Below are 72,089 nucleotides of genomic sequence, written 5' to 3'. Positions count from 1 at the left end.
TGGCTGTCTAAGCGGGAGCTGGTGGAAAGGCAGTCAATTCAGAACGTACATTGTCTCGGTCTGCATCCTTACCCTTGTGCAATAAATGATACGATTGATGCAAATATATTAATCAAATCCACAAGACAGACAATAGCTCAATAAAAAGCATTATATACCTTACATTCATAGTGAGTGCAGACTCTTAGGAAAATTGTCAAAATGGAATCGGATAGGATTGGTAAATAAATCTATGCAGAGATGTTATTCGTGAACGAATTTACTTAATAGTGAATTGGAATACATACCAAACGGAGTCAAGAGGGAAAATCCACGATTTAAACGTCACAATGTTTTCTGAGTGATTAATGGTTCTGTCCTTGACTATCTTTATGAACTTTTAGAATCTTGCGTAATTTTAAACCATAATTACAATCTTAGAGACCTAACTCAATTATAGCAATTCTCAATCTACGAGTGATTTCTTACATAATAGCATTGTGCATTAAAACATGAATCGATCTCAAATCAAAATAGAAAAGCAGCCCCAATGATACAAATGGATATTCCCTGTGAGCTCGAAATAAAGGACACCACAGAGTCGTCCACTTCTGCTTCATACTTAGATATTTTATTGAAAGTAGACATTAACGGCAAACTAACAACTCAACTGTATGACAAACGGGATGATTTCAGCTTCTCCATCGTCAACTTCCCACATTTATGTAGCAATATTCCGTTATCACCTGCATATGGTGTTTATATATCTCAACTGATTCGATATGCAAGAGCTTGTTCTGGGTATAGTCAGTTTTTAAATCGAGGTAAGCTACTGACAAACAAGTTGATGGTACAGGGATTTCAACAGTCTCGATTGAAGTCAGCATTTCGCAAATTCTATGGTCGTTATAACGATCTAGTTCGTCAATACAACCTCGCATTGGGTCAAATGCTGTCTGACGTGTTTCATACCGATTGTTAAGCCGTTCTTGGCACACTGATTTTGACTGCGGATAACTCCGTTTACCTGATCAGGATATGGGGCTCACGGCGGGTGTGACCGGTCAACAGGGGATGATTACTCCTCCTAGGCACCTGATCCCACCTCTGGTGTGTCCAGGGGTCCGTGTTTGCCCAACTATCTATTTTGTATTGCTTGTAGGAATTATGAGATTGATCACTGTTCGTTATCTTCACCTTGCATATTTTAGTTATGAAAAGTGCAGATTTAAAATCAGAATACATCCTCAACTTTAGAACCGAAACGTGTAATTTTTCAATTACTTTCATTTTCTAAGATAAACTATTTGTGGATGACACCACAGTGAATGTTTTTTTATTTATTTGGTTTTACTTCTCTATATGACGAAACGACTTTTTAATTTACCAGTAACCGTACAAATTCTCAGTTGAATTTATGATATATTAAAATTAGCTGCTGTTACTGGTAGAAGAATAAAGGTCACATCCGTTCTTACCTCTATGATAATGTTAAACATTTTTATCGACTGTTATCTATATTCCTACTCTGTATTCTTTGTATAGAAGGAAGATGACGTTTAAATTAATAAGACTTTAACCTGTTGTATTTGAACATAAGCATGGAAATATATATAGGCTTGTAGATCGCTGAATTCCTATTCAAGGGAGATGAAGTATACAAGATTTTAATTTAATAACAGATAAAACAACTAGAAACTAAAGCAATCCAAGACCCTACACGTATATGTGGTATATCAGAAGGAAATGTCTAAAATTTGAGGGGGAAGACCAGTAGAGATGTAAAGCAATGAAAGGTGGGTATTCGTGAACATGTCGTCCCAGGGACATCCAAAGAAAGTTGTGTTGATTTTGTTATGGACCACTTGACAAGTTGTCCTACAATCGAAGTGTTTGTCTGTTAACCGAGACATACTCTTTATTGGCTTCTTGGAAATCATGTTCAAATCCACGAAAACAGACAGCCGGCTCCTTCAAAGACCAAGAAAATAGACAGCCGGCTCCTTCAAAGACCAAGAAACAGACAGCCGGCTCCTTCAAAGACCAAGAAAATAGACAGCCGGCTCTTTCAAAGTTTGATCAAAGAAGACATGACAATAACAAGACTGTGAAGAAATTTCTAAGGTGGCTCTGAAAATTAATTAAAAACACCAACTAGATAGTAAATGGCATAGCATCAACGAAAAAAAGATCAATAGAAATTGAGACTAAACCACCAGGTCAAAATCTCTGGAAAGTATTATTAGAAAAAAATGTTTTTTAAATTTCCTATTAGAGAAATACGTCGCATTGAAGATGATGTCAAAGACTGTAATATCAGATTATGTGTGAGAAGATGAGAACAGTGCACTGAGGTAGAGAGAAATGCTGTAGATTCCTTATTTTATGCGAGTACTTAATTTGGCGAAATGACTAGTATACTTCAAATCGCGTGAACATGAATTCGCGTGTCGTCTGTTAATTAAGGGTTCTTACATGTACATTGTATTTTATAAAATTAAAAGCGAGTAAATTTATTTCCCGAGTGATGCCTCTCGCGAAATTACGCAATAAGAAATTCCTCTCATATATTTAGGAATCTAGAGTAAACAGTCTGCCAACTAGATACATATATCATGAAACATCTCATGGGAGTTTAAATTGATTGATTGTATACTGTTAACGTCCTTCTCGAGAATATTTCACTCAAATGGAGACATCACCATTGCCAGTGAAGGGCTTCAAAATTTAGACCTATGATCGGCGTTTACGGCCTTTGAGCAGGGAGGGATCTTTATCCTGTGACATGGACCTCGGTTTTTACAGTCTCATCCGAAGGACCCTTCAAAGATATGTTTAGTCGCCTCTTACGACAAGCAAAGGGTACTGAGGACCTATTCTAACCGGGACCCCCACGGGATGGGAGTTTAAAAAGACTAGTCAGAGAAGTAGGGACATCTAGTACAAGATGGCATCACAATGTATCGAAAAGAGAGAAGACTATTGAGTCTCGAGGTCGGCATGTGACGACTCCACCCGAGACTACAGGAATTAATGGACAACAATTCAGAAAATAAACGTACAGCATTAATACATGTATGATTTACGGTGTGACCGTAGAATCGAGCTAAGTAACTTTACATCTTGCAACAACTACTTTTAAAAACTATTCAGCTAAAGCGGGAAATATAACGCGGTCGATATAGCAGTGCACTGTAATGTCATTATTAGCTGCGATTGTTTTTCTTTCAAACCAAGCGATATTATCCACAACATAATGTATTAGACAGTTTGTCTGGAATTTAAAAACATTTATGGTACTTTCCAAACTATTTATTTGTTTTATCTACAGGGTTGGCAATAAAGTATACTGCAGTGACTGCGACATTTTGTGGAAGCATTATGGGTAATCCCCATCATTTTTTCAGCTGATGAAGAGATAATCACGTGGCTCAATTGTTTAATCATAGGAGCGAGCTCGTCGCGTCGCGAGTTTCGCTCGCTAATATCTTGTACAGTGTGATCGTTATGACGAGCGAAGCCCATTAACATCTTGCAACACGAACTTATAGACACTTTACCCGCCTCTTCATATACATGTAACGCAGGAAATATATGGCGGTGGATGTAAACAGTTACATTGTGACGTCATATTAGTTGCAATATTTTTTCTTCTTTCAAATCAAGCAAAAACAAAACGTACGAAGCTACACTGAGTGGCCAAAAGTATTGCAACAAACATGGCTGACGTCATCACAATTTTACTCGCTTCAAATTTTATTTTTATTGCTGACGCGTAACAAAGTAAGGTTGGGTCGTGATGTCAGGTATGCGAATTAACTAGGGTACGAATTATATGGGGAACCGTTTGTAATTCAAAGTAGCAGACGATTTCCGGTAAGGTATATCGAATGAAAACAATGTCGAAGAATGAGAGAGAATTGTCAAAGGACCTATAGGAAAGGATTGTAATTCTAAATTCAAAGGGATTTAATGACAAAAAAATTAGTGAATCATTGAGAATCCATCGAAGCACTGTTGGACGAGTTTTGAAAACATTCCGTCAAAAAGAAAGTGTTAAAAACGATCCCCGGAGAGGAAAGCCCCGAGTGATAGATGAGAGGGGTGATCAGAAACTTTATCGCTTTCTGAAAACTAACAGAAGACAATTTCTTCAAGACATTACATCAACTTTTAATAGGAATGAAGGTACAAATGTGTCCATGAGAACTGTTCGTCGTAAGTTACACCAGGAAGGATACAGGAGGGGCAAAATTCAGAAAACGCTTACAATCGCTAAAGTCAACAAACAACGCCGAATTTTGTGGTGCCGAGGAAAAGACATTGGAAACCTGAACAGTGGTAGAAAGTTATTTTCTCAGACGAAACACAGGTAGTCATTGGGCAAAATAACTCTGTAAGTTTGTGGAGAAAATCGTCCGAGAAGAGGAAACCTTACCGTCTGAACCAACGCAAAACGCCCGTGAGAGTAAGTTGTATGTTTTAGGGGTGTATTACCTATTATGGTATTGGTGTTCGTGTACCTATTGATAGAAATCTAAACTCAGCAAGGTATATTGAACTGCTGGATAATCACTTATGGCCCGTTGTTAGCAAAAATTTTGGAAATCAGCAATTTATTTTCCAAGATGATAATTCCACCCCACTCCTCTAGACAGACCAATACTTGGAAATAAGAAACCGGTATTCCAAAATTCAACTGGCCTGCACAGTCCCCGGACCTTAATGTCATTGAAAATGTCTGGCGTTGTATCAAAATCAAACTGTCCCGTGAGTTTGATGATATTAAAAACCGGGATGACCTAATGGTTGCAGTGACAAAAATTTGGAATGACCTCTCTCAAACATATATCCGTAGCTTCCATGCTTCAATATCTTGAAGACTACGACAAGTTATTATTCAGAAAGACTTTGCAACAAAATACTAGAAAAAAATGGTAAATAAATAATGTTTATTTCATTGAAAGTTGTTTTTTTTCCATGCAGCTGTTATTTACATTGTGATGACGTCAGCCATGTTTGTTGCAATACTTTTGGCCACTCAGTGTATGAGAAAGCTTGTCTGGAATTGAAAAACGTTTATGGTACTTTCTAAATAATCTAATTATTCTAATTACGGGGTTGTCAATGAAATATACCACAGTGACGGCGACATTTTTTCAGAAGCATTATGGGTAATACTCATCTTTTTTCAGCTGATGAAGAGCAAATCACGTGACTCGTGTGTAATTATTGGAGCGATCTCGTCTCGTCCTTTTGCGACACGAACTTCGCTTACTAATATGTTTATGGACGAGCGAAGACCAAGCAATTATCCACAACAAAACGTACGAAGGTATGGAAAAGCTGGTCTGGAATTTAAAATCATTTGTGGTACTTTCCAAACTATTTATTTGTTTTATCTACGGGGTTGTCGATGTAGTATACCCCAGTGACGGCGACATTTTTCCGGAGGCATTATGGATAGTCCCCATCATTTTTCAGCTGATGAAGAGCAAATCACATGACTCAGTTGTGTAATCATTGAAGTGAGCTCGCTCGCTTTCAAGATTGTTACTAATATGTCTTACGGTGTAACCGTTTTTGAGGGCGAAGCAAAAAAATATTGGCATTAGTATCTAGATCCATAACAGGACAAAAATATCCCGAAATATTAGCACCTAACGTGTGAGCACTGAGCTCAATCAAAGTATTCTAACTTTAGACATTTTTTCTCCGCCTATTCATTGAACTCGGGGAAACTCTATGCAACTGATGCAAGGTGAAGATAACGAACAGTGATCAATATCATATATAACTCCTACAAGCAATACAAAATAGATAGTTGGGCAAATACGGACCCCTGGACACACCAGAGGTGGGATCAGGTGCCTAGGAGGAGTAAGCATCCCCTGTTGACCAGTCACACCCGCCGTGAGCCCCATATCCTGATCAGGTAAACGGAGTTATCCGCAGTCAAAATCAGTGTGCCAAGAACGGCTTAACAATCGGTATGAAACACGTCAGACAGCATTTGACCCAATGCGAGGTGTATTGACGAACTAGATCGTTATAACGACCATAGAATTTGCGAAATGCTGACTTCAATCAAGACTGTTGAAATCCCTGTACCATCAACTTGTTTGTCAGTAGCTTACCTCGATTTAAAAACTGACTATACCCAGAACAAGCTCTTGCATATCGAATCAGTTGAGATATATAAACACCATATGCAGGTGATAATGGAATATTGCTACATAAATGTGGGAAGTTGACGATGGAGAAGCTGAAATCATCCCGTTTGTCATACAGTTGAGTTGTCAGTTTGCTGTTAATGTCTACTTTCAATAAAATATCTAAGTATGAAGCAGAAGTGGACGACTCTGTGGTGTCCTTTATTTCGAGCTCACAGGGATATATCAAATCGACATATGAATGAAAGCTATCATTGTTAATAGATGTAAACAATGTATTGTGACGTCATATTAAGCGTCGGTATTTAGGAAATACACAAACATAGGAGACATGGTGCAATCGCGTTAATCGAGAAGTGATTATGTATGATTTAGGAAATAAGATTTACATGCTTTTACGGATTTTATGTAACATCTCAGAACGACGTGAAGTTGGATACACGAGATTCAAAATGGAGAAATACATGTCCACGCGCTAATATTCGAATCGACGTCATTGGGACCAAAATTTTCAAGTTCCATTGGTATGGTTTAATTTTTCATTAGTTTTCTATATTTTCCTTTTAAACATGTATATACACTGTACGTGTTACCTATAGGGAGAGCTCCGCTCTCACGGCCCTTTGGGCCGTGAGAGGGTTTCGCTTTCTATCAAAATAAACACTGTTCACTAAACAAGACAAGGATATGTTTCCAGTTTATCATTTATTCAAAACCTACATGCTCGTATAATCTGTTTGATTCTTTGTATTAGTTAGACATTTGAAGTAATCAATTCCCATGCTTTGTACTCACCCAATCTAAGCCGTGTATGATGATAAAAACTACGAAACTGAGAATGAGCAATGTAGTCAGAAAAAAACTAGTGAAGTCGTTGGCAGATGGCTTGGAGGCACCCACCCATATCTTGTCCAAGATTAATAATTGGCTGAGGTGTGGTGCAACGCTCAAATAATTTCCTTGTACGAGCAATAAAAAAGACAATCTAGGTTTATTAAGATTGTGATTTAGCCCTAATTCTCACAGTGGTTTTTTTTAAAAAAATACTTTGCAAACATTTGATGTTAAGGTGGTGGAATATAAAAGAAAATTATCATTTAGGAATCATGAATTGACTATCTGCATCGTCTAAAATACAGGCAGGATAACTTCGACAGATTCTGGTACCCTACATTTAGCCTTGGATACGCCTAACATTTGCAATGCGGTCGTCTATTTACTCTCCCGGAAAAAGTTCTACTTTCAGAAAGTAGTGCTCAAAATGTTTTTAAAGGAATTTATAAAGTTTTTTTTAGAAAACTGCCCTCTATTTCGAAGGGAAAAAAACCCACCAAAATTCTCCAAAAGAAATAGTTACAAACATTGAGAATGTTAAAATGGACTGTATTTCGCTTGACGTTAAACATGATGTTATACGTCATTATTACCTAATCTACTATATGAATTGATATTACCTATTTTTCTACCGATTGTGAGCAGGGGTGAAACAGTTTGTCATGTGATGCACTATTGCCCGATCACGGGATGTACTATTTCCCAATCACGTGATGTACTATTACCCGTTTAAAGTGCTTTTGCGACACAAAGTAATTCAAGAGTCTTCGTGATGTGTAAAGAATGGTCTAACTATTGGTTTGAAATATGACATCATTTGATCTAACGAAAGGTTGTATTTGCGAATAAGATCATTATAACGACTATAGAATTGGCGAAATGCTGACTTACGGTATTTGAGTAGGGAGAAATCGCACCTGCTGTGACTTCAGTTTTTACTGTCTCATCCAAGGACTGTCTCATTTAGTAGCGTCTTACGAGAAGCAAGGGGAACTGAGGGCTATTCTAACCCGAATCCCCACGGAAACAGACTGTTGGGAAAATTGATCACCAAAGACCTTCAGATTACGTGTAAACATGAAAAAGTGAAGATAACGAACAGTGATCAATCTCATAACTGCTATAAGGAATACAAAATTAAGAGTTTGACAAACACGGACCCCTGGATATTCAACAAGTGAGATCAGGTACCCAGGAGGAGTAACAATCCCCTATTAAATTGTCACACCTGCCGTGAGCTTTATATCTTGAGCAGATAAATGGAGTAAATTCCATAAAGAATACAAAATTAAGAGAGATCAAATACGGACTCTTGGACACACCAGAGGTGGGATCGAGGAGTATACATCACCTTTTGACCGGTCACACATGCCGTGAGCCCTCTATCTTGATCAGGTAAACGGAGTTAAAATCAGTGTATAAAGAACGGTCTTACAATTGGTATGAAACTCGTCAGACGGCATTTGACCCAAAGACAAGTTGTATTGGAAAACTTGATCGTTATAACGACGATAGAATTGGCGAAATGCTGACTTTAAACGAGACTGTTGAAACCCCTGTAGTATCAACTTGTTTGTTAGTAGCCTGTCTCGATTTTTTTTAAATGATCAAACACATATAGTTTTAGGATGTGCGGTCACGGTAGCCAAGTGGTAAGAGCGATTACAACTAGGAGGTTTCTACGTTTGATTCTCCCTAGCTCCGCGTAATACCCAAGATATTTAAGATAAAGGCAGTGACAGGCCAATTACCTAGAGCCTGGCATTACAAGGGAATATCACCAATTTTTGGAAATGTTTTTAAAACCAGCCTTACGCGACAGTCATAGGTAAAAATGTGCGTTAGTTCGTTTAAAGCTAGTGGTATTCATATGAGTGAAAAATTCTCGGATGGAACGTAAAACAACATACAAAGAAGTAAAACAGATAAAGAAATAGATCAAATATCCCCTAGCATAAATAGTAGGAATTTGGACACTCACACCAGTATCTTTACAGTTTACCTTCTGTGACCAGAAGTCTTGGATTTCTTCTCCTTGAAACATCTTTGCCGTAAGATTGGAAATTCCACTGAGTAAAAATTGTTAAACATTGTATAATGTTTCTTTTTCAAAAGGCAAATGTAAAAATTATGAAAGGTAATATAATGGTTTAATATTCTGATCTAATTTTAGTTGTGCATTAGAACCTCTATTGTCAGTATCTCCCGTCTATGTCCGGTGCCTTTATTTCGTTGATTAGTGGTTTTGTACCACTAACTTCATGTTTTACTGATTGTTGTTTGCAGGGGCGGATCCAGAAATTTTTTAAGGTGGTGCAACCTAAGTCTGTATCTTTTCCGTCCAAGAATGAGGGATTTAAGACTCAAAATGTCAAACAATAACTTTTTCGATTACAAAAACGTGGAAGCTACTAGTAGTTGAAGTCAGATTTCAAGAAATGAAGCAATAAAACTCCCAACTGGACATGTCCATGCTGACTAACCAGGACAAGTATTTTCTTTGTGGACCAAATATGGAACTTTCATAGTTGAATGCGATCCATGGGGGTTAGAGGCGACATTGGATCTTCATGCAGGCACTGTGAAACCTACACTGAACGGGAATGGGACTGTTACAACCTGCTGAGCATCTGAGATCTTTTGTTAACACCCATCACTGTTGACGCCATCAGACGCAGTCAGTAGTGCAAAAGCTTATCAGCTGGCGAAGTTTACAGTGCACGAAAGATGTTGGGGTCGCGATTAAAATGTACATGTGTAATTGTACTGTTAAGTGTTTTCAGTTATAGTATATGATTAGGAAGACAGCGTCCTAAATTACAGAACCCGATTCCAATCGTTCATTTAAAGTTCTATAAAATATGTTCAAACCTTATTTATGATTATTTTGTGTACTCCTAGATACATATTTAACCGTATTTTTAATCCTATCACTAATAATATTTCTGATGTTTTACGTTTTTAATAGAATAATTTACACTGAATCACACCGTGCTATCTGTTTATCAATTCCCGGACCGATTCAATAATTATATGCTTAAATTGTCATACTAAATTAACATCATGCTACGCTTTCCTTATCTAAATGAACTATTTGCACAATTCTTCGGTACACAGCAGTGGAACAGAGAGTACACAGGAGAGAACGATAACCTATTTTTGTATGCACTGGTACAAGATTAAGGAAACATTAATTTGGACGGTATCGTGTTTCCTTACACTGAGAAAATGACTATTTGTCATTTTTTCGTAATGATTAAAGCCATGGCGGTGTTTTATGCTGCTCTAGTAGTTAACTACTTGATTGAATTTAGCCCGGCATCGCTTAGGGACCATTTGCTGTCAACATTATTACAACACTTTGTAGACAATGTCAAATTATGTAGAATTTTAGATAGCATCGCACGTCATTGTGCGGCGGAGACCTATATGAGAAATACTTATATTTGATCAATATCACTCCTGCATGACTTTCGTATACAGAATAGTTTTGCAATAGCAATATCACGGATTTGTTTGTACGAGACATGCACTTGGTTCCCTGGTGTTAAACATTTTAGATTATCAAATAAATGAAAGTTCAGCTGTTAGCATTGTGCTTAAATGCATGGTTTATGGGGATCTAAGTTTTAGGTTACTGACAAACAAGTTGATGGTACAGGGGTTGCAACAGTCTCGTTTAAAGTCAGCATTTCGCAAATTCTATGGTTGTTGTAACGATCTAGTTTGCCAGTACAGCCTATCATTGGGTTAAATGCTGTCTGACGTGTTTCGTATACCGATTGTTAGGCCGTTCTTGGCACACTGATTTTGACTACGGATGACTCCGTTTACCTGATCAAGATATAGGGCTCACGGTGGGTGTGACCGGTCGACAGGGGATGTATACTCCTCCTAGGCACCTGGACCCACCTCTGGTATATCCAGGGGTCTGTGTTTGCCCATCTCTCTATTTTGTATTGCTTGTAGGAGTTATGATATTGATCACTGTTCGTTATCTTCACCTTTCATTACATAGAATTGCGTATATTTCAAACCCTGATTGTTAAATCAGCTTCTTATTGCATATGAAGTTCATTTACTTACTGCCAGTCATTTATTTTGAGTACTTTTCATGTTTAGACATGGTTGATACTTTCCACATGTTTTTGTATTAAACAAGAAGTATCATCCCTGTTGTCACTGTTTCCTAAGTAAGCAAGCTATCTGTTTCCCGATTGGATAAGTCAGGATAATTTCTTTGGTTTTCATTGGTTATTAGTTAATCAATAGAATTAAGAGAATAAGGCTGTGTTTGATTAGGTTTACTCACTTTGTTAGGCACTGACCTCATGGTTAGTTTCATCTTCTCTTATTCTGAGCAATAAAAAAACCCAAAGCTCTGAATAGTTACTATAGCATGAAATAAGCATGCTTTTCTAAGATAGAAATTAGGGACTACTAAAAACCTCAAGGTTAATTTCAGGTATTTAGTATAGTTTTGATTTGGTATACGAGTTGATATTCATTTTATTAGGATCCTGTTTTAAGGTGTTGTAGATATAAGTAGTAGGAGGTTTGATACTTCGTAATCTATATTTATTCAGGGTCAATCTTTTTTTTAATAGTTTATCTTTAAAAGATATACTCTACAAAGGTCAAGATGTAGCTCGTTCCCATTCTATTTTTTGAAGTTTTCAGATTTAAGAAGGTCCATATAGGACATATTTAGATTTTTTTACCTTTTTGACTCCGTCACATTTTCCTTACCGTTCCTTACAGATTTCTCTCATATTATCGAGTCCTTTTTTGTTCATTTACTCAGTTAATTCAAGCTCGAATCTCAGGATCTACCTTTTTTGTTGATTTATTTCAATTTTGACTTTTTACACTTTACCTTTTGTATTTGTTATCAATTCAATATAAATCAACCCAATTATCATTAATAAATCATGGAAAAAATCAAACATTATATAGTTTTGCCTATTCTTAGCAGTTGCCATGAAATAACAGGTTAACTTATCATCATCATAAAGTAAATAGGCTTAAGACTCTGCCTACATTTTTTCGCTTCTAATATCATAATTATTTTATGAATTCGCCATGCAGAAGTTGCAGTTTAGGCATAGTTGCAGACGGTATTTAAAACTGTTTAAAATGAAACAATTGAACGGTTTGTTTGTTTACAAAATAAACTCTTTATAAATATCCTGCTGCGTTTATTTCTGTTATCAGACAGCAGTGGCGGATTCAGGGTTTGCGAAGGGGTAGGGGGGGGGGGCACATGTGAAAGTCAAGTAGTATCCACAATACTCCATTTTGGGTGCCAATCTGGAATTTTACTTGCACTATTTCTACATTTTAAATTTGTGGCGAAAAGGGGGGGGGGGGTCTAAATCCCCCACTGCATTGCATAAGCAAGAAGCCAAGTGAAAGTACAGGAACTGACCTTTGAAGCGGTGATTGTTTTCATACGCAAGAAAAGACTAATCACGTCACCAACTTCATGTTTCAAGAAATTGAATGTCAATTTCATTAGTTCTGTCATATAAGGAAGTGCATTGGCAAATGTAGATATTTACATGTGAAGCACTTTAGGGTAATTGTGTTAATTAGATAAATCACTATATACATTTACAATAATAATAATAAACACTTTACTGGTGTTTTCATTCCGATGGGTTGGTCATAGTTCAGGAATCCCGCTTACCTGGTTTGAAGTTTATATTAGAGCCAGTGTACAGATTGTTGGGCATTCAATCACAGGAGTCACTGTCCCTGTTACATGTATACTACAATGTAGTTCCGGTTACACTTTATACTGCAACACCAGATAGAGATATATTATTTACAACTGCATGGAATTAGGATATACAGTCATGGTGCCAGTAGTGATGGTGACAATTGACAACAACATCTTCATGCAATCTTATTCGAAACATCCTTTTGGTACATGCAAGTCGTTCTTTACATACTGGTTCAGATACTCTTTATTCCGTTTGTCTGATCAAGATAGAGGGCTCAATGGAATCTCTCTCTCTCTCTCTCTCTCTCTCTCTCTCTCTCTCTCTCTCTCTCTCTCTCTCTCTCTCTCTCTCTCTAAAATCCCACATACCTTCAGTTTATGCTTTGTTTTTTTCTTCTTTTATGTTTTTTTTTTCCTCTGGATATAATATTAATGTATATCTGATGTACCGGTATGTGCACAAAAATATGAAATTAAAAAAAAAGATAGAGGGCTCAAGACGAGTGTGACCGGTCAACAGGGGATGCTTACTCCTAGGCACATAAACTAGCCTCTGGTATATAGAGGGGGCCGTGTTTGCCTTTCTCGTAATCATGTATTCTTTATGAGATTTATGAGAGTGATCACTGTTCATTATCTTCGCCTTTTCATTCCTCTTGTAACAATGAACGTATCTGGTTAAAGAGTAGTCACTTTCTCCTTCAGTTGCAGCATTTTGGTAATCCTCCCAGTAAAACGTCTTAAATATTACTACGAAACCAACGGTGGTGCTGAAAGATACATCCTGTCCTTTTTGAAGCGAATAAAATGCAAGTTCAGAAACAGAGGATCTTGCACGAGTGCTTATGGCATATGAAATTTATGAAATGAGTTTTTAATATTTCCCGAGCCTTGGCGAGGGAAATATTCAAATCCGTAACGAATTTCATAAATTTCGTATGACATAAGCACGAGTGTAAGATTATATTTATCACACAACTAATATTTTAAACGCACATCTTACTTTACTGTCCATTTCACAACCAGAATGTCACAGAATTTTTTTGCTATCAATTCAAATGTGACGTCGTCGTATAAAAGATACAGAATCCTCTTGTCACAACCTTGGTAACAAAACAAGGTCTTTTACCGTCAATGTTTACAATTTCAAAAGATCACACGTTGTTTTATTTATGTGCAGGCGCATGAATGATTGACCTACCTAATTTGCATAATTATGAACCTGTGCTACGAGTTCATACCGTTTTTCCGAACCCGTTTTATGAACCTGGGAAAGGTACTGTTGTGTGATAAAATAATATATGGTACTTTTTGCAGAACTTATGAAATTACCAGTGACTTGCACAGTGACCATGACTTCTCAAGCGAGCACATACCCTGTATATACTTCTTAGATCCGATGATAGTAATAGCGAGCGAAGCTCGCGTCGCGACGAGCTCGTTCCATTGATTACGCATTTGAGTCACGTGATTTGCTCGTCATCATCTGAGAAAATGATGAGAATTACCCAAAGTGTTCTGGAAAAATGTCGCCGTCACTGCAGTATCCTTCTGACAGCACCGTAGATGAAATAAATAAATTGCTTGGAAAGTACCACAAACGGTTTTTTTTTAAAATCCAGACAAACTCATACCTTCCAACGCTTTGTTGTTGTTGATAATTAGAGGGGGATCAGGTACCTAGGAGGACTAAACATCCCCTGTTGACTTTTTCAATATCAGGACCGATGACACCCGCCGTCAGTATCTTAATTATGTAAATGGAGTTATACGTAGATAAACTCAGCATGCAAAGAACGGCTTAACAATGGTGGAAAACAAATCAGACAGCATTCAACCTAATGACAGATTGTATTAGATCATCATAACGACCATAGACTTTGCGAATGCTTAAACGAGTAACCGGAAGGGAGAAAATACAATAGTCCGTTGCATTTTCCCTTCCTGTTACAAACAAAAGTATTGAATTTCCTGTAGCATCAACTTAGGCCTGCCTCGGTTTAAAAACTGATCATACGTATAACATGCTCTCACGTATCGAATCAGTTGAGAGACATAAACACCATATGCAGTTGATAATTGAATATTGCTACATGAATATAGAGAATTGACGATGAAGGTGAATACAATTTGTTATAAAGTTGAGTTTGCCTTTAGTGTTAATTTTCCGTAAAACAAAAAATTATGAAACAGATGTGAAAGACTCTGTGGTGTCTTTTATTTCGAGTTCACAGGGATATATCTATATCGAATCAACATATGGATAAAAGTGAACATTGTTAATATAAAACACGTTGTCGATGTATCTAAATATGTCTAGTTGAAGGCCACAGCAAGATATTTCTTCTTCCGGATTGAGCATATTTTATTGTATAATACATACAAACGGATTGGATACAAGTTCTTACAACTTAATAATCCTCTCTGATTTCTTCTTCTCAATTTATGGTTTACAACGAATCAAGAAAGTATACATTAATGCGCTAAATGTAGGTGTAACTTTAAAAATGTTACTGCTGACAATATTCAAGTATTATTTTCATTCTTACAAATTAATTCTTATTGCTCATTTTCATCACAACGGAGTTACTGCTATTTTATCACTTAACGAAACATTAATCAGATAATGCGATGGAAGTACATAGAGTCTGTCTTTGAAATGAATTCAAGTTCTTAAACAACTCCTTTTGGATACAAGAGTTCCACTAAAGATCTTGAATATCGTAATTTCTTCAAAGTCAATTTATCGAGTCATTCACATCGCGGAAATACAAAAGAAAGAAAACGAAGGAAAACAATGGCACAACATTTAACTGTGTATTCGTCGTTTATGGTCGTTAGATAAGTCGCCGCTTCTTTGTGTTTTGCTGACAATCTCAAAAATACAACATCGAATGTATTACGATCATCGGATGTAAGAAAGCTGTATAAAATGGATGCTCCAATTTAACGTGTTTTAACATTTGATACATGGATTATCTCATTGATTCTGACCAAAACAGAACAAAACAAAAGTCGGCAAAAGGGACCATAAATCAAATATCTGGTTGTGTTTGAATTTTCTGGGATGGAATTATCATTGATAGATATTTTCTTAATTTTTTCGTAATACGTTCGAAGTTGTGGGTGGGTTTTTTTTTTTTAGAGTTTGCCATAAAGGCCCGAGAATGTTTGACCGTCCACTAAATATTTCTGTCCAGAAGTGGACTCTCCTGTTTCCTGATTCCATTCATGACGTACACCTTACTATGGAGATTGTTTTGAGAGATGAGGTGGCTGGCTGTCTGTGTGCTCTTGGCGTCCTGTTGGGGAATGACGAAATACTGACATACGTACTGTTTTAATAGATCCCTGAACTGTCGACTCATGGCACAATACAGAACGAAATTAATTGAATTGTTGAATAACGAAATTATGTCAATGGTGTCTCCCAAAAAGGCATATTCGTTCTCAAAGAACGTTTTATCGACGAAACCAATGATAAGTAAAATGCTCTGGGGCAGCGAAGCGATGATGTACATCACAATGATAATTAACAACATGGCGGTTGTCCTGCGATGTTGCCTTAACCGCGAGGTGGCGTGAGCACCGTTAAGGTGTATGGCTCTTCTGGTATTTTCTTGCAAGGAATAAAGGAGGCAACCACCGAATAAAGCAATGAGGAAACAAGGAATCAATTTTCCGATGACAACATATGTCCACATTGAGTACGCATGCGTCAGTGATGGTTTATCGTTGGTCATTGTCGGTTGCATTCGATAGTAAGAGACTGTGTAATTCTCAACGTCATTAAAGCACGTCATACTTTTTATAGAGACAAAACTGTATACCGGGATGTATATAACTATAACCAACAAAAACATTACAAGGACTAGAAAACAAGATTTCTTGGTGTCGATGTTATGGCGTCCAGATCCCATGGATTTAATGTACACATAACGAAAGAACGCCATACACACACCGAGCCAGATGGACACCGTCTGTGTGGTGATTGTAACCATAGCGTAAAAAGCCAGAAATAAAGTCCAACCGTAGGTATATTTATCTACTGTTATGTCAAGGCTGTTTGTGATATAAAAATGGACGCCGAGAGGAATAGACATCACCATAGTAATGAGGTCACTGATAGCAATCCCCGTCAGTATGTTGTTGACAGGTGACCGCATGGATTTGTGTGTGAGGATTGCTATGTTCACTATGTTTGTCGGGACACCAAAACAACCTAAGACTAGAATAAGGTAGCCATGAATCCGATTGACGAAGCACGCATACGCTTGTAGTCCTTCCGGGTCATCACATTGTCTGCTGAGCAGACAGGAAAACGCTGAAGGCGTCATGTTGATATCCGTTGTAGTGTTGATCATCTTCAGACTGCCAAAAGGAGAATTAAAAATGTTATTTATAGTTTTACACCATGATTTACAATAAAATGGTATACAGTAAAGACTGCGAAAATAAGTTGTCCAGCATGAATCATGGCGTCTTACAACATAATTTACCCACATCGTAAATCTTAGTCCGTTAGATTGTCTAGGCAGCTGTGAAATGACATAAATAGGCTTCAAGGTAAGTTATTAAAAGTAGAATGGCGACACCACTTTGTCAACATTGATTTTGAGATTAAGCAAGCAATGACGTATAATTAAAGAACATCTGTTTGATATAAACTAAGAGACAGGTCGCTATTAGATACGGAATCCACCAGATTCGGTAAATTATCCAACGACTTTATCTAAAGCTTTCTATCTACATGTATCTACAAGCTTAAAATAGGATGAAAATGAATGCTAAATTTATGGCATTGTTTCAAGTACCATGAATACAATTCACCGTATGGAATTTAATTTATTCCTATGATTTTTTAAATAAGTTCAAAACAGTGGGGAAAATTTATACAGAGGTATATAGGGAGGGGTAATATATTTCAACTTTTGAACATCATAGGGAATTTTTAAGACCCTTATTTTTATAGGAATTTTATATTTGTATTTATTACAACTAAACTAAGCCAAAAATCTATATCAATCCATGCATCCATTTTTTGTTTGTCCTTAAACGCGTTCCAGAAATGAAAGCTACCCTAATAGACAACCCAAGAAATTACTCATTTAAAAAGATGCACATTATGAAGTAATTCCATCAATGTTCCTGGTATCGCGTTTTATGCGATGTAAAACACAACCAATGTTAAAAGCTTTAAGTACAGAATGGTAGAAACTGCACGAATATTCAAAATCCATTTCGTAATAGATTCACACAAGAGGAAAAATTCTCCAAAGAATAAAAATGGATTGTGGATACTCTTGTTTATGAAACTGTTTTTAATGTATTTGAAAGCAATGTCCCGAATAAGATCCGAACAGTTATTTAATGCCCTGCTGAGAATTGTGTTGGCAGTAAATATTTAGTACTTAAACCGGACGTGCCGGAACAATGCAACTGGAGAAACGAATGTTTTCAGAATTCTTGATTGCTTTTTGCAGAGTAAAACAATAACAATAATTATTTTTTTTCTCATATATCATCGTTTAAATTGACTAAACTGACGTTAAGCTACATTAAATATTCTGACAATACATATGAAAGGTGAAGATACTTGTAACGAACGGTGATCAATCTCATAACTCCTATGAGCAATACAAATTAGAGAGTTGGGCAAACACGGACCTCTGGATCTACCAGAGGTGGGATCAGGTGCCTAGGAGGAGTATTTTAAGAATAGAACATTGTTTACTACTCACGCCACGCTCTCTGCACTGAATATTGAACGCCGACATTAAAAACGTTTAATATTTCGTTATTTATCCACCACTTCACTGTTTTATAGGAATGAGAGTACCAAACCCCCGTATGCGTAACCCGGACGGAGTTTACCCAAGATTGAGCGGAGGTATAAATGTCTAGGTGTTGCATGATTGGCTAATATCAAGAGTGAAATTATTTGGAATTGAAAGAAATATTATAGAGGTTCAAATTAATTGTCAGGATGAAAAATTATCGCACAAAATCGAGAAATGACTGAGGAAATTACCATGGTAGGGGTGTGCTTAAAATGAAGTGTGTAATTTACTGCAGATTGCTATGTGTTGTAAAAAAGTACAAATATGGCCTATAAAAGGCACGGGACCCTATATATTTTTTGTCATTTTTTATCAACACTTGGAATGAACTTTGAAATGTTTGCGGTCATTTGTTTAAAATCGATATAGTTAATTAGTGAGAGGGTCAAAGGTTAACATTGAGGTCTATGGGAAATGAATTGGTACTCTTTTCCCTTTAACTACTAGTGTTATAGATAATTGTATGCACATTTAGATTACCTTAATTCCTACATATAGTGGTATATCATTCATCAAATACACCGCATACGCAAAAATTCCCAACAAAATCTATGTTAGCGACGCATAATTTTAAAAACCTAATTTTTCTCTCTTTTTAAGCGATAGTTTATATATTGTAGAATCGTATACTATTGCCTCGTATTTAGATTTATTTATAAAAAAAGGTTTAACATATTTTCCCACTATTAATGTTTCGAAACATACCTTCAAATATTCATTAAAGCTCCATGCGACGCACAGCTTCAAATGATTCCCTTTGTTGACGTGCATATATACATGTACATGTCTCGAATCGCATATCATTAATAATACATACAAAAATTAACGGGAATCAATTTGATTGGTTACCAAACATGGCCACGTCAACAAACAGAAATCAGGATTTTTTATATCAAACTTTTGAGACAGCGATGCAAGCAGGGGCGTCGGCAAAGGGGCGACAGTCGCCGCCCCAATAATTTTGCAAAAAATTAAAAAAAAATAGAATAGTAAAGAAAAAGGTGAAGTAGGTACCTGGGCCCGACGTGTGTACACAATAATTAAAAATAGGGTATTAAGTATGCTTCATTAATTGATCGATTAATGTTTGGACGCTTTACATTGTACACTACCGCAAGTCGTTAAGTCATTAAACAATTATCAAACAATATAACTGTTACAATATATGAGCTGAATGAGCATGTGAATTAAAGGAAAATACCGAAGATGAATCAAAATTAATGTCTAAAACAACTTTTTGATATTTTTTGTTTACCTTTGTCACATATATTCCTGCATTTTGATTTCAAAAATGGACGGATTAACACGTATTAATCAACCTGCTAATTTTAAATTTCCAAAGCGGTCTTTTGGCAAAAAGAATCCAGAACTACGTTCGTTCAACTCCTCCTGGTTCAAACCATAACCATGGTTGCATTATGACGAGGTACATTGTGTATGTGTATGCGATTATTTTATATGTTTTAATTTATTCCATGATATTTTACAGGTTAATTTAATGAATTAATGAAGTAAATGCATCATTGGTTCATTTACAGTAATTACACTAAAGTCGATATTTCTGAAAATGATATACTGTTTATTTATACATGTATTTAAAAATATTTTCAGGCAAAAGATCTGCCTTTCTGTTTCACTTGCATGGGCGCCGCAAAGGAAGGCAAAATTTATAATTCCAAGGCTGAGGGCAGTTTTATATCTACAGGCTTCAGTAACTGGAAGGATGCCACGTCAAAATTCAGGAAATATCAAGATTCCGACTGCCACAAAGAGTCTCTGGAAGCTACGGATAAAATGGACATATCAGAAGTCGCCGACGAGTTTGTCTCAGCGCGGGATGGACGAGGACTTATTTTTGGACGTTTCTGAACTGTTCAATGAATCAATGTACATTTATATAATTTGATAAAAATGGGTTTAACGTGTTTAACTTGCATACAACTTCCTTGATATTACTTAAGTTATTAAATGTTTGAATTGAAGACAAATATTGCAATTTTTTCAATAGATGGAAAGATATATATTAGGAAAATATGGGGGTGTTGGTGAATATATGTACATACTAGTTAAAATACGTTACCCCCCCCCCCTTTTTTTTTTTAAATCCAGTTCGCCGCCCCAATGTAAAAAACTTGCCGACGCGCCTGGCAAGAATACAACGATATAAGGCTTCAACCGTTCGGAGTTTTTTCAGCGCCGCAAATCGAAGGTTTTTATAATGGGTGATCTGTAGCTCTCTGGTCTGTCCCCATATTTTCCCAAAGAGCTACAGTATTGTCAAGAACATGACAAAGTGCGATTAAATGTACCCGCGTGGATGTTTACCTTCATTATCGTATTCTAATAATATACACTGAGTGGCCAAAAGTATTGCAACAAACATGGCTGACGTCATCACAATGTAAATAACAGCTGCATGGAAAAAACCAACTTTCAATGAAATAAACATTATTTATTTACATTTTTTTCTAGTATTTTGTTGCAAAGTCTTTCTGAATAATAACTTGTCATAGTTTTGAAGATATTGAAGCATGGAAGCTACGGATATATGTTTGAGAGAGGCCATTCCAAATTTTTGTCACTGCAGCCATTAGGTCATCCCGGTTTTTAATATCATCAAACTCACGGGACAGTTTGATTTTGATACAACGCCAGACATTTTCAATGACATTAAGGTCCGAGGACTGTGCAGGCCAGTTGAATTTTGTAATACCGTTTTCTTGTTTCCAAGTATTGGTCTGTCTAGAGGAGTGAGGGTGGAATTATCGTCTTGGAAAATAAATAGCTGATTTCGAAATTTTTTGCTAACAACAGGCCATAAGTGATTATCCAGCAATTCAATATACCTTGCTGAGTTTAGATTTTTATCAACAGGTACACGAACACCAATACCATAATAGGTAATACACCCCTAAAACATACAACTTACTCTCACGGGCGTTATGCGTTGGTTCAGACGGTAAGGTTTCCTCTTCTCGGACGATTTTCTCCACAAACTTACAGAGTTATTTTGTCCAATGACTACCTGTGTTTCGTCTGAGAAAATAACTTTCTACCACTGTTCAGGTTTCCAATGTCTTTTCCTCGGCACCACAAAATTCGGCGTTGTTTGTTGACTTTAGCGATTGTAAGCGTTTTCTGAATTTTGCCCCTCCTGTATCCTTCCTGGTGTAACTTACGACGAACAGTTCTCATGGACACATTTGTACCTTCATTCCTATTAAAAGTTGATGTAATGTCTTGAAGAAATTGTCTTCTATTAGTTTTCAGAATGCGATAAAGTTTCCGATCACCCCTCTCATCTATCACTCGGGGCCTTCCACTCCGGGGATCGTTTTTAACACTTTCTTTTTGACGGAATTTTTTCAAAACTCGTCAAACAGTGCTTCAATGGATTCCCAATGATTCATTAATTTTGTTGTAATTAAATCCCTTTGAATTTAGAATTACAATCCTTTCCTTTACGTCCTTTGACAATTCTCTCTCATTCTTCGACATTGTTTTCATTCGATACCTTACCGGAAATCGTTTGCTACTTTGAATTACAAACGGTTCCCCATATAATTCGTACCCTAGTTAATTCGCATACCTGACATCACGACCCTAACTTACTTTGGTAAGATATAATTTGAAGCGAGTAAAATTGTGATGACGTTAACCATGTTTGTTGCAATACTTTTGGCCACTCAGTGTAGATATAAGACTAGTCATAGCAATATTTTTATGTATATTTCCGTGTCTTTGACATTCAGATATGTTTAATACCTTCTTTATTGTCTTTTGGCATTTTTCGTTTTGGGTGGTGTTAACTGTTGTTATTCAATGATCATACATATGTACGTTAAGCTTTTCATAGCTTTAAATACTGCCCATGCTTCAGCGACAATTGACACGAATCTCCTGATGATAATATATTATTTTGCGACGTCTTTTATGAAAAATAGAGCGCCATCTTATCAGTATTTCACGAGCACGATTCAAAAACATTTTGATAATCTAAAATCTGCAATTCCGTAACCAGGACCTGCGATATGGTTGTAATTGTATGGTGGACAAACTAAATAAATGACTACAGCGAGTTATCAGCTGTGTAAGCAAGGTCTCGAAACGATTTCTTCTCAGACTTCAAATTCAAAGAATCAAAACTAAAATTCGGAGAAAAGTAGTCATTGCCAGTATGAGAAAGAAGAAATCCATGTCATATTCACCAGTCGCACAATTGACCGTTTTCACATATGACACTATTTAAACCATCTATCGGAAATGCAGCCGCAAAACGTCAGCCAGCTTAGACTTAATGCACTTCTGGTTGTAACTTCCTGTTACTCAAAACCCTTCTGCGACGTGATAAAAGCCATTCTGTTCAGAATCATCATGCATGTCAGACCATAACATTCCAACAATTTAAAACGACACGACAGAAGGGGCAAACACAGCGACTGAATATGTAGTAATAGTTGGATTTTTAATGTTCCCGGACAGTAAATTAATTGATTGAAATCAATTAATTTAGAGACCTTTATTTTGTGATGATAAGAACCTGTGTTGTCATAAAAAATATCCCCGATCCTGAATAAGCCTCAAAACAAATACCGGAAATTCGTGTTAGCCAAGTATGCTTGATATTACTGGTTCACGGTAAACATCACCATGCAACATCGAAGCATCTAACTGAAAAATCTATGAGCTAATCAATACTGGAAATAGACCGGCTGCTTCGATCGATAAGCTATATTTCGTATGCTATTTTTTAAGTTTTCTGATTGACTTCATTCTTTATTCTATAGAATACTATATTGACTGTATTGCATTCTGGGTTTAGTAAATCATCTGATAAAAAGACTTCTAAAGACGTAATATTGGATATACTATAAGCTTTTCGTATTCATTTCTCTTATACAGTATAGCGCCCTTCGCATTACATACGGTCAATTTGAGAAAAGAAAAGAAATCATTTAACGATGTGACACTATGATTAGAAGATAGCCGTTATATACTACATTTACAGATCCATGGATATTAATATTTAATTTACAGAAAATCTTTACACATTTACAGTTCCACCGACATTACTGTTAACTTTACAGAAAACCTTTACACTTATAGACAGGGAAGTGATTTAACATACAGCAGCAATTTAAGAACTGTTTTCTTTACATAATATAGGAATAAATTTATAGAGATTTTTATTAGTACTAAGTTAAAATTTGTTGGAAATATAGTTGTTTTAAACTCTCTCTTGTTCAAAACCAATACTACGATTATTGTGCTGCATTACATAAACATATCATTTCTAAGGTGTGAGTGTTCAGACTTGTTACGTTGATTGACAAATGTATTTATTTTATTTGGGATTTTAGTCACTGCGTGTATCCAAAGCGGGTACATGGCAAATACTTTCTTATCCAATAGCAATAGAGCATTCAACGAGTGAGGATCACGTGATGATTATCGTACACGCAATGTTACTTTCTGAAGTGTTGTGACAATAAAGTTTACTGGTAGACTAGATAACAATTTTATCACAAGTGTTATGATGAATTTAGAGTCGTTTAAGTGAATAATAAAAACAATTCCACTGATGTCCATGTAAAACATGTTTATCTATTTCATGGTTTGATTAACAATGATGGTAGATTTGTTATAAATGTGAAATTCGCAGATTGTTAATCCACGTCTCAAATACTTTTAAAAATAGCATTGCCAATGGCTAAATCGTCATGCGCAAAACACATGTATTATTTTGAATTGTGTTGGCAATTTGTGCAAAAGAAAAGGAATCACTAGAGAGTGTTTTGTATGACTGTGAGAATGTTGATTTATTTTCCAAAAAATATACAATCCTGATTTATGGATTTTTAAAAGTTAATATTGTAGTCGGTGAAAAATAACTACTTGGGCAAATGTATATAGAGTAGAAATTCAATTAGCATGTAAAATCAATTATGTTGACGTGGGTAAGAAATGGAAAGTATTTCACAAATCAAAGGGTTTCTTGTCATAGGTTATCTTCCAGAGATTAGCAATTATTGTCTCATACAAGTTATTAATTCAGTAATATTACAATAGTACCTGAGCAATTATTGTATATATGTTATGAAACATGCATTTGATACTTGTACCTATCAAATTAATTTGTATTGTATACATAATATTGTACATAAAAAAGGTGAAGGTGTTGAACATCGATCAATCTCATAACCCCTGTAAGGAATATAAAATTCAGAGTTGGACAAAGACATATCAGAGGTAGAGTCAGGTGCTTAGAAGGAGTAAACATCTCCTGTCGACCGGTCCCACCCGCCGTAAGCCCTATATTTTGATCAGGCATTACCTGTTTAACCCGTTTAAGGATTTAACCCGTTTAAAATGGTAGATAAGATACCATGTGTCCCCTAGTCAGGTGGGATGTAAGGGCATGTTAAAACCCTGAAAGTTACTATGTGAATACATGGTTTTAAAAGGGAAAAGCAGAGAATTCTGATATAGTAAATCGTTATTCTCAGTCTTATTTTGTAGATAAGTACTTTTGTGTCATTATTGGGCATTAAATTTCGTAGGTTCTTCGGTTTACAGTTTTGTTGTTAGATAATTTTCATAAGACTTCCTCTCAGAATAAAATATTGACCTGTGTATGACACTCGGGGCCGTAGTAGTGAAGGATAGCCTTAATGCCTACTGTGACAAAAAACCTCCATTTCTAAAGTCATATCCGAAAGACACGTGACTTATCTATGTTAAATGTCTTTGAAAAGTTTGATTTTGTGCCCTGGATCGAGAATTGAACATAAGACCTCCAGGTTGCGAAGCAAACGATAAATATGAGAAGAATCCACTCTACGTGGAACGTGATCTACATATTTTTATGGTATCAAGAATACCAATGGAACTTGGTAATCAGTGAAAAATGAAACATAGATTTGTCATGTTCGACAATTACGTCGATTTAGTATGGAGAGGGTCGTACCGAACGTAAAAGATTCATCACGATATAAAGTATTCCGAGACATGTCTGATTTTCACCTCAGCTGTAAAACTGGAACGTCATTTAAGATTCGCAGACAGAAATTATTCATTATGAACAACAGCAGATGCTACCCTGGCGTTCTACTTTGAGCTGTCTGTAAAACAATCAGTCTCTGTGGACGGTGGATTAGATACTAAAGAGTGATATTTCGATTTCTACAATCTGCATTGACATTTCCTTTAATTAGATTTTAGGGAGAATTTTTTAAGTAATGAGAATTTAACTAGATCGTAATGTACATTTCACTCATTAACGTTTTCTTTTAATCCGCAGATTGACTTCAGGCTCTTCTCATTCTCTACCATTTGAATGATTTTAGTGGTGTTAGAAAATACATTTGATAGCGGTGTCTCTATTTGTGATGTGAATTCAATTCTATTTTCTTAAATAATACAGCATTCAATGATCAAGAAAGAAATGTTTTATTAGTATTTGTTTCGACATAAGAATTGCTAGCATGTTTCAAAGACGTCCTGAGTCGAAGCTAAAGACAATTGTCTTTGCCAATCCATGTATAACACAATCACTGTCTATTTTAGTTCAGTGCAGTTTAGGAAGGTATTTTTATATTTGTTACACATTTATATGCTTTGTGTATATACGTATGTTTTGTTTATTTTTGTGTATATACGTATGTTTTGTTTATTTTTGTGTATATACGTATGTTTTGTTTATTTTTGTGTATATACGTATGTTTTGTTTATTCTCCTTTAGGCATTTTAATGAAAATGAATTTCTAAAGAGCACTTGTACAACATACTCTTCCTGTTCATTCTATGTTTTTACGGAACCTTCGCTTTTCTACCCCGGCGCCGCGTCAAACCTGAGACTTTTAACTTAGGTAGTGGCTGCTCCTTCGCCAATCACCCGGCATTAGAAGTGAAAGTCACTGGTCTCTCGGATTGGACCTTAAAAACGGAGATGGGCGTTGGTCGTGAGCACCGTGCATAGGCCAAAATTCATGGCACTAGCTTCACCTAAAGCTCATGACGTTTTCACATGTATGAAAAAGTAGTTGAGGGGTGCATAATGCAAGGTGAAGATAACGAACAGTGATCAATAGAAATGTAGATAATTCCATAGCATCGTCATAGGACAGATGACATGATTATCAAATGTACATGAAGCTTATTTAACGTTAAATATATGTCTGAATTAAAATCATAACCCAGCTACCTGAGTATTTTCCCCTATTTGACAAGAATTATTAATCATACCGGTGTCTCTGGATTACTGTATTTATTAATCAATACGTCTGAAACCTTGACTTCATGGAATTCGTTAGTTTTGCTCGATCCTGAACAATCACGTGACGTAACCTACTTTCGAGTACGTGCAAATGTCTCGCGTTGTCCAGGACTTCAAACTTTACCTGATGTAGGCTGTCTATATCAGCATATATATGCTATTCCTTGGTAAAATTAATGATGATTTATAGACATTTCATGGTGACGTCTTTGTATTGGAATAAAGCTGGTGAGCATTAGCGAAGATTGGTTTAAATCGCGCACCAGCAAGTCATAGCAGAAGTATTGTAGTGTATGTATATTCCGCATGAAATAGTTCTAAATCTATAAACCGATAGATTGAATTGAAAATGTTCTTTTTCTTTGGTTGATTGTTGTAACATTACATGCGGCAATGTGTATAATGACTTTGATAGATTGAGATTGACACAGATGCGTGGTGTGTCAAAACTTGCTGATGACCCTGCTGATCACGTGTCCAGGAACAACAGCACCCGACTAGAAGCTATCGTTTAGTGATGCATGCTCCATGGTGGCGTTTACGGAATTTCATTTGTTATTGCACAAACTGTTGTGTGAAATTAGCGATGAGTTTTCAGTATTTTTCATTGCGCTATATCGTTAATAAATATCATATGTTTGTCAGTGAGTAAGCGGCAGGAAATTCCACAAGAAAAAAAAAATAGGCCAGCTGATTGATGGAGTGTCGTATTGCAGTCTTTCACAATAGTCACTGTTACTAAGAATATAAATGTCTTTAATTTGCAAGTACATATCCTAGTTCCGACGAGGCAAAAGGAAGAGTTCTCCCAGTATATTTTCAACGATGTTTCATCCCTTGCAATAAGATCAATAGTAAAGCCATCTTACTCTACATAATTATATGTAATTTTTTCAACGATTTCCTACGAAACAGATTAACCCATATAATTATTAGTTCGAAGCATAATAAAGAAAATTCAAATCACAAAGTAGCAGTTGTTTGATTAATAATCTCCAAATCAAACCATTATCATTGAAAAGGCACTGAGATATATTAGTGTGAAAGCAAAGATTTTAGTGTATCCTGGTGAATTGAACATGTCAACTTCTAAAATATGGATGAAGTCAGGTTAATGTTCCAGTATCCGTGTTTGCATGATTTGTTGCGAGTTCCTGACGTAGAGTGTATATTGTACGTTTTAAATCATGTAGGGTGGATTTCCCCATATGTAGTGTTCGTTATGAGATGTAAATTAATTTCTCTATTACAGTATTATATTGTGGTAAAACATATCTATCTTATTCTATCCAGTTGGTTAATTCTACTAACATTAAGAGGTTATAAATAGGATGAAATGCACCGTCTATAAAGTTTCAGTGGATGTCACATGAAGAGGTTAAAATAGGATGAAATACACCATCTATAAAGTTTCAGTGGATGTCAAACATACATCTGAACTGTCACAAAAGGTAATAGCATACACTATTTATTAAATTTACCTAACATTTATTGCATGTGTATTTTCAGAAAACACAATTAAAACAAGAATTAAGAGTACTTTTGGAAATTGAAGAAGTAATTGCGAAAGTAGCCTACCTTAGATCTACTCGGAAAACTTTATTACAATCCCTCGTACTTCCTCATCGGTTCGTAGCCTAGTTCAATATAGTCCTAAACTATATCACGAGAACAACTGAACAATAAAAATCAATAATTCGGAGACAATTATCCTGAACAGTTGTCACAAGACTGGTAAATAAATTAACCACCCCAAAGGATGGGATATTTAAGGCTAATGGTTTAACGTTACAATGGCGTCCCCACTGACGGTGATAGCTAGGATAGAGACCAAGTCGAGGAAATTCGCGCGATAATCGCGACTAATACATGTACCTCCTCCATCACGATCGGCTACCTTTTGTTATAAATATACTTACATAGAGTGATGCATCAGAAAGATTAGGTATGAAGAATTTTCGTAATGCAACCAAAATTTGTTCACAGTGCCCTAGCCATGGTCTGTTTGATTTTTTTTCACATTTCCGATATTTTTCTCACTACAATTCTCAACAACGATTGGGTCATTTTTTTTTTTCAAACAAACTTCGCACACAAATAAACAAAAATTCAAATTAGATTGATTGTATGAACACGAAGTTACACTGAAATTTACTACTTGAATTCCCATGGTTAAATATGATTGAATCAACATGGACCAACATCGGTATTTGTTTAAAAATTCAGCATTTTAAGCTGTCGACATCGTTACTGGGACAAGAATTAATTCAATAGAGATGCAAAGTCTCACAAGTAATTTAATATTGAAGTCGTTCTCCTCGAGAACAACGAAACAACAGAATGTCACTTTGTTGTGATCGTATCCTCCTGTCGATTCCAGGCAGGACTCAAAGTGGGTGCCCGTCCACTGAGAAAGTAAGGTCTGCACCTTCGCATACTTTTAAACAATCATCTTATAATGAAGGATTTGTTTATGTCACGATTCGGAATAGGGCATATAATTGGCATGCAATGTGGGTATATGTTTTAATTTTTGTGTTATCAAAATGGGTTGTTTTTTCTCTAAGAAAGACCCCAAGACCAACCGTTACTGGACAAAAGTATAGATTATTGGATACCGAATTTAATTTTTTTAAATATCAATTCATTGGGGGGGGGGGATTGAACGAAAATGTTTTTAATCCATTAATTTTTCTACCAATGACGAATTTTGGGAAAGATACACCTTTCATCAAAACAATGTAAGCTTAACTTGAAAATGATATTTTATGTCATTTTCGGGGCCCATTTCAAACTCATTCCACTAATGGTGCTTTCTTCATATGAGAACCGAGCTTTCTTCCAAGGAAAGGTGATTTGTAAAGAGAAAGGGTGGGGTAATTTAAACAATTCTAAATAAATACTCCGTCAATAATTTTTAGCAGTATGTGATACCTCACACTTGAGCCATTGTTATCGGCCGCAGGAGTGGACGATCTATTCGTGGTTGTGTTAAAAAGTGTGCATGGGGAAATGAGAATTGTTTCCTTAGAATTGCATGCATAAAAGTTCTGAATAAAAGCTTTCTATAAATATATGAAATATAAGTCTTAATTACTGTAATCAATACATTTAATTTCTATTCATTATTAAACATTGTTGTCGGCCGCCATTCGTGGTAGTGTTAGAAAGTGCGCATGGTGGGATGTGAATTGTTTGGTTAGAATAATTCTTTATTGATAATATGCATAAAAGTTCTGAATAAAAGCTTTTTAGATACATATGATTATAAGTATTGATTACTGGAATCAATACGTTTCTTATTTATTCATTATCAAACAAATATTATGAAACGACATTTTACAATAAGTACTCCCCGGAACATCGTTGGAAACCCACGGCTGATTACGCATTGTTCCTCTCTTTGTTCCACTGTCATTCCGGGGACATCGTTCCTCTCTCCATCATCCGTGGGTCCATTCATTCCTACTCGCTCGTTCTCATGAATAAATATTTAAAAATATCATCCAATTAAAGTAATCGTTATAGTAACGGAACTCTTCTGTTTTTAAAGGTAGCATCAATTTAACTTTGCTATCACAAGAATTGTATACCGAAATTGGGCTGAAAGCGTCTTGTTGATTGGACAAATTCGCTCAGGGTATACGATGAGCGCCCAATCAAATTACCTCATTAATTATTCATGAGAACGAGCGAGTAGGAATGAATGGCAACGCACGGGTGATGGAGAGAGGAACGAAGCGTAATCAGCCGTGGGTTTCCGACGATGTCCGCGGAATGGAAGTGTATAAAATATAGAAACAACTTATTACGAATTTCCAGATATTATTAAATATATGATAAGAACAATTTATTGTGGCTTGAATATACTACAGCTGCAAATATGTATTTATATGCGTATGTGTATACTTTAGTTTGGTTATTGCTTTGTTTAAAATCAGTCTAGTGCAAATCAGAGTTGCAGACATGCACAGTATAGCCAGTCCAGCTACATGTAAGAATATTGCCATTATTATCACGTGACATAGATACGGGCTATGTCTTTCCATTGCATTCTCTGTATAATCTGTACGACACATAATGGGCACATTTCTGAAGCATCTGTGGTTTCTACAATCTATTGAAACTCAAAATATTAACATTATTCATGTTTGCTTCATTTGGCTACCATTATGATGGTACTTCAACTGAAGTTCGCAATAGCTCCAAGTGACTGAAATTGTAAAACTGTCTGAATTTTCACCTATCACAGCCATTTTGGACGGTGCAACCCTGGAGTAAGAATTTCAACTTAGAAATGATATCTTATGCAGCACATTCTATGTAATAGCTTGTTGCAATGCTCAACCATTCTGTTTAGTCGTATAGTGCCAGGGCCCAGCTAAAAGTCGACCAAAAAATAATAGACATTTTTCCGAATTCATTTCTGCATATCTTGGGAAGTATACGGAATTTCGGGATGAACTTTGGTAGTAATGTTGATTGATTATGTATGAATGTATTAGAATACAGTGTAGAATTTTATACCGTTTGGTTTATTGTTTTTACATCGGCGAACGTGAGTACCCTATATTTCGAGTTCTATACCTTTACTCTTTAATAGTAAATTCGAACCCAAGCGATACAATTGCCTGTGGACCAAGCATACAAACAATATCATTTTAAGAGGGAAATGTAGAGTATTCCAATTTTCGCGATTACGAAGGGTTTCTCCATTACTTTTTAATGCTACCGCATTACAATAACTCGTATGGATATTCAATTCCTGCTGCATTTTGTCAATATCGAAGTACGAATTGTAAAATTTGATTCGTTTAGGTTTCTGAATAGCAGCAAAATGTCAAAACGCCAACTATATATGCTTTATTTAACAGATGGCGAATCAATCACCCGCTGAATGGTCTCTGTTTAGTAAGGTAATTATGTAACTATCAGATGACTGAAATTGTGAACTCGACTTCACGAGAATTTTTTTTTCTTGATTATTTTTTTGAAATATTCACATTGTCTGTGGTGCTTGTCATGAAAATGTAAATAATTTAAAATAGCATTTAAACAACGTGATGATATGGTAACAAAACACGGTATGTGCATTAAATAAGGAGAGAAGATACAGAGTTATATAACTAATCTCACGAAAATAATATTTGCTTCGAAAACAACTGTTATACGGTGTGTTTTTTCATTATTGTTTAAGGACATGCGGGACGATGTGGCCAAAAATAACTCGTCAATGAATATTTTTTTCTTGTTTTCATGAAGCACCATCAGGATGTCCTGTACAATGTGTATAAATTTCATGGCCACTTTCTAGGTATACAAGGGAGATAATTAGCTTTGAATTACCCCCCTTTTCGAAAATTGTGAATTTTACAAGATCATTCCGATTTTCAATTCAAAAAAATAATTTGATGGAATTTTTATCTATATCTTTTACAATAATCTTTAAAATATATGCAAAATATAAAATATATAATAATAACATGCTTAAACATAACCATATAATAAGAAATTGGGAAAATTTAAGGATTTGGGGTGGTAATTGGTACTCAAAAACAGGGTAGACCAGATACTAAATGAAGCACTGCTCAAAAACTTGTCAATGAATTTTTTTGCAAACACTGCAATTAAAAGCTATTCATATACCTAACTTCCTGTAGAAATATGAAGGGGTGGAGCTAATCTTGATTTTGAGGTAGGCGTCCTTGAAGTTATACATTGATATGTTTACTTGGGGTTAGGCTTGGCGAAATATTTGTTATTAATAACTTTCAAGCTTATATATTCTTTTCATGTACAACTACTGTTAAAAGTAATGGGGGATGGGACAGTCTCAATCTATTTGCACTACAAAATAAAAAAAAGAAGAAGCTCATTGTCAAAGACGGGGGGAGGGGGGGGGGGGCAGCCTAATTCTCGATCGTGCCTGTTTTGGAATACATTGTTAGAAACTATATTTGTTTTTAACCTATTGAAATATTTAGAATTTTCATTATTATGGAACAAAAATTGAGTTAATGAAAACAAATTAAAATTTGATTTTTTTTAAATATACAAGTATATATTAAACATGGCTTTGAACAAAACGTCTAGTCTAGCTCTAAACAATACGTCTTCTTTCAAACCACGGGTTAGGTCTAGTTAACTTCAATATGAGCTACTACTTCCTTTACAAGATCAACAGCATTTCCGCGGCCATGGTAGCTAATGTCGCTTGACTCGATCGTCTCCAAGCTATTTTTCAAGGTATTTATGTATCGCACATGTTGTGACTTTGGACCTTTTTCATTTTCACACGTCTACTTCTCGCATACATTCCGACGTGTATCATATTTTATTACATTAGTAACCATTTCCGCAGCAGTGTTTCGTAAATTAAGTTAGGAAAAATAATTTGGAATATGAAATAGTTTGAGAGTTAAAGCGTACTTATATTTACATGAAAATGCTTGTAAAATTAAACATTCCTAGTATGGACGTTAGTATTTGACCAAAAGTAACGATTGTCGTCATAAGGGGGGGGGGGGGTATTTTTCGCAAACAAAGATCGATTATAAAAGCACCTGACTAGTTCGTACGTTTCCCAAGCATGATTCGAAATGTGTGTCCAGTTCTAGTTTCACACTACTATAGTAAATATCAAAAAACGATCATCAACTTATACTTGCACTGAGTCATTGTTTACAGACAGTTGACTTTCTTTTTGTAAATGTCCAGAGATGCAAATTGTATGTGCATACATGTAAGAGCGATTTCGGTGACTTATAGGCTATACTATCAAAATTACTGTGGCGCATACTATACATATATATAATAATAATATATGCAATGTATATGAAAAAGATACTTGTAATCATTATGAAATAAAATAAAAATTATCATTTGACAAGAATTCAATCAACAGATTTACACATGACACTTGACAGCGGTAGCAAATTACGACAAAATAAGATGACATTTTCCCCGCGATACAACGTCGTGACGTACTTTTTTATTATGACGTCATGTAGTGTGTCTGTACAGCATTGTGATTTTTCTCGGGAAGCTTTAACTACGCTGCGTCCGGTTCTAAATTTATAATAAATTCGCAACCATCACGTGATCATCGTCCCGCGAAATACAATGATGTTTCTTCATCAATGTCTTACGAAGATAAGAGTCGGAATCCACGAAATAATCTATTGACAAAAATGTACATGCATTCTTTGACATATCCGCGAAATTTGATGGCCTCTAAAAGTATGAAACCACAGTGTTACATGAAACAGTGAATATAACGAACAATGATAAATCTCATAAATCCTATAAAGAATACATGTACACAATTAAGAGTAGGACGAACACGGACCATTGCACACACCAGAGGTTGAATCAGATGCCTTGGAGTAAGCATTCCCTATTGACCTGTTACACCCGCCGTGAGCCTTATATCTTAATCAGGTAAACGGAGTACTGGAAACCAACTATTATTCGTGGTTCCTTTATTTCGCGATTCACCTGTGGTAAACTAGTTCGTGGCAAATAATTTTCGCGATTGATTTCGAGCCTATGACATACATTCAAGGACTGGTTCGCGAAGAGAAATATTCGCGATGATGAGCTTTTCGCAAGATGTTCTCGCACGCGAATAAAAGTTGGTTTACAATAATCTGTAGTCAAAATCAGTATTTAAAGAACGGGCTAACAATTTGTGTGAAACGTGTAAGACAGCATTCAATAAATAGACTATCGTTATTTCAACTTATCAGCTTAATTACCTCTAGTACTACTTAAGTCTTAACTATATACTCCCTTGCGTAACTCATCTGAATATCATTTACAGAGAACTTTTGAAAGAAAGCTAAATGAGACGTTCTCCATTTCCCCCAAAACTTGCATATCTAGACAGCAGAGCAGGCGGAATAATACATCGTCACAAATCTTAGAGAGGAAGTACATCCCACTGGCATGAAAAAAACCCATCTTTGGCCACTTACGTTTGATATATAGTCCTTGGCCACTTACTTTTGATATACATGTATAGTCCTTGGCCACTTACTTTTGATATGCATGTATAGTACTTTCTCTTTTGCATATAGCTGATTAGCGCAGAGAATCGAGGCTTCAGTCTGTCGTCATCTAGACTTGCTTGTTGATTTTTTTTATGTATCTGCTCTCTTTCATACCTATCACAGAGAGCACTGTGCAGGCAATTTAAAAACAACTTGATATAGAGACTTAAGCATGTCTTAACTGTCAACCAGTAGGTGTAATATTCAGTGATTTTACAAGATATTTTGCTAAATACAGTAAATCTTATATTCTTTAAATACCTAAATATTCAGCATATCTTTATTCTTTCCTTGAAATTCAATCATTCTGGAAGTGTAACATATATGCAATAACATTCAGATTACCTTGGTACATTCACGATTTTTCCAAATCTATCAAACAGTAATTTGAGTTATCTCCCTTAATGGGGTCAGCCAAAGGTCAATAGGTCAATATTTTTACCTACCAAATGTAACTTTGAATTATAGCCAATTATTAAGTTTTCATACAAGTTTATGGGTTGTCCCACCCTGAGGCATTATTGTAGCTGAACTGCGATTGATGAAGGAAAAACCCACATCACATATCAGAAAAGTACAAAGGCTAACGTAGTGATATAAGATTTTTTCTCTGAAAGATGACGAATAAGGGACGTAACTCACGGCGAATAGTTGAATGTGTATTGAATTGACTTTTGGTAACAAAATTTGCCTAATGTTTCATTGGTTGCTTCGACACTGGCCGATATTTTGTTAACCAAACGTTTAACTTTGGCAACGAAGTATATTCATAACCATCCACAGAAATTGTATACCTTTCGTATAATATACATCAGAGAATTCTGTTATCAAGCATGTTTGTAACAAAGAACCAAACACATCTGAGTGAATAAATGTATGCACAGAAACTGTACATAATATATATTAAACCATTCATTATATTTATGCAAAATAATATATCAAACTACCTGGCGCGATAGCTCAGTGGCAGAGCATTCGCTACATAACATGAAGGTCGTTATTTCGAGCTCCGCTCTTGCTATGACCGCGTCAAATCTAAGACGTCAACACAGGTAGCCATTGCTCCTTCGCTAAACGGTCGACATTCACGGGTCTTTCGGATATGACCTTAAAACGGAGATCTCGTGCGTTGTCTTTATTTAAAGACCCCACGCTGTTACGTCATTTGAGCGCTAAACATAAGTTTAAATGCGGTACCCCACATATAGCTGGTGACGTTTCAGTATGAATGAAATACATACGTAAAACAAACACACATCAAACTATTTCATCCTTAGATAATTGTATGTTTCAGGTTTAAAAGATGAAGTAGCAAAACAACGTTATACAGTGATGAGACACTCGAGGGCAGATGACACGACACTCGAGGGCAGATGACACGACACTCGAGGGCAGATGACACGCAGAAATCGTAAACAATATACTAAGTAGCCGATAAAGTCTCTTAAAACTAACCACTTCCATGTCACAGAGTGCTTAGTGAGGTGTTTATACCAAAGATCATTCACAGAAGACTGTCACAGCGCACTCTTGATCTGTGTAAATATTTTGCAGAAACAAATTTCGTATCACAAATTAATTTAATTGCTTTGCAAATGAAAGAAGTACGTATCATCGGGCGCGTTACTTTGACGTCATGCAAAGAGGTCTCGACCTTTTTCCCGTTCATCTCGGACACAGGGAACCCTTTAAATCACAGGTGTATATGTCATTCGTATCAGTGTTTTACCATGGGTATTTCCAGTGGCTGCTAGTCTTGCTCGTCGACGACAGTCGTGGAAAATCTTGAAAAATTAGTGTAACACTATTCATATAATAATGTTTCCGGTATTAGCCTTCTCTTTTAAAATGATGACTGATATAGACAGCGTGACAGACCTGTTTACAAAGTATACACCTCGTAAAGTGTAAGTGTTTTTATCATAAGATGTGAAAGGTCTACCGGATATCAAATAATACGATACAGAGCTTTACAGTAAGATGCACGCAATTTGATTTAGCATATGATTTCTATCTCAACACAGAATGGGAAATGAAATATAAACGATTCGACCCATTCTATTCATACATACTCAAAACCACGTGTAAAAATAGCAAACACTCTTTCTAGTGGTGATTAAATTTGTACGTAGACGCCGGAAGAAGTTCATTTTTTATTTGAAATAATATTTTGTTATATTACCACGGGGCAGTTTGCATCGCCTTATGTAGCGGTACTTTGTGATGAATCCGATATATAACAAGAACTATGGAATGTCAATATTGCTGTTTTCATCGACCATCAGAAATTTAATCATCCCTGAATATTTTTTTTTCGTCGGAGGCTGTCTCATTGAGTAAATGGTATTGCATGATGTTTGGCCATCGCGAATGATTGTATCGCTGATTGTTTAATGCAATGGAAAGGGAACATTTAAAGGAATAAGAATTATTACAATTCCCAAAGTTATTAGATAAATAATAAATCATGTATAACGCATGAACGTGGATATTTCATGTCGGGATACATTAAGGTAATGGTAGTAGACAAATTGTTGCATTTTTTATCGTGTGATGTTATAAGAGTAGGGTGTAAACAAAGGTTTAGATATCGATCCAATAACACGAGCAATCTCCTACATGAAATTGGGACTTTCCAGGACTGCGGTCACGCTGTACCAGAACTGAGAAGACAAACATAATAAATGAATTACTGACACTCCGTTTATTCTGTCACGAATGTAAAGAAGAATGCACAATGAACAGAGATATCCATGTCACCTAGGCCAATATATCTAGAAAAATAGTTCTCGAGGCAAACATAAGTCGACAGCTGGACATATACGATGCGAACTCAAAGGAATATGTAGCGAATGAAATTAAAATATAAGCGAAGATAACGAACAGTGATACCAAATCAAGAAAAGGGCAAACATGGAACCCTGGACGTACCATAGGTGGGATCAGGTGCTTAGGAGTAAGCACTCCCTGTTGACCGGTCTTACACGGTGTGAGCCTTATACCTTGATCAGATAAACAGAATTGAAACTCTGCATGTGAGGAATGACATAACAATTAGTATGAAACACGACAAACAGCATTCGACCCAATAATACTTTGTATTGATCATTATAACAACCATAGAAATTGCGAAATGCCGATTACGCCAGTTTCGAGATACGAACTCTTCTGTGTAGGAGGTGCATTTAGTGGAACTATGAATGACTAAGTGGGACAGAGTGGACCTACAGTCAGCGAAGAAGACGATGAAATGCATTAAAAGCGGCTTCTCTTTTAATATGTAAATGTGGGAAATACAAAATACTGTCGAAAGAAATGTTTTACTAAAGTGGAAACATAAAAACAATGTCATATCTGCAAGTAATATCTTAAATATGGTACTTATGACCAACAAAATAACGTGATATGATAAGAATTCTATGTATTTAATTACTCCCTGAATACTTATAACTTACTTAGTTTGTGTATCAGTCGAATTCGGGTGATGTAACAGTGTATGAGAAACTTACTGAGTACATTCACTTACGCAGTGATGAAAATTAGTTCCACTCCCACGTGTAAACAAATTGTTTCGCGTCTCACTATATTCGAGAGTTCTCCAAAGGGAAATAACTCGAGTGTATCTCGAAACCGGCGTATTCAAGGTAGATCGATCCGCATGTGATGTCTTAGGTTTTTGCAAAATCTTTAATTAAACTTTGCAAATTATAGAAATATATCTTCCAGGGGAAATTTATTCACTGGATAAAATAAAAAATCTGGTAAAGTATTGATACTGAAAAAGTTTATATTTTCCATAGATAATCAATTATTTATAATAATAATAAATGTTGTCATGGGCAATAACTCCTATGCTGGAATTCCCTCTACTGCATGTCTATTATACAATGGTTTCCCTATTCCACAATTGATTTATACATATTTATAAAATTCAGTGGGTTTTTTTTTAAACTGCTGACATTCAAATTTGTCATTTCAACAAGTTTTTATCTATTTTTATTATCCTGTTTAACGAAAATGTGTGATTTTCTGATGTTAACATATACATGTACTTCTGTTTTTGCACGTCTGACATCTTTAAAAAGTTGGCAACATACGCATTTTTTTTTTTGGTTATTAATTGAAACAAACTATATTGAGTGGAAATTAATAGTTTTTCCTCTTTCAACCATTAATATTGATAAGTCACATGAGGATGGAGCTACCGTAAACGAGACCCCTGTATCATCAACTTATAGATGCAATATGAACAGATGTACAATAAGAATAAAAGCTGTACTATCGGTATTTCAAGACGAATACATTGTGATGTAACGAAAACGAGAATAATGAGAGACGACTGAATAAGAAAACGATAACACTGTACGAAAACTTGTGCAGCCTAGATATGAGATTGGGAATTGTGAACAATTGCAAAATAAGGGTATTCAGCATAAAAGTTTCGTTGCTACCGTTAGGGCGAGCGTGAGCAGTTACGGGATCTAGAGGTCTTTTTCAAGGGAGTACATATGTAGGTCCCATCCTATGCAATTTTTTCCAGGGGTCCAATCTATGCTCGGGACTAACGCTTGACATTTTACATTTTTTACCATTCAAGGAAGGGAGGGGTTGGAACTTTGCTTCTTCTCTAATTGCGCTATTGACATAGCCTCTACCAATATAATAAAAATGTTTAATTAAATGAAATAAACTCTGTGGTGTAATGAAGATCACACATTAGGATAAAAACCTTCATAGAAGATATACATGTACTTGCATGTAAATTTTATGTAATGTTCGTTAATCCTTATGTAACATTGATGTATTTTTCATAGACTAGAGCAAATTAGAACACCATCATATCGTTATAATGATCTAGTTTACCCATACAACCTATCGTTGGATCAACTGCTGTTTGATACCGATTGTTAGGCCGTTCCTGGCACACTGATTTTGACTACGAAATACTCCGTTTACCTGATCAAGACATATGGCTCAGGGCGGGTGTGACCGGTCGACAGGGGATGCTTATTCCTATTAGGCACCTGATCCCACCTCTGGTGTATCCAGGGTTCTTTGTTTGCCCAACTCTTTATTTTGTATTCCCTGTGGGATTTATGAGATTGATCACTGTTATCTTCGCCTTTCATTGTACAGAATGATAATCTTTAACACACAGATTAAATATTTTCATCGATGAAATTTTGTAAACTAGGTATCATCGTACTTGATGGCAAGCGTCACAAAAGGGTCCAGCTTTATGGCATTATTTGCTAAGTTTACGGTCCATAACTCTTTCAAAAAAGATCAATAAAGCCCAAACAAAAATTCGATCTGTAACCCATTGATATAAGTTGTCAAATCACTAGCTGAAGGGATAGCACAGAATTCCGGAAATCTGTCAAATGTATAAAATTGGCTAAGATTTGCCTTTTACTATGAAGTCCGTTATGACCTCGGCCTTAAAATCAAGAGGCTACTTCCTCTTTTGATAACAAAGCTAACCACAGAGGTTTGTCACAATATTTTTCTTCTTAAAATTTGACACCACCTATTCTATATTTACACAAGTGGGAAATCCGAAATCCCGAAAATCGCTAATTCAAATTATCATTAGTCTCCTTTTTATTATATTTTACGGATGATATTTTACAATCAAAGTCTCAATCGACCACTTACTTCTCCTAATCACATGATTTGCTCTTCAATTTCAATCAAGTTAAGAACTTGTATATTGTGTGCGAGAGTAGTTTAGACAAATTGAATTGATCAATAAGAGCGCGTCTTCCACTTTGGGTGATTGAGGAAAAGTTCCTGTGGTTCAAAAACGATAGAAAATGCATTGTGTTTTCATGTGTATTGCCGGTGCAAACAGATATTAGGTATTTTTACAAACTGTGATCTCTCTCCCATCGATTGAGAGACCTAACTTGTAAACTACAACGTCCCCCTTAGTGTGAACATAGGGTCAATTCGTGACGAGCACCTACAGCTAACTGTCAAGAATCAAATGTTGTTGTGCTCAGTGGAATGTTTACAAGCTAAGTGTTACACACACGCGCGCGCGCTCGGGTATACCAAGGAGTTGAGACTGGAGGCTCGATCGACGTAATCACACCTCAACGAGATGTGACTTCTGCGAGAATAAGGATGGTCGTTAAGATTATGGAATTTTTTCGACGTTGAAAATTTATCGGATGTATGTGTAGACTCAAATTTTCTCTGTCATAATCTTTAGAGCTAATTGCACTTGCTATTAGTATAAACAAAAGAATCTAACCTATTCCAAAATAGTTTTGTACAATGATTATATGAATCAAGTAAACAAGCTGAAATTGCTTCATTTTGCAGTCATTTGACCATCTTTGTATCCGTTTTATAAAAGAAGAAGAAAGTTTGCATAATAAACGTCCCATGATCCTCGCAATCGTATTCGTATTGCATTCTCGTGGCATATTCAGGTTATTATTGTACTTTTATGTTATTATGATACACAGGGGAATTATGGCAAATGGATTCGCTCACGGCCGAGACTTAGATATACATACACGATGTACTTACTATGTGTTATCACAATCATTTATAAAATTTTGATATCTGTATTGATTTTAAGATATGCTGATGAATAAGAACTCTACATTGTAGAATATATAAATCATTTGTACGTTATTCAACCAAGCATTGTAGGCATGAACTAAGTGTGATTTTCAAAGCCAACGTAAGCTAATAAAAATCTCATGAACATTTCTGTTCGCAAGGAATTCATATAATTAATAAAGCACTTATAGAAGTTAGAAACAATGCTTTCTTTCTTCTGTCTCATATGAGCCGCAATCGGATCACGCGCTCGTCTTTTTCCGTAACCGGTAAGAAGACTCGGACGTGGATCGGCGCAAGAATTGCATCAAATCGATGCATTTCTTCGCCGGAAGCGCGCCCGTGGATGAGAGTTAAAAGGCCAGAACCGAATCCCTGAATAATGTTATTTATATTTTCACCACAGATTCAGTTTTGGTATCATTAACGTCTTATTCATCTAATACATGACATGTAAGTGGAAATTGATAGTGGTACACTACCTTAGATGTGTATAATATCTTAGATGCATTTGAAAGTTCACGTTTCATAGTGTAACGTACGACTGTGACGTCAAAGTTACTTTTATGTATACGTAACAAACAATTCTGATGGCGTCGATCCACATACGAGGTTCATTTGCGGTTACGGAAATAGCCGAGTAGTTACGATTGATATGAGCCGTTCCCAGGAAAGAAACCCTTATCTTATCCAACAATGTTTTTCAAGACACGTCATAATGAAAAAACGTGACGTCATACTTTACATACTTGAAAAGAAAAAGGTCATGATTACCAATCAGAGTTGGTTATCATCTTTGATGGACTATGATATTTTAACGACAATTAATATTGCTCAAATATTTTGAGGAATTGTTTTCTACAGTTCACACTTTAGCACTAAAATACATCAGGGCCCTTTTTGCTAGGAACGGCTCATATCATAACGTTGCAGATTACAGGAAAATTATATAATTTGAAAATTTTGATAATCATTTATTTTTGGAGCCTAGGAAACAGTACACAAATCTGTAGAATAACACTGACGTCAACGGAGAGTGTAGAAATGTAGTTTGTAGTTTATTTTATGAAATTGCTTTGACAGCAAGTACCCTTTATTCGGTGTCTGGGTAATAGACCTCATGATACATGTAGCTGTCTTAACTCTCCTGTGAAGCAGATTTACGGGGTATTTGGCTCTATCGTATTTCTCTCGCTCTGTTTACGGCAAATTCTCGATGATGTTAGACGAAGTGTAATGAAAGCCTAAAGACGGACTAACCATAGAAGAAGATAACATAAACTCAAGACGCATTAGCATTCTTTTGTGAATGTACGAATTGTTTCAACAATTCAAAACATCTGTGTCTTTGACACCAATACAGACAAACGCAGATTATAGAGACAATTGTTGTATCTAAAAATAAGGGCATTATAACGACCATAGAATTTGCAAGATGCTGACTTTGAACGAGATTGTTGAAATCCCTGTAACTTCATTTACTTGTCAGTAGCCCGGCCTTGTCTTAAAATTAATCATACGCAGAACATGCCCTCGAATATCGAATCAGTTGACGTAAACACCATATGCAGGTGATAACGGAATATTGCCACATAGATATGGGAAGGTGATGATTGAGAAGTTGAAGTCGTCTTTTTGTCATAAAGTTGAGTTGTTAGTTTGCCGTTAGCATCTATTTTCCATAAAACATTCAAATATGATACAGATGTGGAAAAGGCCTCGTGAAGCTCTGTATTTCGAGTTCACTGGAGTATATCGAATTGACGTATGAATAAAAAGGAAAATTGTTGATAACTATAACGCCGTCGATGTATCTAGATGCCCATAGCAAGAATTTTTTTTTTCTAATGTAGAAGTTTTCTTTTAATAAATTCTGCCTCAAGGACCTCATATCCAGAGAGAGAGAGAGAGAGAGAGAGAGAGAGAGAGAGAGAGAGAGAGAGAGATTATATGTTGACCTGTCAGACCATTATGTCGACTTGTCAGATCTTTAAATCTTTGCATTGGTTTGTTAGATCAATATGCCAACTTGTCATCATGTTGTTAACTGGGTAATACATTTTGTACATTAAAGGATATTTACAGTTATTTTTTTAACTTTTTATTATTCAACAAGTGAACAAAAGTATCTGACTAGTCGACATAATTATCTCACAAGTGATGGCAGAACTTTTTAAAAAATAAGAGTATAGACCATGTTATCCGATATGACGCATGATGACCTATAAGAAACTCGCTTGCATTCGTCTCGCAGTAAATACGCCAATGCTGAAAAGGAAATGAATTAGCAGAACATAATCTGATATGAAAGTTGTGTCTAATTATCTTTACAGTTAAGGTTGAATGGCTATCAATCATTTGAATGAAATATAATTACTAAAGTGATGCCAATAATAAGCTGAGCATTATGGTATTGAATGTTCATGCTTTTGAATGAATACAGATTTCCTAGGAGATAAGTATGTGGGCCCTATGCGTGCTGATTCATCAATGTTCATTTTGAGGGCTGTAACAAATTGGTGTCGCTTAGAGTTTACAGCTGTGAACGTCTTTTTAATATATTCTGGTCTACTTTATACTACAATGATCCATCTAACCCACAGATGTTAACTCGCTGTACTTTGACATAACACTATGCGTGGGCTGTGTTAATCATTCCAATATGCATGTGGGTTGTGATGGTCATTTAGCATTGTACATGTATTTGGATAAGAGGCTCACAGGCCCTAACGATAACCGATTATCAGAAAGCAATATATTCTGACGACGTAATCGGTGATATTTACATTCACTACTTTTTCCTTAACATTTGACTAGTCCACAAGGAAATAAACGTGAATGTGATGGGACTCTTTCCCAATATTCAAAGACGGAAACGCAGTCATGGACATCGTTCATATAAAAGACCAAGAATAGATGATGTTACGTTTGATTCATTTTTGCCTTACGTCAACAGACAATTAGGTCCACATCATATCCGCTCAAAACTTTACTCTGTTCCATTGAGAGTTTTATATACGTTATTTCAAGAAGCCACAGCTAGTCTATACTTTGATTTTTTAACACCTGAATATAGACTGAACTCTATGATTATGGATGTTACCAATCACAGACTCTTTAGGCCATCACGGGTCATGTATGATATTCCTTCCAAATCTTGCCGCCAGTTCCTTGAATGGTAGAAAATGCATATAGTTATTTTCATGCACTTCCAGGTGTAAAAAGTCAAGCGTTAGTCCCGAGCATAGATTATACCCCTGGAAAAAATGCATAGGGTGGAACCTACATATGTACTCCCTTGAAAAAGACCTCTAGATCCCGTAACTGCTCACGCTCGCCCTAACGGTAGCAACGAAACTGCAATTGCTCACAACAAAAATGGAAAACGCAAATATTCCTATCTAGTGATCAGTCATCCAAAAAAATATTTTGTTAAACGCTACTCTGATTCCACACACAAGTACTCTGAAGTTGAAATAAAAGATATGCTGGAGTTCCTCATTGACAATATCGTCGTGGTCTTTGGTGATCAGATCTTCCAACAGTCTGTTGGAATCCCCAAGGGCACGAATTGTGCTCCTTTGTTAGCTGACCTGTTTTTGTTTTTTTTATTCAAATAAAGCAGAATTTATTCAAAAACTTCTATGTAAGAAGAAAAAATATCTTGTTGTGGCCTTCAATTCGACATTTAGATATATCGACGACGTATTATTTACTAACAATAATAATTTTCATTCATATGTCGATTCGATATATCCCAGTGAACTCGAAATAAAAGACACCTCAAAATCGTCCACTTTTGCTTCATATTTAGATATTGTATTGAAAGTAGATATCAACAGCAAACTAAAAACTCAACTTTATGACAAACGGGATAATTTCAGCTTCTCCATCGTCAACTTCCCATATCTGTGTAGCAATATTCCATTATCACCTGCATATGGTGTTTTATCTCGCAACTGATTCGATACGCAAGAACTTGTTCTGCTCATTGTCAGTTTTTAAATCGAAACAGGCTACTGATAAACAACACCTCCTAGGCACCTGATCCCACCTCTGGTATATCCAGGGGTCCATGTTTGCCCAAACTCTATATTTTGTATTACTTACAAGAGTTATGAGATTGATCACGGTTCGTTATCTTTACCTTTCATTGTTACTAACTTCTCATAAACTTTTAAGTTTTGTAATAAATTGTAGGTTAATCATTGATACATGTAGCTGCAGAACTGTAGCTCTCTGAAGAAATATTGGGACGGATCAGAGAGCTACAGATCCACCCCTTTTAAATTCATGAGACGGCAATACAAGAATATAGTGATATACATAGATATTTTATTGAAAGTAGACATAACGGCAAACTGACAACTCAACTGTATGACAAACGGGATGATTTCAGCTTCTCCATCGTCAACTTCCCATATTTGTGTAGCAATATTCCATTATCACCTGCATATGGTGTTTATATATCTCAACTGATTCGATATGCAAGAGCTTGTTCTGGGTATAGTCAATTTTTAAATCGAGGCAAGCTACTGACAAACAAGTTGATGGTACAGGGATTTCAACAGTCTCGATTGAAGTCAGCATTTCGCAAATTCTATGGTCGTTATAACAATCTAGTTCGTCAATACAACCTCGCATTGGGTCAAATGCTGTCTGACGTGTTTCATACCGATTGTTAAGCCGTTCTTGGCACACTGATTTTGACTACGGATAACTCCGTTTACCTGATCAGGATATAGGGCTCACGGCGGGTGTGATCGGTCAACAGGGGATGCTTACTCCTCCTAGGCACCTGATCCCACCTCTGGTGTGTCCAGGGGTCCGTGTTTGCCCAACTATCTATTTTGTATTGCTTATAGGAGTTATGAGATTGATCACTGTTCGTTATCTTCACCTTGCATACATGTAAGACATCAACCGTGCGCATGTTTTTGTGCGCCGTGAATCAAAGGTTTTTACAAGGGGTGGATCTGTAGCTCTCTGATCCGTCCCAATATTTTTTATCAGAGAGCTGTAGCTAAATCACTGAACACTCTTGAAGAGTACAATAGGATTTAATTAATATCAAAATGAAACTGAAAGGATTTAAGGGGCATTAGTTGTGAAAGTGATGGCAACCGATTTTTCTCAAAATCTCTAATGGCATAAGAATATATATCTAATGCCTAATAAAAACATTTATTTTGTACAAAACAAGAGAAATCTGATAAAACTACGTTAGATAACTGCTTTTGGTGTAAAGAAATACATAAGGAAGAATTATTGTCTTGCAAGACAATAAATATGTAATCATTAAAATTACACATTCATGTGCCTGCTTTGAGGTTTTTAAAAAGTGTTTGAAATAATTAAATACTGGTATTATCACTGAAATATAAAATATAAACAATTTCATTGAATTACATTTTTGGTGACAACATGACAGCTAACACCCCTTTAAAATGCAAATGTACGAAATGGTTTACGCGCTTCATTCAACATGTCAGCGTGAAGAGGTTAGAGTTTTATCATCTTATGTACATTCAAATAATGATTAATTAAGTCTTTTATCAATTAATATCGACTTAACTGTATGACCATCTACTTCTTTACTAATGAACTTAAAATTGGCCAATTGTCCTTTTTCCAAGGTTAGGACTTACCTCTTGCATCATAAGCAATCGTTGTACCAAATTTAAACTTCAGTTATTTCTCTATTACAAATATATAGCACAAAACGTTTTTAACTTCTTTACACCAGTTACATGTACCTCTAGGCCATGACACATTGTCTACTAACAAAGTTTGTGCCAAATATTGATATGTAATGTTTTTTACATTACAAAGCTATGAATTGCAGCAAATATTACTCACTATTTTACTGATGACCTTGACCTTATGAAATTGGTTCAGGATGATGCTAGTGTACGATCATGCAACATCTGTGTCAAATATGACCCTGTATCAAAAAGTTGTGACCCGCGTAAAGACTTTTAACTATTGTAGTGTTGACCTTGGCCAAGGTCATGGTTCATGGTCATTTCACACTATATGCGGTATTCAATGTATAACGAAAGGATAATGAACAATTTTAAATGATTTAGATAATGATAAAATTGAAGTAGATCAAATTAACATGACTAGTAAATGATTAGAAGCTGGCCTTTTTTTGCACGTGAGACTTTTTTGAAGGGTTATCCGCCCTTGGCAAAAATAAGAAAAATCAAATTTTCAAAAACAAAAGTGCTATAAATGATTAATTGTATTTTATATTTTCATAAAGAGAAAGTGTATGTAAGTTTTTTACTACGAGATTTGTATCAAAACATTTTTAAAAATCCTTTAATAAAGATTGATCTTCTCATAGACTTAATATTAAAAAAAAAATCTAGCAGTTATCAAATTTTGAAAATTCTTATGATGGATTATTTTCATTTGACAAACCCTTCAAAATGATACCATGATTACAAAAATCCCACAATCCATTTACCAGACATGAAATACACTCGTTATACGTTGAATACCTTCAGTAATTCCTTATGAGAAAATATGGCAATCTTATACACATCCATCACAAAGTAATAGCCCAGACTCTGAGGTAGAAGGAGAGGAGATGGACGGATGTCAGAGCATTCTTCTATACGCCTAAACTTTATAAACAGTGCTGATTATGCATTGCTAAAAAAGTGGGAGCTAAACAAAGATATTTTATAAGATATAGCCCCATCCTTGAGCCTGAACCTTTGACCCAGGGACTACGAATTGTATTCCACCTGATGCAGTCTGATTGTTAGGTACCCTGTAGTTTTATGTGTTTTCACCATTTGAGCCAGAGAACCGCGATCTAGTTCCATTCATTCGATAGAGCGTTTGTATCCTGACAGGGGGTATATCTGAGAACTAGCGAATATGCTCCTTTGCTAAACATTCGCATTGAAAGTGAAAGCGTTTAGTATTTCGGATAGACCTTCAAATTAATATGATAAACTTCACTGGTACATGACAATGAGCCGTTAGCATAGTTCAACTTTTGTGGAACACCTAAAGTTAGTGATGTCTCTAAATGTGTATAAAAAAGTCTCGAAAGGACCCAGAATTCCAAACAATAGGCCAAACATTTCACAATATTGATAGATGTCCGCGTGTTCCCTTTGACTATCAACACAGGTATCTGCTAGGTATCCGGCAGTAGAGAATTAAGATGTCTTAATATTATAGTGCCATTTTTTTAAATTTTGACATTGACCGTCAATTTCCCGGGAGGCTATATAGAGTGACTTATTCGCAATTTTTTGTTGCCCTATCCATACAGATAAACCGATAAAACTATAAATGATGTATTCCACTGATGGCACCAGACGGATTAAAAAAAATCGCGTAGACCCTCGCCGACGGTCACTAGAGGTATCCCAGGGACCTCCCATGCAATGCTATATGCATTTTCACCAGTGCTAGTAAGGGTTTTACTTTTTAATGTTTGTCAATTCCGACATTTAGACATAATCTTTAAAACAGAATCCTTGAAACATTTGAGGTTATTTTATGTTCTGAAACATTGTCTCTTTCGAATTCCCTTTCATTGATGCATATTTTGTACAAAGCAAAAGGTAGATTTTTTTTCTCATTTGAATAACACTCTGGGTTCTTTTATGTTTCAATCGTTGACTGAATTTGACGTATTTACAAATCTGATTATAGACAAATCATGTTTTGCCATTCACACAACAGGTCTAATTGATATACCGGCGAGACGACCAGGACAGTTTCCATGTAACAGATTGCAATTGAAAATATGATTTCATAAACATCGGCTAATAAACGAAATTGTGAACGTCCGTTTTGCAATCCTGAAACCGAAAACCTCTTAACCCGACTTCACAGGAATCGGACGATAATACGATGTTTTGTCGAAAGATCTCTTAACCCGACTTCACGGGAATTCAGACGATAATACGATGTTTTGTTGAAAGATCTCTCAGCCTCAAAAGATGTTCCGGTGAGTTAAAGATTTGTTTTAATCAAGCAAACCTGGAATTTAAGTGGAACATTATGAGAGATGTTAACAGTAATTGTTTATAATTAAATCATAGCGGTATTTACGGAGGATAAAAGCGCCCTTTTTGCTAAACAACAATAACAACAGGATTCCGGGGCATGCTCAGTGCAGTTTCTTTAACTGACGTTATGATATCAGAACAATTGTAAAGTCTGAATGGTTTTGAAACTCCTTGTAATGTATCAAAATGTCGAATTTCAAAAACACACCAATGGCCTTTCTTCATTCTGACATCGATATCAACAAATGAAGTTTCAGCGAATACATGTAGAATATATGGATTTGCGTATATTTCATATAAACAATGTAAAAATTCTTGAAAAAAACCCACCAATAACCACGCGGAATTTCAAATCCCGAACACCCATAGCGTGTGATGATGTTATAACGTCATAATGTGCGATGGTTAGGTTAAAAAAAATCCACTTTAATCAGGGCAGCGAGGATGTTTACTACATGTGTATTTTATATTCAATAAACTGAAATATAATGATTTTAATAAAATTTCAATAAGTAGCCTACATTTTCACATTCTTCACTCCATGAATACTTGAACAGGTTGAAGTTGTTAATTCGCTCATTAACATGACATTTAAACACCGTATACTTAAAGTCCATATAATACATCTACATTCCATGGGAAATTCATTAGTGATTATAATTAAAAATGTTATTAAGTTTATGTTTTTAAACCACCGTCAAGCCAACAAGCAACGCGCCGACAAACAACGCGCCTTCGCGCCAACAAGCAACGCGCTAACAAGCAACACGCCTTCGCACCTCACGACAACAAGCGAAGGCGCGTTGCTTGTCGGCGCGAAGTCTAAAGTAGTGAGAGCGTGACGGCACGTTGCTTGTCGGTGCGAAGGCGCGTTGCTTGTAGGCGCGAAAGCGCGTTGCTTGTAGGCGCGAAAGCGCAGCTTTTTTAGCGTGAGAGCGCGAAGGTGCGTTGCTTGTTGGCATGACGGCGTGTTGTGACTAACGCGCAGTTACACTTTTGCAATTGGCCCTATCCGGACACCATAGGTATTAGAACGTAAATTTTGTTCATTAAATGTACATGAAGTTGATCTTTTTGTCCAAGGTCTAAAAGTCAATCACTAATATAATGAATTAATCTAACTATTCAAAATATCATCAAGTATTTGAAGTAATGTAAATGTATTTGAATGCAATGTGCATTACAGTACCGGTATATTTTCTACAAGTATTGCATTCCATGACCATTACTTGCAATGCAAAAATGGCCCATTACATATTACGCCCCCTTACACTGAAATTGGCTGTCATTACATTATCATTACACATTATCATTATCCCAGGCATGTCTATAAAACAAGATTCGCTGTCAAAAGCCTCGCCCTTGACTGCGAATTGTATCCCCTGGTTGGAATTTCCCAATTCTATACCCGCACTAATGAAGGATTCTCTGTATCTCACATGACTGTTTCTCGTGGGTAGTGTCGGTTTCATACTGGTGATCATCTGAGACTCTCATGTATTACTTATTTTAAATTTATAATTGATAAAGCTTTTCAGAGGAGAATGCTATATGTTTCGAGTACTAGTATAGCTCGCCGTGGTTGTCTGATAAGTTTAAAGGGATAGTAAAGGTCATTTTATTCAAATGCTTTGAAAGAATTAAAATGAGTCCAAATGACTCATAACAAGTTATCTGGTAAAGACAAAAACATAACAATTTATGTATTTATCTGACCCCCCCCCCCCACCCCCACCCCCCATTTAAAACGATTATAATCTTGAAATTATGTCCCTTGAATTGTTGCTTCCTAGACAAAAATTCAATCTCCTATACAAGTTGGCTCCTAGTGTAACTTTTGACAAACATGCAGTTATTTCAAAGTTGAAAAATATCATTCTTATATCGTTTTTAATTATATTAGAGAGGAATATAAGATGATTTGGGTTGAGAATTTTTTTCATCAAATGAGCTTTACTATCTCTTTAAGCATTTAGGTTCAAATAAAAATTTCCCTAATATACTGAATTATCTCCGAATTTGTGAAGAATTCTACTAAACTAGAAATAATTTGAGAAAAATAATCCTACATCATTTAGGTCTGTAGGATGTGGAAATTCGACCCCTAGGACAAGATTGGCTGTCTAAGATTCGGGAAAGCCTTGGCCCTGACTGTAATCTTGTTCCTTTTGTGAATTCCCCAATCCCACACTCGTTCTTATGAAGGTTTCCATTCGTAATTACATTCAAGACGAGGGATTTGTTACACAAAACCTGAATCTTTCTTTTAGTAATACGCTTTAATCATTACGTGAAAGAAAACATTCCTTGAAAGACGTCTGCTAGTAGTAGCTGTTATAGAGAAGATTGATTAAGACACTTGTTTACATTGTCAGTCCCATCCCTAGTTTAAAATCATTTGTCAAATTGCGTTTCTATGCCCCCCGTGGACATTTCTGTTTTCCCCCAGGGTGCACCGTGTCCTTCAGAATAAAGGACCAATCGATGAAACTTTACACAGTTTTTGTCTCTTGACAAATACTTATTATTTATAATAGATCCGAGGCGTCCCTCACAGCTTCATTGCATTGCACACATCAAAAACGGAATCCCAGAGTGAATTCTAGAGAGAACTTTGAAGTAATTGCTTTCAATGCCTCTTTTTTGTGTTTACATCGATGATTATTAAAATCTTTGTGGTTTAACAAAGGGTGAAAAAGTGCTGTTATCAAAACCGATACAAACACCGGTCTGCAAACAAAGTTCTGGAAACTATAATTCTTGCTAATAAACAAAGGCTTGTCATAATACTGAGTAAAAACATATCTCTTTCCATCTATTTGTAACACTAAATCTATACCAAAGATTAAAGATTGATTGTTGATTGATTGTACATTGTTTAATATCCCTCTTGAGAATTTTTTACTCATATGGAGACGTCACCATTCACGATGAAGGGCTGCAAAATTGAGGCTTACGGCCTTTCAACAGGGTGGGAACTTTATCGTGCCACATGCACCTGTTGTGACACAGGGCCTCGATTTTTGCGGTCTCATCCGAAGGACGCCTCTTTCGATAAGCAAGGGGGTACTGTTCAAACCCGGATCCCCACGGGATTGTATTAAAGATAACACTAAACCTAAACCAAAGATAAGCTTTATTATGCACGTTGAATACATTTGAAAAACGGCATAGAGCCATAGAATAAAAAAGATAAAAGAAAGTAAACAATTTGGACCAACTCATGAACCAAAGGATTAGCAGTCTAGAAAGTCAAATAATCACAGGTATTCCTGCACTGATCATGTCTAGTGTAAAAGTCAAATAATCATCAGGTATTCCCGTACTGATCATGTCTAGGGTACAAAGGTCAAATAATCATCAGGTATTCCCGTACTGATCATGTCATACTCAGAAGGATGAAATGTATTATCACTGATGCGAGAGTTTGGGTTTTGCCTGATAATGGCGAAAATCAATTGGTGGGTCAGTGTGCGCATGTAAATCTGTAAACCAGTATATTATCTAGTACACTAGCATATGAAACTAGTAAACAGGGTTTTTAAAGCTAGAAATGAAATTGAAAATACGACTGCAGTGTTGAAGACCTGATCAAACAAGTAGCTGGAGCTCGAAATCTGGCAAATATTTAGCCCGTATTTATCCCGGAGAAGTCCGCGGGTTAATTGAGAACATGTCCTCATGTAGCTTTAGTGCTAGCTTTTTAGTGGACGTAAAATCTTTTCGTTCGTTAGTCCTAAGGAAGGGACAGTTCGACCCGAAAATTTTACAATCTAATTCTTTAAATGATCTTTGTATTTGACTTTGTATCTATTTTGTGAATCCGATGCTTTAAGGTAACGGGAGTTGTTAGAATGTAATGAGAGATAGATTGATTGATTAAATATTGTTTTACGTCCCTCTCGAGAATATTTCACTCATATGGAGACGTCACCATTGCCGGTGAAGGACTGCAAAATTTAGGCCTATGCTCGGCGCTTACGGCCATTGAGCAGGGAGGGATCTTTATCGTGCCACACCTGCTGTGTACCTCGGTTTTTGCAGTCTCATCCGAAGGACCGCCCCATTTAGTCGCCTTTTACGACAGCAAGGGAGTACTGAAGACCTCCCCACGGGATGTAATGAGAGAGAGAGAGAGAGAGAGAGAGAGAGAGAGAGAGAGAGAGGTAAACTTGATCATTAGATAGTATATAGGTGTGTGTTAAATTATTTCAGAGCATACAAATTAGTTTATTCATGATAAGCAATTGTCATCATGAAAATATCCGACCGTTCTTCAGTAAACATTTATGTGTTAAATGTTACCCAAGATATGTTAAAACTTGCATATTTAACAATTAGGTTTTGGCTGAAAAAATCAGCCATTCTCATCAAAGATGAAAAACAGAAATCGCTATAGCTGTAAATCCATTCCGTTTAGAAAGGCACGTAAAGGCTGTGAAACTTTCGAGTTTGAGAAGTGCCACACTTCGGGACATGACATTTATAATGGGTGTTTTCGTCAAACTTTGCAACAATTAAGATTCTTGATTTCACTATTTTTTGGTAAATTATATTTGAGGAAAGTGATTACGGAATTGAAATGAAAACAGTATATGTCGTGGTAGATTGAATATCTCGATGTTAGGAACTGTAGGCGAAACACTATGTCGTTTTTCAGGCTAGCACTGTGTCAGAAGTTATCCAAAATCTATAACTTAAATCACGTTTTAAGCTGGCATAGGAACCGACATTTAGATCGATCTCAGTGCATAGCGGCCCCCTTTTTAGACGACTGCGCGTGCTCTTTGATTACAGATAATGGAACGTTTGTCAGATGTCACAGCATTCTGAATTTCTAGGCGGTACTGGTAACGGAGAGGTTTGAAGGTAATACCATAGTTCGAACAATGCCGTCCAGATTTCGGACTAGTACAATTTTTCTGACAAACATTGAAATGTCATGTTATTTGTTGAGATCACGTTTTAAACCACGCTGTGACATAGTGCAGAGACTAAAATACTAGGGAAAAAAGTTTATGATTCCCTTCGTAAAATGGTTTCATATTTACGTCAAAGGGAAACTCTCTAAAGAATTATGATTATGACAATTAATGGGTAAAGAAATAAAGCTAGCGAAAGAATTAATTCTGAAAAAATTTAAATCAGCATGCACAAAGTAATAAAACATTTTGTGCAGTCTTAAAAATGTCAAAAATTATGGAGGGAAAATCAATTATGTTACTCGACTATGATTTATTATGTCATTTATCATCCCAGTTTATACTCATACAAAGAAAAGCAGGAGTTCCACAGATATGCAAACAAAAAATCACTAATTGGTAGTTACAGTAAGCATATTGTCCCTTACCTCACCGTGGGTTGTAAATCCCGCAACTGCACACCTACTACTGAGTACATCAAAGTCAATGTATCAAAGTGATTGAGAAGTCACGTGAAATAGTGAAATGGACTCCGCTCTTGAAGTTCGCCTCCATCCTGTAGTCAGGGACCAATTAATTGTCTCGAAACTAATCCGGGGAGTTCTCCGGGAATCGGTCCGAAGAGAGGCGCCTATTGTGCTATTCCATTAATTCCTGTGTTTATCTGTCGTTGCCTTAATGCAATACTTTGCATTAGAAAATTAACTAGGAATGAATAACTATGAATATATAATTATGATGTTTTCCCCTCACAGTTTACCGCTGTTTGAATAGAGTTGACTACACGAGCGTGGTATATACAGGGGGTGGGGTGGGGGTGCTAGATTGGATCCGTTATGACACACTATAACATGATTCGACTTTAATTATTCAAGCTGGTTCGTTTATTTTCAATGTACATCAGTTCTAAATTTTGATACGAAGTACGATAAAAACTTTTTTTTTTCATATTCGCATAATTCATTGATGTTAACGTCCCTCTCGAGAATTCTTCATTCATCTGGAGACGTCGTCATTGCCGGTGAAGGGCTGCAAAATTTAGGCCTATGCTCAACACTTAATTAAGGCCTTTGAGCAGGGATCTTTATCGTGCCACACCTGCTGTGACACGTCTGAGACTCGGATTTTCCGGTCTCATCCGAAGGACCGCCCCATTTAGTCGCCTCTTACGACACTGAAGCAAGGGGTACTGAGGACCTATTCTAACCCGGATCCCCACATCGCATAATTTGATTCAATCACTATTTGTAGGGCCTGCATGTTGACAGTATATGGTAATGAACCAATCCTTTACTAGTTAATTATTAACGACATACACCTAGATTAAACGTAATCTGCATAATAGCCAAAAACAGTATTGTGAGAAAATCAAATGATGGGAAATACCATGGGAACATTGGATTTTGTTTTGAAATACATGTATTTACATTTCCAATTTTTTTTTGCCTTTGATATAGCTTTACCTATTGTAATGATAGCCATTTCCTCAGTAATGTGAACAATTAATCTGCGTATGAATCTTGATGAATATAGTACGCCTGTTTAACGATTGGGAATACTGACAGAAATGAAAGTTGAATGTAAATATAAAAAAATAAAATTTCAGTTTTGAAAATACATGAGGGTATGAACTGCAACGCTTCACACCTGCATACTTGAAGTATACTGGCATAAAGAGTTGGAGCTCATGCCCTCTGTATTTTCAAATCTTAAATGTTCACTCCAATATTTCCTATCTACAAGTGATAATTCCAAAATATTTTAGAAATGCATTCAAGTTGATATAATCATTAGGCGCAAGGAGCACTCAAGACCTAGATTGTTTTTGTACACAAGATAAGAGTTGAGATTAAACGAAATTTGAAGTTATATTGCTAATTTTACATGTGATAATAATTCTTTTCAACCAATTTGTGGCATGGCTATTGAATCGTGGTATTTTCTTTGTTGCGTACACCTGATACTCTTTCCAGATTTTCGTCCCTGAGAAATCGAAAGTGCGATTGCTGTATAAACAAACGTGGCTTTGACGGAAGTTTTAGTACGAAATGCCGCGAATACAAACAAATCTGACATGAATTCACATTTGTCACCATATTGTGGTAGTACAATGTGTTTATTTTTAAAAAATAAAAATAGATAAAATGGTACATAAATTCATTCAGAATTTCTCAAACTAGTTCACACACGTCGTGTGTCATAATTGACCGTATATACCACGTGCAGTTGGAAGTCAATTATTAAAGTATGGAAAGCTACTAGAGTAAAATGTCAGTTGTGTTCTTTTTATCTTAATCAGCAAATTCTGAATATCTCGGAGATGTCTATTTTAAGATTACAAGTTATTTTCTTCTCTTTCTGTAGCAAAAATTGAGTAGTAGTCAAATACACCTTACAATAAATCTGATAAATGTATTTTTATATATTTAGAAATTTTGCATAATAAGAATTTATAATCTTATTTCAATAATTTCTTTTCAGAGGAAATTATGTCAGTACGATAAAATAAATTTTTCTCAGGGCCTGTTTGATACCGTTATTATTCAACATCGATTTTCATCAATCGTTTTGCTTGATTTTACTTTACGAAATAATTTTGTTTGAAAAATTTACTGTAAGCGCGCCATAGATTAATTTGACAACGAATCACGAAATTATCAGACGCTTGATTTTTTTTCTGAAAGAAACAACTAGCATTTGATGGTATATTTTGACAACCTACATAGTTTTTTTCATCTGCATGTGAAGAGGAAAGACCTTAATCACATTAAATTGTAATGAAAATAAGCCGAAAATTTGGAAATTGAAGAAATTTATTTGTGAGTCTGTAAATACCACGAATACATGAAATTTCAGGCAAATAAATGTGTCAGTATTTGTACAAATATGTCAATGGTAAGGTATATATCTTGGTTTATTGAAGTGAAACTAAAAACGGGATTAAGCCTTATCTAAGATCATGAAAAATTATGAAATTCGAGTTTGGGAGCGCAGCATCTCTGCAGCCTTGATTAAGTGTGTTTTTCCCGTAATCATGATGTATGATGGCGATGTGTCACGTGTGCTGCCTGATCAGCTGCTATTCTAAAAGTCAATAAACAGTCATGCCATCGTCCTGTCTGGTCTTGTATCAAAGGATGTACTCTATATACATTACATTTTCCCCTTGAAAATAAACGTGTTTGAAAAGAAAAGCTTTATTTGATTTCTCATATACTCTTTATTGTAATGTGTCTTCAGAAACCGACATTACATTAAATCGAAATGCTTAGAAATTGTAAGGACCTCGAATCAAACCTATTTGAATTATGATAAAATTAGATATGAAACTGTAATCAAGGTCTGTAGTCAAATGAGCGCTGATAACAATTTTGCAAAACATTTTCTTTTGGACTCCGGTTAACTGATAGCAACACACAAATGTTGGCTCAAGTCTAAGAATCAGTTGAGAAATGTTGGTGACAACAGGACCTGAACTTGGGGATCCAACGCTGAATTTTTAATTTTTAAAACCAATCCACTTTTCAACGTTGCTTCGACGTTAAAAATTCATGTTGAAATGTCGGTATGCCTTGGAATTTTGTGATTTTATCATAAAACAGTCCCCTGGGGACAGGTATTAGCCGTTCTCTCGCATTGTACCGTTTGCCTGTACCTACCGACCTGTCGATGACACAGAGGACTCCACCAACGAGTCGATGACATGAAATCATGAAACATTTTCGTGATGCGAAGTTTCAGTATCTAGTTCATTAGATAATAGCGGTAATTTAATGCCTATTACAATCAGATTACAAATAGTCGGCTTTGATTTTCCGAATCCATGATAACAAAATCGTCTTCGGCAGAACGTGTTGATGTTTCACTAGTACACATGTATATGAATAAGGAGGGCCTAAAGGCATTTATCATAATGACAGGAATTAATGGAGATAATATTGAGTATGCTAAAATATGGGTTGCACGCAAATTTTTAGATCGTTATAATGATCTTATTTGCAAATACAGCCGATTGTTAGATCGAATGTTATCTGACGTGTTTCATAATAATTGTTAGACTGTTCTTTACCTTCGGATTTAGACTATGGATTACTCCGTTTACATGATCAAGATAGTGGTTTCACCGCGGGTGTGACCGGTCAATAGGGGATGTTTACTCCTCTTAGTCACCTGATCCTATCAATTGTGTTTGCAGTTGCTCTTGTTTGACATGTTCTCGATTTGTATTATATACAAGATTTATGAGATTGGTCAATGTCTAAATTATCTTCACGAGCTGCACAGAGGCCAGTTGTGCCTATCAACATATTAAATTAATAAACAAAATACCGGTTAATGTTAATGTTTATATTTCTTATACGTAGGTCAATAACCGCTGGTATAATCAGTGGTGATGACTAGTCGAATTAATGATATGGTTACATGACAGATAGGGAAAAGATGGAATGCCGTCCTGGTTTATTGGTCACTTGCCACAGGTTGGGCCTAACAATATCAGAGATTCCAATACGAAATGAAAAGTGAAGATAACGAACAGTAATCAATCTAATAACTACTATAAACGATACAAAATAGAGAGTTGGGCACGGACCCCTGGATATACCAGAGGTGGGATCAGGTGCCTAGGAGGAGTAAGCATCCCCTGTCGACCGGTCACATCCGCCGTAAGCCCAATATCTTGATCAGGTAAACGGAGTTATCCGTAGTCAAAATCAGTGTACTAAGAACTGCCTAGCAATCGGTATGAAACACGTCAGACAGCATTTGACTCAATGATAGGTTGTATTGGGGAACTAGATCGTTATAACAACCATAGATTTGCAAAATGCTGACTTTAAACGTGACTGTTCTTGAAACGCCTGCACTATCAACTTGTTTGTCAATAGCCTGCCTCGATTTAAAAACTGATCATACACAGAACAAATGCTTGCGTATTGAATCAGTTCAGAGATATAAACACCATATGCAGGTGAATAATGGGATATTGCTACATAGATATGGGACATTGACGACGGAGAAGCTGATATCATCCCGTTTGTCATAAAGTTGAGTTATTAGTTTGCCGTTAATATTTCAACTTTCAATAAAATACATGTATCTAAGTATGAAGCAGAAGTGGACGACTCTGTGGTTTCTTTTATTTCGAGTTCACAGGGATATATCAAATCGACATATGAATGAAAATTATTATTGTTAATAGATAAAACGTCGTCGATATATCTAATTGTCGAATTGAAGGCCACAGCAAGAAATTTTTACTTCTCACAGAGAAGGTTTTTTTTTTTTTTACTAAATTCTGCTTCATAGGAATATAAAAACAGGTCAGCTACCAAAGGGGCACAATTCGTGCCCCATAGGAATTCCAACAGACTGTTGGAAGACCTGATCACCAACGACCACGAAGATATTGTCAATGAGGAACTCCAGCATATTTTTTATTTTAACTTCAGAGTATTTGTGCATGGAATCAGAGTGGTGTTTAACAAAGTAATTTTTGGATGACTGATCACTAAATATGAATATTTCCGTTTTCCATTTTTGTTGAAAAAGCAACTGTCTATGATGTCAAAAAGTCTAGTCTTTAATTGATAGAGAAGAATGGTAGTGTAAAGTGTTGAAAATCATACGTTTTGAAGTTGATTTGAGAAAAGTTTTGCGATTTCAAGTTTACTAAAAGTTCTTTAGAATTTTTTAGAATCCACATTTGATTTACACCACTTTTTGCATTTGTAGTCGCACAGTGCGTTTGAAGTTTCTCCTTCACAGCTGTTAATATTTTCGCGAGGAACAAAGACAGGGGTTTGGTAGAACACTTACTGGATCCAGCAATGTATCTTTGTTTGTAAGGGTTTTTATGTAGTTTAGGAATCCAGTATAGGTACGGTAACTCATATTTATCCGACCCATTGACTGGGATATTAAATGTTTCTAAAACTGAAGCATGGTTTTGAAGAATTTCATCTTTTGGAAGGCAGTTGGAGTATAAGTACGATTACCAAACGTGGAATTAAAGCCAAGTTCGTTTAAAATACAGTTGTAATAATGAGCCTTTCAAACAAAGACAATGTTGTTACTAGCTTTGTCAGCTGGAACCAAAACATATTCCTCATGTAAACTATCTAATTCTTTTATCACTTCTGGTTTACTAAACACAGAAGGATAGATGATACGTACTTTTGTTTTCATGTGTCTAATGCGTGATTTTAATATTCCTCTTATGCTTATAACCCATTCTGACAATGTATCAAGTTCCTCTTTTTCATATTTAGCCCATCGTCTAGCATAATCTTCGACAGAATTCATAATAGAGATGAAATTTTGTCTTCGGTTAAAAGACCGAGGTTCTCTGTATTTAGGACCTTTTAGAATAAGTGATTTGATGTCCTCATTTTCACCTATATCAACATCACCAGTAATGACCTGTCCTGCTGGACTATAGTTGAAAGAAAATGAAGAACAAGAACACAGTGGATTACGTATAAGATGGTGTATATCTAGGCACTGTAAAAAGTTTGTTTATAATTAAAAAGTTTGGATGCAATTGTAGAAGTATAGCTGTAGGAAATACAGGGTGTAGACTTGAACTTGAAATAAGATGGAATACACGACTGAACCCTTTTATGACGAAGAATGTTGCTGATGTTGACGGCGTCTATTCCTTTATTTGTAAATTTGAGCTGAAGGAACTGGCGGTATGATTTGGAAGGAATATCATCCATGATCCATGCTGGTTTAAAGAGCCTGTGATAGGCAACATCCATAATCATAGAGTTCAGTCTATATTCAGGTATTGAAAAATCCAAGTGTAGACTTGAACTTGAAATAAGTTGGAATACACGACTGAACCCTTTTATGACGAAGAATGTTGCTTATGTTGACGGCATCTATTCCTTTGTTTGTAAATTTGAGTTTAAGGAACTGACGGCATGATTTGGAAGGAATATCATCCATGGTCTGTGCTGGTTTATAGAGCCTGTGGTAGGCAACATCCATAATCATAGAGTTAAGTCTATATTCAGGTGTTGAAAAATCCAAGTATAAACTAGCCATAGCTTCTTCAAATAACGTATGTAAAACCCTCAATGGAATAGAGTAAAGTTTTGTACGAATATGATGTGGACCCAATTGTCTGTTGACGTGAGGCAAAAGTGAATCAAACGTGACATCATTTATACTTGGTCTTTTATATGAACGATGTCCGTGACTGCATTTTCGTCTTTGGGTATTGGGAAAGAGTCCCATCACATTAACGTTATTTCCTTGTGGACTAGTCAAATTTCCCACATCATATACATTATCATTGCATCCATATGGAAATGCAGTGCCTAGGGTCCTGATCCAGTGATCTTCTCGTTGTCTACGAAAAGGGGTGCTTAATGTAGGATTGTTTGTGTGATGGTAATTTTTTTCTAAAATCCTTACCCTCATGGACAAGATGGAGTGGTCCGATGCATTAAAATGCTTGTAAAGAAGTTGGTTACCACCATTATTAATTTGAAATCTGTGCCCCGATATTCTTTTATTAAGTAAACCCTTGGTTTCTCCCACATAAATTAAGCCACACAGGTTACACTCAATGGCGTAGGCAACGTTAGAAGATTTACAAGTCAGATTATCAAACGTTTTGGCACAGAAACTACGTCCAGTTAAATTACTACTAAATGAATTTTTAGTGATCAGTATATCACAAGTTTTGCAGTCTCATAAATACGGATGTGTGATGATTTAACCGCAGGTTTTACAGGGTGGAAAAAATTGTCGAAATTCTTGCCATACAACTTTAAGGAACTGTCGGCATGATTTGGAAGGAATATCATCCATGACCCGTGGTGGTTTAAAGAGTCTGTGATGATACAACGTGCTCATGTAGATATAAAAAGAAAGCAATTCTAAATATAGTCCTGAGTTTCTTACCTTAAAGTATTGATGAGAAAACCCCAGTTTTCAGAAATCCACTCCGTATTGGACAGAATTAATTAATGGTACATTCTCTATACCTTGCATTTGACCATACCATCCCAACACAATTTCAGCAGCGCTTATAAACATTAGAACTGCCACATTTTGAAATATCCTGCAATGGAACAAACTTGATCTGGGATTCCTATGAATGAAGCATTAATTACAAATGCAACTTAACACCAATTCACTTATCTAAAAAGCCCAGCTTCAAGGAACAACAGTGCAAACCATTACAGATTTTGAGCAAACTAATGTAAATTACCAGGCAGTCTCACGATTACTTGAAGAGAGGTTTGGGTATGTAGCTACAACTATTCATCAATGTACATTTGAAAGCACTAGTGGACTTGCCTGCACTTTCAAATGAACTCAACTGTTTAAAAAACTATAAAGACTACCTAGAATCTTTCGTCAGAAGAATTGAGTGCTTAAACCAAATACAAGAGTATATGGAGCTCTACTAAGACCTATAATCATCAGCAATCTTTTTTGTTGAAATTATTAAAATCATTGCTCAGAAGCATGATACAAATAATGAAAAATTGAAAATAACGAACAATATTAATCTCAAAAATCCTATAAAGAATACAATTTTGAGAACAGGGCAAACATGGACACCTGGAAAGTGGGCTCAGGTGCCTAGGTTGATTGGTTGTATATTGCTTAACGTCCTGCTTGATAATTTTTTCACTCATATGGAGACTTCGGATGCCTAGGAGGAGCAAACATCTCATTGACCATTCAAACCCGCCGTGACTCCTATTCCTTTATCAGGTAAACAAAGATATCCATTTGTTCGCTTGTTTTATGTCCCATTGAGAATTTTTCACACATATTGAGGTGTAGTTGAAGTATGTTTAGATCTCGGCGTCGTAACAGCGAGGGTTCTTTGATGTCCCAACGCCTGCTGCAATACAGAATCTCCATTTGTAAAGTCACATCAGGAGTTATGAGATTGATCACTGTTCGTTATCTTCACCTTCCAAAAAACCCGTGATTCTCACATCAAAAATCCAAACGTTTGGCAAAGGAACAAACACTACCTATACTATCTTTACGTCCTTAGGATTGACTCGATCTGGCACAAACAGGACTCGAATTCACGACCTCCCGGTTACGGAACAAAGGCTCTATCACTGCGCAGTCAAAATCAGTGTGCCAAGAACGGCTTAACAATCGGCATGAAACACGTCAGACAGCATCTGACCCAATGACAGGTTGTATTGACGAACTAGATCGTTACAACGACCATAGAATTTGCGAAATGCTGATTTCAATCGAGACTGTTGAAATCCCTGTACCATCAACCTGTTTGTCAGTAGCTTACCTCGATTTAAAAACTGACTATACGCAGAACAAACTCTTGCCTATTGAATCAGTTGAGATATATAAATAATAATGGAATAATGCTACATAAATATGGGAAGTTAACGATGGAGAAGCTGAAATCATCCAGTTTGTCATACAGTTGAGTTGTCAGTTTGCCGTTAATGTCTACTTTCAATAAAATATCTAAGTATGAAGCAGAAGTGGACGACTCTGTGGTGTCCTTTATTTCGAGCTTACAGGGATATATCTAATAGACATATGAAAGAAAGTTATTATTGATAATAGACAAAATGTCATCGATACATTGAAATGTCGAAATGAAGGCCACAGCAAGAGAATTTTTTTCTCACGTAGAAGTTTTTGAATAAATTCTGCTTCATATGAATATAGAAACAGGTCAGTTAACAACGGAGATATTGTCAATGAGGAACTCTAGCATATTTTTTATTTCAACTTCAGAATACTTGTGCGGGGAATCAGAGTGGTGTTTAACAAAGTAAGTTTTTGAATGACTGATCACTACATATCAATATTTCTGTTTTCCATTTTTGTTGAAGAAGCAACTGTCTATGATGTCAAAATGTCTAGTCTATAATTTATCGTGAGGAATGGTCGTGTATACTGTTGAAAAGTCATAGGTTTTAATGTTATTGATTTGGGAAAAATTCTGCGATTTTAAGTTTACTAATAAAAGGTCTTTAGAATTTTTAGAATCCACATTTGATTAACACCACTTCTGGCATATGTAGTCGCACAGTAAGTTTGAAGTTTCTCCAGCTGTTAATATTTTCGTGAGGAGCAAAGATAGGGGCTTGGTAGAACACATATTGGATCCAGCAATGTATCTTTGTTTGTAGGGGCTTTTATGTAGTTTAGGAATCCAGTATAGGTACGGTAACTCGTATTCATTCGACCCATTGACTGGGATATTAAATGTGTCTAAAACTGAAGCATGGTTTTGAAGAATTTCATCTTTTGAAAGAGCAGTTGGGAGTATAAGTACGAATACCAAAAGTGGAATTAATGCCAAGTTCGTTGAAAATACAGTTGTAATAATGAGCCTTACAAAGACAATGTTGTTACTAGCTTTGTCAGCTGGAACCAAAACATATTCCTCATGTAAACTATCTAATTCTTTTATCACTTCTGGTTTACTAAATACAGAAGGATAGATGCTACGTACTTTTGTTTTCATGTGTCTAATGCGTGATTTTAATATTCCTCTTATGCTTATAACCCATTCTGACAAAGTATCAAGTTCCTCTTTTTCATATTTAGCCCATCGTCTAGCATAATCTTCGACAGAATTCATAATATAGATGAAGTTCTGTCTTCAGTTAAAAGACCGAGGTTCTCTGTATTTAGGACCTTTTAGAATAAGTGATTTGATGTCCTCATTTTCAACTATATCAACATTACCAGTAATGACATGTCCAGCTGGACTATAGTTGAAAGAAAATGAAGAACAAGAACACAGTGGATTACGTATAAGATGGTGTATATCTAGGCACTGTAAAAAGTTTGTTTATAATTAAAAAGTTTGGATGCAATTGTAGAAGTATAGCTGTACGAAATACAGGGTGTAGATTTGAACTTGAAATAAGTTGGAATACACGACTGAACCCTCTTATTACGAAGAATGTTGCTGATGTTGACGGCGTCTACTCCTTTGTAAATTTGAGCATAAGGAACTGGCGGTATGATTTGAAAGGAATATCATCCATGATCCATGCTGGTTTAAAGAGCCTGTGATAGGCAACATCCATAATCATAGAGTTCAGTCTATATTCAGGTATTGAAAAATCCAAGTGTAGACTTGAACTTGAAATAAGTTGGAATACACGACTGAACCCTGTTATGAGAATCTGTCTCTGGCCCAGTCCATACTGCGGAACAATCTAATAGCAGATTTTAAGTCAGTCACACAGCAAATTTCAGATAACCAGTGATAAGCAGGAACAGCGTTTAGAAAAGTCCAAGGGGAAACTTCAAGAGCAAAGCATTTGTTACAGATACACTGATAAGAGGTCGAGAAATTTACATAATCAAATCAATGATAACCAAAGAAGAAAGCTTTTAATTAATGAGAGACAGAATCATTGTTAGATAAAAGTAGGATTTGAGGTAGAGGACGACCGGGTGCACGAAGTAAAGAGACCAATCCAGCAATTAGAAGCGGTGAAAAACTGTAGTGTGATCGATAATTTCAAACTGATTATTGTCGATCAAGAGCAGTAACTTATAGGAAGCTCTGCAACAAACTCATTCCAAAGGTTCATGCAGATTAAATGGAGAAAGAACAGATCACAAAATCGAAACAGAAATTAGATCCTCACAACATACAGTACTGGGAGATAAATATAAAAACAATAACTCAACGCGAATGATGTCAACATTTTATGCATCATGCTGGCAGTGACATGATGCGCGGAGTATAAACTCATAATATGTGATACTTTACATTAAGTAGTTCAATCCTACTATGAAGTCATTATAGTGCATGTATGTTAGAAGTTCCCACGACGTCATAATTGTGTACTAGAATTGTTATTGGGTGAAATAAAAATTCATTCTACATGTACAAAGCAGCAGTTGTTCTTATTGAAGGAGTATTGTCGCCATTAATCACGTGATTATTCTATAATGTAACATCATATGTTTATCATGTAACACCAAGGCAAGGATTTATAGTGTTACAGCATTTCACAAATTCTATGGTCGTTATAACGATCTAGTTCGTCAATACAACCTCGCATTGGGTCAAATGCTGTCTGACGTGTTTCATACCGATTGTTAAGCCCTTCTTGGCACACTGATTTTGACTGCGGATAACTCCGTTTACCTGATCAGGATATGGGGCTCACGGCGGGTGTGACCGGTCAACAGGGGATGCTTACTCCTCCTAGGCACCTGATCCCACCTCTGGTGTGTCCAGGGGTCCGTGTTTGCCCAACTATCTATTTTGTATTGCTTGTAGGAGTTATGAGATTGATCACTGTTCGTTATCTTCACCTTGCATGTGTTCAATCGGATCACGCGCTCGTCTTTTTCCGTAACCAGTAAGAAAACTCGGACGTGGATCGGCGCAAGAATTGCATCAAATCGATGCATTTCTTCGCCGGAAGCGCGCCCGTGGATGAGAGTTAAAAGGCCAGAACCGAATCCCTGAATAATATGTCATTTATATTTTCAGTTTTGGTATCATTAACGTCTTATTGACTCTAATACATAACATGTAAGTGGAAATTGATAGTGGTACAATACCTTAGATGTGTATAATATCTTAGATGCATTTGAAAGTTCACGTTTCATAGTGTAACGTACGACTGTGACGTCAAAGTTACGTTTATGTATACGTAACAACCAACTCTGATGGCGTCGATCCACATACGAGGTTCATTTGCGGTTACGGAAATAGCCGAGTAGTTACGATTGACATGTGTTATGAGTCTGAGCAAACCCTTAATTAATACGGCGCAGCAGAGTATACTAAGAAAAGGCAATTAGACAATTAATAATATTTATTTACAATTAATAATTGATAAAAAAAAATTTAACACTATCAAAATACTAACTTATGGTAGTTGAATAATAAATCCAAACATACAAAAAATGATAATCCAAAATCGTTGTTCCTAGTACAATCAAATCCAAATGAATAGAAAAGTGTCTAACCAGAGTTTTTTATCCTAAGAATTTCAATGTACAATGAATTTTCTAGTACACTCTTGAAAGACGATGATGCAACTATTACCTAATCTTTCTACTAAAATAGCTTTGTTTAGAACAATCATGGTCACAGGTGTCAATGAAATAAACATCACTTTCTAAAACTATCTAGGTCAAATAGCAATACACAACAATGGCATGTGCTTTATATTTTTTTTTATCAAATATATGTATATGATATTGTGTCTTTCATTTCCTGTGTTATTTATGCTCATTGTTTGTAGTATTATGTAGTCGGAATGCTTTAATTTTTGTAAAAACCCGACGTTAGATAAAGGTCGTCTGTCTATCATTTTCCCCACCTCCCACAAGATTGTGTTAACTTTCACATTTCAGTGATGAGATTGATCACTGTTCGTTATTTTCACCTTTCATACAAATGAAAATTAATTTCTTAACCCATTTCAAGTGACCAAGATAAAAATCTTATTTTGTAAACGCATGGGTCCATATATGGTGATCTTTTGTAATGACTTCCGGTGATTTTCATGATAATGCAGTGTCTGTTAAAATGTATGACGGAAGGATAGGTCGCAATTCATACTTGCATTACTTTGTCAATGAAAATCTGTCTCCACGTTTGGTGTACAGGCAAAACTATCTTACTACTAACCGAAATAAATGTTTTTTCCTCAAAATGTAGACATTTCAATCAATTGTCAGCACTCTACCTTTGTTAATGATAGTCTTGTTAAAAATTTAACAATATTTGCCCCTGTACCAGAACGTGTAATTCAAAAAATAGATTCAATTAGGAATATCATAGGGGTATTGATACACATCAAAGATTAATACAATCCATTTTGAACCGATACTGCTGCACTTTGTATATCGAACTAATCCATCTATTCATAGAACTACAAAATGAAGTATATGCAATAATAATCTGTCAAAGTGTCCTCTGAGACCCTACAGTTTCCATAGAAATGTCTGTTGTTTACTGTTTAGGAGTGAAACAAGGCAATTTTTGTCGTGGTGATCTCTCGTAACTCATCTTCCCACCTACGTGAGTACCGGAAATGATGTCCCGATCTCACTGTCTCAAATTACGTTTAAAACAGTATTTTCCATCTCGAATTCATTGTAAATAAGGAATGTTATCATCCTCAGTATTTATTATTTATAGCTATAATTGTGATCAAAACTCAAATCTCGCGCTTAACAAAATAGGACAGTGGATTATAATGATGCACATTTTTTGTGTAAAAACGTCCATTGACAGCAATAGAATTATTAAATGACAGACTTAATTCGTTACAGATTGAGATGAGATATAGCGTGTCTTCTTTTTGTGGGATACGATAAAAAAAAATTAGCTCTACTATCGGAGGAAGCTTAGACTTTTTTTCCAAAATTTTGGGCAAAATTTATGACTTAAGAATGTAAAGGAAACATCCCATTGTTCAAAAGGAATTATCATCGTTTAGGATGTTTCAAGAGCAAGTCAATCATCATGTGGCAATAATGATGTATAAAATGTAGGAAATTTGAATAGTCCACAAGGAAATAATGTGAATGTGATGGGACTTTTCCAAATACACAAAGACGGAAACACAGTCATGGACATCGTTCATACAAAAGACCCAGTATATACGACATCACGCTTGACTCACTTTTATCTTACGTCAACAGAACATTAAGTCCACATCATAGCACATAACTACTTTATTACATTGAGAGTTTTGAATACGTTATTTGAAGAGGCCAAATCTAGTCCATACTTGGAATTTTCAGCATCAGAATAAAGACTGAACTCTATTGTGGATGTTATCCATCACAGGCTCTTTAAACCGCCGCGGGTTGTGGATTATATTCCTTCCTAATCATGCCACCAGTTCCAGAAACTCAAAACTAACAAAGGAATAGATACCGTCAGCTTACGCAACATTCCTTGTCATAAAAAAGTTCAGTCTTGTATTCCAGCATATTTCAAGTTCAGGTCTACACCCTGTATTTCCTACAAATATACGTCTACTATTGCATCCAAACGTTTTAATTACAAACTTTGCAGTGCCTATATATAGACCATCTTATACGTAATCTACCTCGTGTTCTTGTTCTTTCGTATTCTTTCCACTATAGTCCAGCTGGACATGTCATTACTGATGATGTTGATATAGTTGAAAATGAGGACCTGAAAATTTTATAAAGGTGCTAAATTCAGAGAACTTCGGTCTCCGACTCTAACTGCCATTTTGAGAAACGCACTACAGACCCGAAATACCTAAAACTTTAAAGAAGGGGAAAATGGGTAAAAATAGTCTAAATAAAATAAACAAAAACAAAAAATTAAGAAAGCCAAAAAATAATGTTCAATTTCTTTATCTAGGTGCAATATCACAAGAATAATGTTTTGATCAATTTTAAGTTATTTGAGCATTTTTAATGTATCGGGTATATAGTGCTTTCATTTAAATGGTAGATCTTGTCAACAGTTGATGCTGAGGAAAACATAAGTCGTGTAACGTCTACACGAAGAACATTCGATACGTTCGTAGATTTTACGATACCGGTTCATCACGAACCGGTGCGCTGCGATAGGATACGAATGTCTTTCACGTTCAGGATCGAAATCGATCACGATTTGAGCTACGATTGGACCTTGACGGGTTTATATACAGCCTGACTTACCATTGACTTCAATAGTTTTTTTGAACATTTAGAAATTGAATGCGATATGTTGCGCTTTGTTACGATGCAATACGATCTGATACGAGTATAACGACTGAAAATTAATCGTGTTGATCATAGAAAAGTTTTTGACAGTCAAACATTTTTCTACGATCAACACGATTGTCATAACTGACGCCAAGATTAGGTAAGGTTTGATACGATCACCACTATTATTCTATGATTAAGACTACGATTTCAATCGTGCCGAGAATCATGATAATGGGAACGTAGCATTATACTTTTAATCCATTCTGACAAGGTATCAAATTCTTCTTTTTCTTATTTAGCCCATCGTCTGGCATAGTCCTTGACAGAATTCATAATAGAAATAAAGTTTTATCGCCAGTTGAATCGGGAGTTGATGTTTTGTAAAATAAGCGACCCAGATACGGCGAACATAGCGAACTTTATTAAAGTATGAGGAAGTAAGTAGCGTATAATTGATGTGAAATTGTTCATAACCAGAAAACATCAAACTAAAATAAATCTTCCCTTTGAAAGTGAACGGATTATCTAATACTTGTAAAAGGAAAAGGTATAGTTCACCTATCTTGACTATGATAAGGAGCCCCTACATTCAATGTGTTATGGTGTTGGGTGATCAGATCTCGGATTACTGCTTATGGAAATTATAGAATAGACAATATGGTACTCGAAACTCTGTTGAAAAATGCTGTCAGGAAAAAAAACTATCACATTCAGAGAAAATCGTTGACAACGTTGAACAAGTGAACTGTTACTGAAACAAAAATATCTGGAGGATATAAGAGATAATGAATCTAAACGTCAGGTCTAAATTTTCATGAATAGAAAAAGAGGAAAGACCTTCAACATACTCGTCAAATTGAATCGAGACTTTTATACCTTAAAAGGGGATAACTCATTTATAATCTAAAAATGGTCATTCTAAAGGAAACTAAGGCTTAATTCTACAATAACCTTTACCAGAAAAGAGACACTGTTCAATATACGCAAATAGCTATAGAAGTATATGAAGTCTATGAATTAACAAAGAAACGATAGAGCAGGAGGGACTATTAACACAGACGTTAAAAATTACTCAGATTTGAGAAACAAATGAAAAAAATGACAAGATTTCAGGTCTTATGGCTTCACTGATGAAATAATTTTAGGGAAATGTTGATACTAAATTGCAACGAAATAAATATTGAGGAGTAGGTAGTCCTTTACCAGAATTGTAAATTTCACGATCCCAGGTGTAAGGGGTTTGGTTCCAGGGTAGGGCCAAAATTGTTATAGTGATTATTGTCTTATCATTTTGAAAGACTTTTTTTTAAGTTTGCGGATTCGGTATAAAAACTAAATGCATGTTTATAAAAAGCAGAAAAGAATACATGTATACCAAAATTGTGAATTTCGCAACCCCAAGATTTTGACTCTAGGACGGGTCCAAATTAGCAATTATTGTCTTAATGTTACATATATTATATCATTTAAAGTCTTTCATTAGTATAGGCACTTTCGGAGGCATTTATGTAAAAGGATACATTCTTTTATACTGCTGCTAAATATTAGAAGTTAGGTTAGATATTCAGAACAGGAATTTTTTCCACACATGGTGCATGGGGCTAGTGATTCACTCAGGTGGCCGATAAGCCTGTGGGCTTCTTGTTTGAAAGCAGATGTATGGATTTGCATGAGGAAATAAAGTTCACAAGTTGAAGGAAACACTAATACAGATTTTATCTCTGTACTATAGTCGACATCGAGTAGAAGACCGATTGACTTAAGATCGAAATAGATCAAATTATTTAAAGCAGAGCCTAGAATATTTGGGTAGTAAGGTTGGATTTCACTTACTCAGTAATTACTTCTGGAAAGAAGTTCATTTTATACGTAAGTTACGTAACAGAATCAAGATTCAGAGCTTTTGTAAAAAATATAATAACATAATAGAAACTGATCCTCCATGATCAATTCTGATTTAACCTGAATGGAACGTAAAACAAATAAATAAA

At 35.8% G+C, this 72,089-nt stretch overlaps 1 protein-coding gene across 2 annotated transcripts; it reads right to left on the bottom strand.

Moving 5' to 3' along the window:
• Nucleotides 1-14,907: 14,907 nt before the first annotated feature.
• On the bottom strand, nucleotides 14,908-55,180 carry LOC125658442 (G-protein coupled receptor dmsr-1-like). Of its 2 annotated transcripts, none has more exons than XM_048889711.2 (2): nucleotides 54,846-55,180; nucleotides 14,908-17,082 (listed from the first exon to the last, which is right to left on the bottom strand). In XM_048889711.2, the coding sequence occupies exons 1-2, from the start codon at nucleotides 54,893-54,895 to the stop codon at nucleotides 15,894-15,896; spliced, it is 1,239 nt and encodes a 412-aa protein (XP_048745668.1). In that variant the 5' UTR covers nucleotides 54,896-55,180; the 3' UTR covers nucleotides 14,908-15,893. The 2 variants fall into 2 exon arrangements, with proteins under 2 accessions (XP_048745668.1, XP_048745675.1); XM_048889718.2 differs by lacking the exon at nucleotides 54,846-55,180 and adding an exon at nucleotides 28,405-28,534.
• Nucleotides 55,181-72,089: the final 16,909 nt, after the last annotated feature.

This window comes from Ostrea edulis, chromosome 1 (genome assembly GCF_947568905.1).
Source record: "Ostrea edulis chromosome 1, xbOstEdul1.1, whole genome shotgun sequence".
In the NCBI taxonomy this organism is placed as follows: domain Eukaryota; kingdom Metazoa; phylum Mollusca; class Bivalvia; order Ostreida; family Ostreidae; genus Ostrea; species Ostrea edulis.
The sequence above is the reverse complement of the archived record's forward strand: the minus strand, read 5'-3'. Positions and strand labels throughout refer to the sequence as shown.

Excerpts from the sequence above, each read along its gene's own strand:
- LOC125658442 (XM_048889711.2), bottom strand. The coding sequence starts at position 54,895 with ATGTACTCAGTAGTAGGTGTGCAGTTGCGGGATTTACAACCCACGGTG. Across the intron at positions 17,083-54,845 it reads GATTTACAACCCACGGTGAG|TCTGAAGATGATCAACACTA; the intron begins GTAAGGGACAAT and ends TCCTTTTGGCAG.